Consider the following 72089-nt stretch of genomic DNA (forward strand, 5'->3'; position numbering starts at 1 on the left):
AAAAAAAGAAGAGCATTACAACCTGGTGTAGACGTTTGTGGCCTACAGATGATTAGAAACACACACATGTGAGGAGACAGGTAGTTTATGCTCTAAACTGACTGGCTTCCCTCTGGCATCTGTCCATACAAAAGTGGATTATCCACTGGGAGTTCAATCAGAGAGACAACACATGGCTACAGGGAAAGTCTTGCAAGTACTCTGGGATCACTTCTGTGTGTGTGTGTGTGTGTGTGTGTGTGTGTGTGTGTGTGTGTGTGTGTGTGTGTGTGTGTGTGTGTGTGTGTGTGTGTGTGTGTGTGTGTGTGTGTGTGTGTGTGTGTGTGTGGGATGGAGGAGGAACTATATTTAGAGCCACAATCTGGCATGAGGTGGGGCAGGGTGAGCGGTGAATGGGGGTTATATAAATGATTAATAAGCTCAATTATAATGTTGAAACTCTGCTGTAAGTAAAATTCTTCAAGGCCACTACCCTGTGATTTTTTTCCTCGTTTAAGCGAAGACGCAGCTCATCATTAGATTTATTAATTTCAGTCCTCAGTGAAAATGTCTCAGAAGCAGGTGCGTTCAGTCGTGGTTTAGCTCAGTGTAACGATTTATCGGTCCTGGTAACATTTGTACTAAATCTGTTATTTGTAACAGATCTACAACCACAAACAGATAATGCTCCATCTTGTGTGTTCAGGTGTGTGACTATTAATCTCTCATGGGAGCGTCATGACAGAGTGTGCTCTTCTGCACATAGGAAGAGGAAATAGAAAATAGAAACACTGAGACATCAATGTACAACTGTCCATTCAATGAAAACATTGTTTTCTCTATAGAATAAAAATCTTCTTAACTGCACATATATGTAACTCTTGTGTGACTCAGGAGCTCCCATTCTTCTCTGATGTTGAATGAATGTGACTTTCCCTGTTGACGCAGAGCAGAGAAAGAGCTGCCTCTGCACACCATATATACATTTCGTATAGGCAGAATGAATGAGAGATTGCAAAGTGTGGCGCCTGAGCCTTGAAGCATAAAGCAGCCAATCAGTTAAAATGAGAGCTTAATACACTGCTGGCATATAAGAAGAAAGACCTCCCAAAAGGGAGAAATAATTCACTGCTTGACCATTTATCACAGAGCTGAATGTTAAAGTGGTCAGATTGCTGCGACCGCTGAGTCCCGTCCTCTGAGCGTGCCCACTCCTGAACAAAAGAGCCACTTTCATTAGGGAAAGAGTCTCTTTATTAGTACAAAGGACCCACGCTGGTCGTTTCCCATGTTTCCCTCCTGCCTCTTCTGCCGTTGCCTTCCACCCTCAAGTTCATTAAGCACCGGGTGTTGATGAAATGACCGATCTGGGCTGGGCCAGAAGTAGATGCCACCAGAGGGGCCAAAGCTTTCTGAGGATGATTAGGTCGGTGTGGAGGTGGCGGCTCTGAGGACCTGGGAGAGGAACGTGCTTCATTAGGACGACCGAGGCAGATGGCGGAGCGGTCGAGTGATGGGCATGCAGGTCGCGGGGCGAGGAGGGGGACTAATCACAAACAAAGCTCCCCTTACTTAGAGCAGATTTGTGGGCGAGGAGAAAGGCCACTTGTTTTTGTTATTTGCCTGAATCTAGAGCGATCTTTTGTTTCCCGCTCAAGATGTCAGCTGAACTTTTGATTTTTAAGTCGTCCTGACGGATGGATTTCAGGCAAAGATGAGTCACTTCAGATCAAGTCTCAAGTCACCACAAAATAATGCCGCTTTGATATAGCTGTCAGAAGACAGGACCACCAGACATCAAAAAATAAAAAGCCCTTTGTTTTGACAGACACCCTCATTAAACGCAGTGAGTCACTCAGCCACACGCCGCCACTGTCCTATTGAAGTTTCTGGAGCTCTCCTGTGCTTTAACGACAACAAAGAAGGCAAGATAACAATCTGATGCCACGCGTGCATTATTTCTCTTTATGATCAACCTCAGCAGCGGCCGGTCCTATCACCAACCAGCTGAAGGGAGGTTTCACTGCCAAAGTCCACTTTGCAATTGTGTTCCCCATCATTCACACAGCAGTCAGAGTGTGCTACAGTATATCTGACCGCTGACGTTGACAAGGCTGACAGCCGGGTACACTGTTTCAGCACTGTGGCTTTTAGTCCTCCTCAGTGGGCTGAAATGAATGAAAGATTGATCGCCTGCCTGATGGATGTCATATCCACACTGTACGTAGTTTATGACTCATATTAGACGGAGATGTACTTGTGATGGTTAAGAACAGCTCTTGTTATCCATCACATGCTAATGACTACTTTATTGAGCTTGGACACATTAAATAAGAAGCACTTCATCTTTACTCTGATTAAACTGATCAAACTGACATACTTCACTTTCTTAATTGCTTCAGCACTTCTCCTATTATTTGCATATTTCTGAAGGGCATTTCTTCACCTAATGGAGCGCAGGCGAGCAATGAAGTATGTTTATGGCAGGGTTTAACTTCTGTAGGTGTTGAGATTAAAGGGCCACTGCCAGACACAAACTCCAATCTGGAAGGTGCATTAAGCAAAGTTAAAAGTTTTATGTAAATGTCTGCAGACTTGACAACTTTCCCTCTCTCTAGAAGTTTGGCACCATGTGACTTTTCTCTGTCGAGTGGACGAGTACACAGCAGCTGCTGCCGGACCCAAATATCACAAACTGCGTCACACAGCTCGACCTGTGAATAATCATGTGTGTGTTACAGGTTGTAGGTGGTGCTAAAGTTGGAAATATCACTTGGTGAACAGTTTTTCCTGCTCTGTTAAGAAATAAAACAGGAAAATAAATAAATTTGCAATAGAAGCACACATTATTATGATGCATATCTATGGACATAACATACAGTATGCATGACTATGTGTGTGCATAGTATACTGTACACATACTGAAATATTTATACATGTTTCACAAGGGAGCCTAGACAGAGTTTTACTGTAAAAATCATGGTTTTCTCTGTATTGTCATTTGTCATTTTGTCAAATTGTCAATTTACATCTCATGCTGGTTAAAAGGTGAACTATTTGCTCTGCCCTGTAAGAACAGCCCCCCCTGCCTCAGTTGAACTTTATGTTTAGTACCAATTAGCAAATGGTAGCATGCCAACACACTGAACATTAGACATTAATATGGTAAATATTATACCTATTAATCATTAGCAAGTAAGCTTCACGGAGGCTGTAGTTGTGTCTTATAACATCATTAAATTGGTGCTCAAAATCAATACAACAGAACTAAAGATGTACGATTTGTCTTTAATGTGCTCTTCCTGGTCAGACCTGGTGCATACATTACCCACAGTGCAACTCAGCTGCTGACAGTTTAGTCAGAGATTTAGATAAAAGAAACCGTCTCTCCTCCTCTGAAGCTGACACCACCACAAGCATCAAGCTGCTCTGCTGTGAACACCTGGTAAATGTTGTTTTCATCTGATATGAAAATGGCTGCTTCTTGAAGCTGCAGCTCATATCTCATATTTCCCTGAGGGAACTGAGCTGATTTAAAATCCATTCATGCTTCTTTAAACACTGGATTTGATTACTCAGCCTTTTTTTGTCTGTTTATTTGTTTGCATTTGTCTTTATACAGTAGGCTACATTTTGTGTAACCGTTCCACTGTGTCAGTCCCATCAGATCTGGTGAAGCTGTATGTAGCCGTTGTGTGTATTTACGTTTGTCACACACACAGCTGCACGGGGCGAAACTCACTTCCACTGACCTGATGGCTCAGGTTCATCTCACACACGCCCCTTCACTATGCCTCTTTTAGTTCATCCCTCACTCTGTGGCTGCCGTCATCTCTGTGTGTCACCTCAAGAACAATTCCCATCCTCTCATTTTTCACTGTCGCCCACCGTCTGTGTGCATCCATCACTGTCTGCAGCGCTTCACGTGTCTCTGAGAGAACCACTACCCTCATTTTGGCAAATCAAAATCTGTGTTTCCTCCATTGTCCACTGAAACTCCATCGCTCCTTTGTTCTCAGGCCGAGCATAGAAAAGTATTTAGTCGTTAATGCTCCAATTCTTTCCACCTTCCTCAGTTTCTACGCACACACACCACAGTGCTCTAAATATAAAGAGAACTGTGTGCGTGTACGTGCGCGCGCATGGCGTAACATCAGAGAGGAGAGGCTGGAGCAGTGCACTGTGGCTGTATCAGCTTGCAGCAGGCAGGTCTTTGTCAGCCCCCTGCTGAATAATGTCTAATAGGAATAACCTGGGAGACACAAAGACAATGAGGGGGAAAGAAAAGGACAGAAAGAGATGGACAGAGGGAGAGCAAGATACAAAGAGAGGATTATTTGGGTTTACAGTGAGGCAGGAGACATTGTTTACATATTTGTCCTCACAGTGAACCAGCACAACATAAAACAGTCTATTTCAGTCAATTATGTTGGGAATATGAAAATAAAAACAATCATCTTTGAGAATATGTGGGACAAGACATTGAGGAGACATTAAGACATAATGAAAGAATAGTCACAATGACAATTAATTGTGTGGACTAGAATTGTTAATTAACATTAGATGACTTTTAATGCATAATCACATTAATCATAATGATTAATGGAAATACATTTTTGCTGACCAAAGACATTATGGTCAGGTAATTCTCTTTCACAATCCTCTGCATATTATCAGACTATTTTAAACCAGCAGGAGACCAGTTCATGTCTAGATTTATTTTTTCTCTGCTCGATCAGCACTGACACCAGTTGGTGGTGTCTCTGTAATAATGATCACACTTTTTCCCAGAAAGCTTTTAATGTTGGCAGTATCTCAGGTCAACGGTAATTCATTCATTTTCTATACCGCTTATCCTGCACTAGGGTCACGGGTGAGCTGGAGCCTATCTCAGCTGACTTTGGGCGAGAGGCGGGGTACACCCTGGAAAGGTCGCCAGTCTATCGCAGGGCTAACATATATAGACAGACAACCATTCACACTCCCATTCACACCTATGGACAATTTAGAGTCGCCAGTTAACCTAACCTGCATGTCTTTGGACTGTGGGAGGAAGCCGGAGTACCCGGAGTGAACCCACGCATGCACGGGGAGAACATGCAAACTCCACACAGAAGGGCCCCAGCGAACGAACCCAGAACCCTCTTGCTGTGAGGCGACAGTGCTAACCACTGCACCACCGTGCCGCCCGACGGTAATTATTAAACCAATTACAGCATGATAAACATTCATTTGCATGCCAAATGTCAGAAATGTAGCCTACCTGCAGACATAAAAAGTGCCACACATCACAGCAACACATGTTGTCCACAGCCTTAAAGGATTCACCTGACTAGTATCATTTTAGTGTCTACACTAGCATCATGTCATTTCATCAATCAATAATCAAAATTTATTTCTATAGCATTTTTCATACTGTTAAAATGAACCCAAAGCACTTTCCATAATATAAAAAACACCCCATCACACCCATCTTCCACCCCCCCCAACACATACAATATAGAATATTTAAAAGCAGGGACTGAACTGAAATGAGGAAACGCTATCTTAACAGTGTGATAACTTATGGGGAAACACTGGAGGTCTTTCAAGACGAGGTGTAAAAGAGAATAAATAGCTGGGACAAATTAAGGTAAAACCATAAATATAAGACGGGGTAGGATAAAATAAATAAAAGGAGTAAAGGGAGTATGAGAAATATACGTACAAATCAAATAAAAACATGCTAAAACATAGAATAATAAAATAATGGATGGCATTAATATCCCCATCAGGATGATCCCCAGATTTTCATGTAGCACAATCATTGGGTTAAAATTTGAATATTTGATACAACATTTTGGTTTGGCCAAATAATACCTGGACAGATTTATATTTAAAAAATTCTTAACTGTACTTTGCACTTTGTGCTAATTAACAAATGATGCAAATCCTGAAACATGATGTGATCTTGATCACTGTCAACACTTTATATCTCATGAACAGCAACATGTTACCATTGTCATTGAGCACATACTGTAGCATGCTGCAGTTAGTATTAGCATTGAGCTCAAAACAACAGTTTGATAAGGGCTCTAGCCTGTAGACTGACTCCTAATCCTGTTGTTATTTTCAACAAACCTCATAAAACACAAGCCCCAAGCTCAGTCCTTCCCTCTGAAGACATACATTTTTATGCTAAGTAATGCTGGATAAATTACTGCTGTAACGCTGTGGTTTTTAACAAACATTAGTCATTCTTTTTAGAAGCTGATTTTGTGTGTTGGAGGTTATTTACCGTACAGCAGTAGGACAGTGTTTCTGGTGTTTACTCAATGTAATGAGTTCTTAATTAATGTTTGGACAACAATGGAGCTCTGTGGCACATTCAGAGATATACACTCACAGAGCACCTGCTTATTAATGTGATTATCTATTCAGCTAATCACATGGCAGCGTTTCAGTGATGTGACACCAGTATCAGAACGAGGAATTAAATAGTTTTAGTGACTGATAGTGGCATTGTGAATATGAGCTGGTTTGAGTATTTCTGATGCTGATGATCTGCAGGAAATTTCAAGCAGAACAGTCAAACACAAAACACACCCAGTGAGCAACAGGTCAGTGGATAGAAACTCCTTTTTGAGAAATATTAGATCTGCCTCACTTTATGGTCCGATACTGTCTTCTAACGTCTACTATCAGAATAATCGCCCATGTCACAGAGTAAAAGTCATCTCAAATTGGTTTCATGACCATGAAAATCAGTTAAGCATATTTTAAGAACTCTTTCAGAGCTGAATCTAGTACTTTTGGGATGTGGCATGAGACTTGAATGATCATCATCCATGTAGCATCATCAATCAATCACTCAATCAATCAATCACTCAATCAATCAATCAGAATCTCAAATGAATATTTCCAACATCTTGTGGCATCATGACTAGAGAGTTCCTGCTAAAGTGCTTAGTGGGTGAAAGTTATCAGAAAATAGCAGAATCCATTCATTGCTGGTGTTGGTCTTTTCATGGGACATCTTTCCTCTACTTCTAAAGCTGTTGAGCATCATTTCAATTAAATTATGTTTTTTATTTTTATTTTTTTTGCTTTAAATGTTCTCCTTCAAAATTAAAGTCCTTTGCCAAAACACTTCCATATGAATCACTCGCACTACTACTACTACTACTACTACTACTACTAGTACTACTGTGCTATTGTGATCAGCCCAAGTTCAATGGAGGATGAACATGGTGTAAAAGAGTGTAGGTGTGTGAAAGTGACCTGTTACATCAGAAGCTGGACTGAGGGGGCGTTTGGAGGGAGGGAGCCTTTCGATTAGAGGCCAGTGTTCAACTCACACTTTGAAGTGAGCATTGGTGCTTTGCCCGCTGCAGCTCCCCAGTGGGCTGGCTCCATTGAATGCCCAAATGTCTCTCTCTCTCTCTCTCTCTCTCTCTCTCTCTCTCTCTCTCTCTCTCTCTCTCTCTCTCTCTCTCTCTCTCTCGCAGGGAAACAAACAGGACTATGCTGGTACTGTATATATGGAAGTAGGAGTAACAGGAAGATGGAGACAAGTGAGGAGAGGAAAGGAAGATGAAAGACAGAGGCGGTAATATCGAGAGACAAATCATGTTCAGTCATGCTGAGGAAGCCATCCAAGTCATGTCATCAGACACGAGTTTCATTTCAGATTCCAGCTACATGCCTGCTGCTCAGCTGTTTGGTTGATTTCACACAGGCTCAAAGTCCTGATGCTAAAGTCATTGGCACAAATCAGATTTTTTTGTCAGCATGTCTGCCTAAACTGGGAGGGGGCACACACAGGATCGGATTTGGCCATGGTTAGACAGCCGTGAAAAGATCAGTGTCACAAAGGCTTGTAAGTCAGGTTTTGCTGTTCCTGAGTGACTACAGCTGTAGACAAGCACACAGACACAAAAAACAACAACATATGATCCAAAACAGAAACACATAAGCGTGTCTCCGCCCTGTGGCTCGGCCCTGCAGATCCCCAGTCGCCCCGACTTGGAGGAAATCTCTCCTCGGTGATGAACACTGGTGCTTAGTGGTCCATTTAATTGAGAGAGGCACTGTGTGACAGGTGAAAAGGAAGATGGGGAGGCTGCTGCCAGACTGATGTGGGAAGTGTGGGGATCCTGCTCTGCATAGACGCACTCAATTTACTGACCTGCCACAGCTGCAACACAGAGAGAAACGGCAAGCAGATAGTTAGAGGCTTCCCCTCTAGCTTCATGTGTGTGGGGAGAATTTTTATTTGCACCATTTGCATCACACAAAGGCACGTTGGGTTTTTCTGGCACCTTTAATCTCTTTAATGGGTAATTTGCATTGCAGGTTGCAGGGAAATGTGCACTTAAGTGTAGCATGCGTGTCCATGTGTGTGTGTGGAAAACAGACAATACACCAACAAAGGCGACAAAGAAAGTGGGACAGCGTCATTGCCAGGCATTTGTATACTGCTCTTTGTGTGCAAGTAACCGTGTTGTGTCTATGAGCAGAGGCTAAACAATGCTACCGCTCAGTGCATTAACGTCTGAGATGGAAGAGAAGATGAGATGAAGTGAAAAGGCCATCAGAGTGAAAAAGGCGACCAGTAGAACACCGCCGCCGCTGCAGCAGCATCCTCGCAGCAGCATCCTCGCAGCATCTCACAACAATAGGGGGCGTTTCTTAACCTCTTTCTTTTCTCTCTCTCTCTTTTTTTAGTAGCACATCATCTCAGCAGAAAGACAAAGCCTGATTTTGGGAGAGGCACCACTACACAGAATACAGCAGCCTGTTTCAGGCAAATGAGCACCGTGTGGTGTGTCAGTTATTGTGTTCCTCAAGCCAGCGAGTCTGCCCACACAAGCACAGTGTGACTGCCAGTGCTTACAGTGCAGCATGGAGACTGTGTTTCTATTCTCCTGTTGCTATAATTTGTTTTTATTCCTCCTGTGTTAGCCCCCCAGTCCTCGCTGCTAATCCCCAGCTGCTAATGTGTGCGTGTGTGTGTGTGCGAGCGTGTGTGTGCGTGTGTGTGTGTACATGTGTCTATTTAATTGGTTAGGAGAAGAGTCTGAAGAGAAAGTTGTTTATTGCAACTTGGGCCTCATTTTGGCCACTGTTCAGCCATGATAATGTTTTATTCACCAGGTTAATTGCTTGGTCAGGCAAAGGAAGGACATTTAGCAAAAACTCAAATTAGAACTAATGTAGTGTAATTCATTTAAATTAATTTGAGCCTGATACTAGACTACACTTCATGTTGTAATAGCAGTACTTGCTTCGTTGTGACATTTCAGTGTGACTTCCTGTGAGTCATTTGCATTTTACAAAGTCAGTCCTCAGCCTTACCTTAGTCACCATTTTTTCCGTCTGTGATGCCGAATACAAAAAGCTTCCACACATTATTTCTCAGGCGTCTTGGTGTTATGATTTTGTGTTTAGTATGGCTCGCAGTTTCTCCATCTGTGTGTAAGTAAAGAACACAACATCTTAGATCACTAACAGGGCAACAGGGCAACAGGGCAACAGGGCGTGACATGGGTCAGATGGAGCAGGACTGTGAGATGTGGCCTGTTGCACAGGACTGTTCAGTTTGAATTCAGGTGATTAAAGATTGAACATTCAACTTTTTTTTCTTTTTTTCTTTTTTTTTCTTTATTTTTTTACATTTGAGCACCTGTTTGACATTTTGTAATCATAAAAACAGTAACACAGTTATTATGTTAATCTAATTAACATTTTGCATGTTTATGTCCACATGCAATATTTTGTGGAAGGTTTCTTTTCAGAAAGAAAGAAGAAAGAATACAGACTGTGTCCAGATTGGCTTGAGTGTATTGTTGTTGCAGAGACTTTGGGAAAAAACGTATTTATCTCTCTCTCACTGTGTGTGTGTGCATGTGTGAATGACGTCAACAGATGAGTCTCACAGAGGATACGATGACCTCTCTCCTGTCACAAACCACTGAGACGCTTGTCAAATGTGCATTTTCATCATCCCTCCTTGTTCTTTGTCTTCATGCAGACACACCCACCCACACACACACACACACGGACACACTTATACCCATAAAATAACAGCTTTTCATAAAGGATAGCCTTGTCCAACCAATTTCTCATACCATGTCCAACAATGCTGTCACAAGCACCTTCACCACTGTTCCTGCTTTATTCATTTATTTATTCATCAAACAGCAGAAGGTGATGTCAGCCTTTTCTTTCTTTCTTTTTTTCAGCCGCCGCAGTCGTTTTCCTGAGTGCTTTCTTGGAGCGCTGGAACTTCAATGACATTGCAGATCAAGAGTCGTAGTGGCAGAGACCAGATGCAGAAGCAGCTTTGGGGATTTCTCTCAATCAATCTCTGCTGTTTCATCTCAGATGATCTGTGCACACTTTGAGTTTTTAGAAGTGGTGGATTTCGATACGGCTTTGATGAACACTCGGGAAGAATTTGCAAATGCCAATTTCTGTTTGGATGTTAGATCATCAGCAGTGCTGGGCGTTAGCAGAACATCATTTGGCCGACTGAGTAGACCAGAAAGTGAGAGATTTTACTTATTGGGCCATGAATCAGAGAACTTCAGCTCTCGCACTACGGAGAATTACCTAAGCTGCTCTGTTTTTTTCTGCTCCTCTAATGATCCTTTAAGGGAAGTTCTTCCACTGTAATTTGAGCGCACTATAAAGTCTCACTCCTGTAAAAGTCAAAAGTTTTAAGGCAGTACTTTCACTCATCTTAGCTTATAGTGCAGTAAAAATCAATGAAATGTTTAAAGCATATCTTTCCCTCCACAGACAAACAAAAAGAGGAGTGGTTTACTGTTTTCCTCTGTCTAATGCACAACAGGCAGGTCGTTTCCTCCACTCCACAGAGTAAACATTAACGCTCCCTCATTAAAGCAAAGATTACGGTGTTGATGAATAGGTGCTGCAGGAAGGGTCAGAAAGCGTTATTCCTCCGAGGTCTGCATCTGCCTCATAAAGAAACGCAGCTATGCAATTGTGCTCTGTGATGCAAAACGTGGCCAATTAAATTGACTTCTCCACCAAGGGAAGAAACGCTCCCTCCTGCACTCCGACGAATCAAATCATTCAGCTCGTTCTAACCTGAGAGCCAGCGCCTGTGACACTCATTTCAACACAAACAGCCTCCACTATAGTTTTATCATCCACTTCTAGGGTTAGTTAAAGGCAGAAGTGCTGACCACGGCGCTGAATCCAATGGCTGTCTCATTCATGGGTTGATTCATGGCGGTCATTATTTGGGCGGATGGCGTGATTGCCTCCATGAACAGGCTGAACGGCTCTGACCCAGAGACCTGCTCTAAATCTCACCGGCTCAAACGGGCAAACACTTAAAGGCTGCAAGATGGTATCAGAAAGTCATTTAAAAAAAGATTACAAAACAAAAAGAGGAGATAGACTGGAAATGAAGAGATGAGGCAGTGCCAAAAATTAAAGATGATGAAAGAAAAAGTGGAGGTGGGAAGACAATAGAAAACTAGGCCCAAACAAAAGTCAGAGAGATAAGATGTTCTTGTGGTCAAGGGGAGAGACTGAATGTCATTAATGAGCCTCTAATTCCTCGGACTCAAGTCAAACACGGAGGCTGAAGCGGCTGAGACAGAGACAGGAGATAGAGGGAGGGAGGACGCAGATGTATCCCTGCCTTGATTTCTTTTATCTCTCCCACAGAGCAGGACATGGTCTCTGTGCCTCAGAGGAGTCAGGTCTGTCTCCTGTCTTCAGCCGCTCACGCTGCACAGCTGCTGCAGGAAAGCTGACACAAGCAGCAAGCACACACTTACACACATAGTGTATCAGTATACAACCCCTTAAAGAAAGTGCATGTACACATTCAGCGAGCACAAAGAGAGTCTAGCCAATGCATATTTTAACAATGCATGATTGGCATAATGTACTGCATCAATATGTATGATGGCATCTATTCAAAAACAACCTGCAAAACAACTGCATTTAATATGTATTCATAGTTGTCACTTAAAACTGTTAAACTTTGTGTCATATCATTTGTGACTCATAGTTACTTTTATAACAACGGAGTCTCTTGTTCAGTTTCCTTTGTTTATATCATGGTTTACACTTTCTTTCTAGGTTTGAAAATATGTTGATTTAGATAAATGTTTAGATCATGTCAGTGCCGGATGTCATTATTTGCAATTATCAACATCATAATCCGCTTCAACTAATGATAGGAGCGGGCCTCTAATCTAAATCATTTAATTTGCCTCCTTTGTTGAGCTCCACCTCCATACTCACTGTTGCTGACCCTTGAAATATGGTGTTTACAGTATATGTATTCAGAGTGCTCAGTGTAGATAAGACTGACTGGGGCTAGTATGAAACACACGGGTCCTTACGCACACACCTTCAGTTTTACTGAAGTTTTACTGAAGGTGTGTGTGGCAGCACTCAACATTGGTAACTTGAGGTTTAATGAAGCAAAAATGTTTGTTATTCCTGCACAAAAGTGCACAAACGATGTGCAAAGGAATGACTCACCACTTTGGAGTCATTTGTTCTAATATAAACCTGCTTGGACGCTTATCATGAAAAAATATAGTGGAGGAGCAAAATAAAGAAAATGAAAAAATATATATATATTTCATTTAAGTGGGGAGAGGGCTTTTTGAATGAGAACTAACCAATAAGTCTGCAAATGCTGCATTTTCTAGGGTGACTCATTTCTTTGGTGTTGATGGAGATCGAAAGCCCACAGTGTAACAATGTAGATTGCTGATATTGTGCTTCCTAGTTAGAGGTGAGAAACAATGCTTAATACAACAATTAGATGTTAGTTTTTTAGTTTTTGATCCTTTTACCATACGCTATGGGATAAATTCAAAGACTCACAGGCCTGCTACTGCTAAACTCCAACCAGACAATCTCAGTTCAGGGTGAGCAAACAGCCAACTGAACAATCATCAATCATGTACACACACATTTACATCGAGAAACTAGATCCTATAGGACGCCGCTCTCACTTTCAATAAATGCAGCTTGATAACTTGGCAATAAAGTCCAAAATTGAGAGAAACGTGACAAACACTGCAATCATACACTGCCAGCCTCTGCTTTGGTCTAATCCAACAGACGTGCTCTCTCACGACTCAACAAAACATGTTGAGATTGATAAAGTTGCCCTTCATCAAATATTCAGAAATGGTAAACCAACAACGAAAGCGTAATTTGCCTCAGGAGAGAGTGAGTTGACGGGGGAAGTTTTTTTCCCCCTCCATCAGAGGTGGCTGTGGTAACTTTCCAGCTAAATTCATTTAGTTTAATTTTTGGTCACTTTTAAAGGCTTCATCTTCCATGTACTCCCCATAAGAAGCTTTGAGTCAGTGAGCTGCTGCCAGTTCAGATTTGCCCCTGTTTTCAGACGGGAGCGTGTCTTCGCACAAAGCTACAAATGAACTCTGAATCTGCAGCGCTGTAATGGGATTATCAGCAGGAACTCAATCATCCCAGAGCTGCAGCTGTTTCACGTGTGAGCAGGAACAGCACATTCATTTCCTCCTCACCTGTCAACACTGGGTGCCAATCAACATTTTCCAACTGTAACAGGGGGGAAAAGACTGCTGAACATTTTTTTAAACTTATTCCATGTGTGAATTATAATTCCTCTCTTTCTCTCCCAGGTTTTGCCAAACTTTCCCTGCCATCACAGCTCAGTATTTGTTGTTTCTCCTCTCTCTGGGCCGGAGTCCCAATCCTATCAAGCTGAAACAGGAACAAAGACCAGTGTCCCCCGCTTCCTACTCCCTCAATCCTAGATTCCACCTCACAATCTCTAAAAAATCCCCTCTTGGTCCTGGTCCTCACCTCTGAGCGACCTGCCAGAGCTCATAATCCAAACTCATTTTGAGAGGCAGAAAAGTCCCGGTAAGCTCCAATGTCGCGTCAGGAAATATTGGTGCGTGTAAATTATTCATGCTGGGGTGTCCTAGTTACTATTTCATTTTGTGTGTAGGGAAAAAAATCCTAAATCAGGTTGTGGACTGTTTTGGAGTCTTTATATATATATATAGTATATAATCCTCATGGCCATAGTGCTTGGTCAGATGGACCTTTTACTTTGTGACTAAAAGTGATAATAGCTGAGCTTAATGCCTCAGCAATTTTAAATTAAATGCATAACAAAATGTCTGAATTGTCTCAAACAGCCTCGGGCTACTGCTCCCGACCTGCAGTATATGTTTTACATCAACTGAAAATGAATATGTGGACCATAATAGAGGTTCGGTATTTAGATTACTTGCTGACCCAGTTGGTGCAGAACCACCAACCACATGTGCTCTGGTAGCAGCAAACTAAGCAAGATGTCCAACATGTTTTATTCCCAGCTCTGTTTAGCAGCACCTTGAGGGGCGTCCTAATCCAACCCATGCTCATGCTGGATAGGAATACTTATTTAATTTTATTATTTACTTTATTTAATTTTAGATGCTATTGATTAACAGCATGGGGGGCGGGGGTTATCTTATAGGCTACATATTTCATGAATGGTACTAAAGATGTTTAAATTTGAAAGTAGCCCATGGACTTCTGCATTTGTGAATATTATATTTTGTATTTATGAATTGTACCTGAATTTGATTTGAGTAATATTTGGGGAAAAATTAAATCTACAATTGAAGAGAAACCTTGTTCTTTTGTCTCCGCTGCATTTCTATGAAGTAATTGTTAATTTGAGGCAGAGCTTTTAGTCAGCAAAAGGAATTTTCTTTCATCCTGAAAATGTAATGACTGTACACTGTTTCCATCACAGGAGAGAAAAAAAAACTAACATAGCTACTCTACACTGTCAGCCATGTTTGAAGTGCTCAGTTTGAACCAGGCTGAATCTTAATGATGGCAACATTAGATAAAGATAAGGCAGACTCAAGACAACGTTTTTAATCCCTTAAAGGGCAATTCCATTTGGCGGCTCGCACACCACATGCTCATAGCACAAACACATAACAAAGCAGAGAAACCAGGAAAGAAAAGAGAGGGTTGGCAACTGTGTGCAAAGTCAGGAATATGAATAAATAACTTCATTAAAAATAGGAATTCTAATAAATGACTCTAAAGGACTCTGCACCAGCCACCAGGGAACCCACGGCTTTAAAAGTCCATGTTTGAAACATTCAGAAACGAACAGAGATTGTCTTATTTAAAATGTTCATGATGTATCTTGATGCCACTGTGTGTTAACAGTAAATATTTTGAAGCTTTCCATAGAAGTGGTTTTATTAGATATTTTTCCTGTATTGAATAGCTGATATGTTTACTGACAGTTGAAATAAATAATCCTCATACTTCTTCAGCCAGGACTGTGAATATGTCTGAGGACAGAGACGTTCAGCACAGCAAAGACAGGCAGTGCAAAATCTTCAGTAATCATTTTAAAGTCAGTGCACATCACTGGTTTGTATCCCACTTGGGTGTGACGCTGGCTCTGGCACTGGAGTGGAAATTTCACCAGCTGTTGAGATCATCTTGTTTGTTTGAGTGTTTCACCAAAATCACTTCTCACCTTCAGTGTATCACTAACCTGTCAGGTGTGACCCGGGGCTTTCTTTCATTACACAGTCAGTGAGCTGCTGCAACAATCAGAGCCTCCTAAAGTCAGTGTTAGAGAAAGGGACACTTGAAAGAGCTGGATAAGCTCAGCGTAACCTCTACAACTTCAGACTAATGTTCCACTTCATGGCCTCTGCTCCCCTTCTTGAAAAATCATTGCAGGGAAAACACAACTCCTTAGCAAACACAAACACTGGAACACACACATACAAATGAACTAGAATTTCCATAAGATGTCAGATATATTGCAGATTTTCTGCTTGATTGACATTTATTGTACAAGACTGTAAGTATCAGTGGGTCAATTTCTACACGCAAATTACTGGTTTAGGCCGACTCCTTCATGAGTGCTGAATTTAAAGGCCATAAACATTGAATTAGCCCAGGACTTTGAGAGATCTTTAACAGTCCATCTTAATGTGGAAACTAACAGTTCACTGGACCGTGGTGCTCTGGCACAAATGGTTATCAGTGGTGAAAAGTATGCTTCAGATATATCCCCAAAAGATTATGGAATAAAAAATGGCATCACCTGTAATTTCCATCAGTTTAAGCAAAGGAAAAGGGTGGATTAACACTTTTCCTTATTTTAACTTTGCTAATTGGTCAAGAAACATATTCATATGTGTAAATGTATGAATGAACAGTAAGGAAATAGTAAGGTGGAAAAGTGTCAGACCACCATCCACTGTAAAAAATAGCCTCGATGACATAACCCCACTGCTTTCTGAGGAAAGGTTCAGAGTGGACGGCTTTACTGTTGCCATCAGTGTCAATGCCTTCACAACACATTATAAAACATGTTCAGTCCATTATGTTTTTACATGATCTCATATTACCTGAATACAACAATCCAATTATAGTGGCTGAATGAAAATACATAAAACAAGAACCATGTACAAATTAGCTGACGCTGAACTTTCACTGTAGTAAATTTAAAACAGTGGTTGGAGATGAGGCAGCTGACACTCTGGAAAGTAATGTGTAGTGCACACGTTTGTGTGTTTAGTTTTTTGTTCCTCCTAATAGTACTTGCAACAAAGCACATTTTAGACCTTGCTATGAAGCTAACGTCATCGACACTGATGATGCTGTTTGTTTTGGAGGACACAGATCACTAGATGAGCAGGGTCTTGTTGTTCCAATGTCCCCAAACTGGAGGGGGAAAAAATCAGCTGTGTCATCCGGAGCAATATAAACTAAGAAATTGACTCACTTCATTCAGTGGTTTAATGAACACAATGGAAGTATTCACTGTCATGGTTTGTCTCATTCCTTGTTTTAGTTCCTGTTTTATTTTGAAGTCAGAGCCCTGTCTTCCTGTGTGATCCCTGCTGTGATGTCCTAATGTGTGTCACCTGTGTTGATTTCCCCACCTGTGCCTTGTTTCCCCTTGTGTAGGCCTATTTAACCTCTGTGTTTTCCCATTGTCCTTGATAAATCGTCTGTGTGTGTGTTCTGTCCTCTCATGTTCCTGCATGAGTTTCACATTTACCAGTTTGTTTTCAATAAGTCACACCGTACCTCGTTCAGAGTCTGCATTTTGGGTCTGTCTAAACCTCCAATCTAACAGTCTAAATTTTTAGAAGAGCTATACAGAAGCTAATTGGACAAAAGAAAGTCACTCTCCTCCTCCTGCCCAGTTTCTCTACACAGTCCTCTCTCCCACTGGCCTCTGCCCCATCTGACTGTCAGGGCTGCACTTTTATCATCCCTTTGAAGTCCACTCTGGAAAGACAAAGTCAGTCAAGTGGGAATAAGAAACAATAACCATTGTTCTGTCCTTCATCACAGTATTTGTGTCCACCGGTCCATCTATCAACTCTCAACCCACACACTCAGCTGCTTTCTGCTTGAATATAGCCCATCAGTACTCACACCACCTCTCTTCCCTCAATCCAAAATGCCATCCTGTACACACTTCCCCTGATCATCAAACACTGTCCTTTCGCTCATTCTTGTGTGTGTTGACACCAGAACTATCGACCTATTGTATGGCTGAAATCAACATAAATAAGACTGTATTTCCAAAAAGGTTTAATGTCTCCATTTTTGCATTTGCTTGTGTTTGTGTGTCAAATCTGCATTTTCAATCTATGTTCAATCCATATTCAAAGTATCTATGTTGAAATGCAGTCTCTGAGTTGTATTGACTATAGCATGTATGTTGATGTCACTGTATTTCAGTAATCACATGTATTTGCTCAGTGCACAGTACTGTTTCCTAATTCACATGGTTGAGTGAAGAGCTGCAGTAGTGCTATCCCATCAATTGAAGTGTTTCTTTTACGAGCTAGGCTCTTACTTATGCTTACACTTTTACATCCCCATGCTCAGAAGAAATATGAAATAGATTTTTCACAGAGGGCTGGGTTCAACCAAGCCTTTGAAATGCATGCTATTACACACACAGGGATTTGTAGCCGCATACTTCGCTTTTTTCTGGTCCATTTTGCCTGGTATCCTTTTTGTCTACAGGATTAACAGTTGTGAGTTTAATGAGGCAGTGGTGATAAACATGATTAGTTAATTTAATAAAGACCTCTTTCCTTTAGGGCCTCAATTTTTTTAGCACCAGTTTGTAAGTGTGGTCATAAGCCAATGAAATCTTCAAAATAGGTTCAGTCTTATTGTCTTACCCTTTAATTACATGCTCCAATTTTTTTCTTCATAATTCCTGGGCTTAAACCTTTATCAGGCTAAAGTTAACATTGCCATATCATGTCTACAAATTGAATTCATCAAGTTTCTTAAAAGTCAATAAATTAGGAAATAAGACTTCAAAGCCCTGGGGGTGTAATGCCTTCGAGATTGAGGTGCACATCACATTTCTCTTGCTTCACGGGAAGGCAATGTGTTACAGTAAAGACTGTTTAATATCTATCTCAGTTTTCTCATAGTTAATGTTAACAGCATCCCACATTGAGTCCATTCCTACAATTTGGCTCCTTTATACTAATCTCAAAACTCCTCTCTGTTACTTTAAAACAAGAAGGTGTGATTGTGTTGCTTCGTCTTTCCTTCTCTGTGTGAATATCAGCCAGGTTTCCCCCAGACTTTATTATTCATGACTGATGCCCTAAGCACCTGTTGGTTTTCATATTCTCACAGGTTCAGAACAACGAGTGGGGAAAATACCTCCAAGGTGAGGTCCACAAAGTAAACAGGTAGAAGCCTTTATGGTTAGTTCTGCAGCGCCACACATTTAAAATACAGTTTGAACTGTTTTGTTTTACAGAACAATGTCATCATGATAATTGACCTTCTGAAACTGACTGGGATCCAGAGGTTAACAAAGTGTGTGAGATAGTATACTCATCTGAACTTATACATGCACAAGTACAATCCTCTAACAAGCTTGATGTTTTTCAGATCATGCCCAGAGAGAAAATGCCTGATTTTTAGTTGCTCTTCTGGTGATAGAAAAAAAGAATGAACGACTTTTGTAAATTGTTTTTCAAACAAAAGGTCACCGTCAAATATCAAGTCAGATTTCTGCCTGCAGGTTTTACATTTGTAGGACATGAAGCCAATATGTTTTTATGAAACTGACAAAAAAAATGTATCATTGAATGATTTGTTTCCATTCATCTGGAAAAGGTTTTGGGATGCAGCACACATATGGAGGAAAAGTGATCTTTTCCACTTTTTTCACAGTTTTTATTGTCTATACATCTGCATGTTATCTATATTGTAATGCCTCTGGATATATGCTTACCGTAGTGTCATCATGTGTGCATAGAACAGAAGGGGGACAAGACTGGAGCCCTGGGGGACACCGCAGCCCAGAGGATACGTGGGAGGACATGTTCAAAAATGGATTTGGAAAATGAGCAATACTATCGAGATATGTCACGTTTCCAAAACTCCCTCAAATTTAGTTTAGTTTAGTGAAGAGGAGCAACATATTTTCTGCACTTGCTCATGAAAAGCTTGAAAAAAAAAAAGGGTAGGCTACTTGGTATATTAGCCTATTTAAATAACTAATTTCTGTCCTGCCTCTTCATTCCAGATACACTGCGCTTTTTAACAGTGAAATCTTAACAAGAGCCACTCCCTGAATTACGAACTTTTACTTTTGGTAGGCTACTTCTACCACATGTTCTTAATCCTATCATAGGTAATGTATTTTTTATGCTTAAAATATCACTGCTGCTCGGGACATGTTGTGGTGGTGCTGGAGGTGTTTGGTCTCCCACTCTCCCTCTCTCACGCTTACGCACAAAGGAATGGAGGGAGACAGCAGCAGCCTACAGGAGAGTGAAACATGCAAATAAACAGCACAATAGCCCCCCACCACCACCACTACCACCAACAGTGTTCCTGTGAAGCACGTCAGAGGCAGCAGGCTATGAATCGAGGTGCACAGCGGGGTGAGGAAAACATTTCTTGGGGGACACAGTTAGGGGACTGTGCTGGTCTCCTGACTTGGGACTGACACGCCCCTCAAACACTCGCACACTTCTCTCACACAGCCCGGAGAGTCCCACGTCCACAGCGCGCTGCAGGGAAACCATCAGGTACTGTATTCAGACATAATCCACCTCTACTACTACTCGCTTCTTCCTGCGCTCTGCGTGCCGCTGGAAAAACCCTCTGCGAGCGGGAGGGTCAACTCTGTGGTGGAGTCAAGAGGCACGTGTTTGTTTTTGAAGTGGGGATTTAAAAAAAAAAAAAAAAAAGCACGTTCAAAGCAGCACAGCACAGACTTCTGTCTTTGCACAGGCGACTGTTTGCGTGGGCCAGTGTATGCATATTTAATCGAGGAGTGGGCAGCAGCAATTCAGCGTAGCCTACTGGCTCATCAAGTGGGCAAGTGGAGCTGGGGGGATGAGAGGGGGCTGTGAGTGACAAGTTTACACTTGTTCAAATGTTGCGTCCCTCGCTGTTGTTGTGTTGGGCTACATGTACTTCTTCTCAGCTGGTGATGCTGACGTCGGGCCTATGTGTGTTTGCTATGTGGAATATGTGGGATGGAGAGACCAGAGGATGCAACTGTCTCTATTAGTGTAGGTCATAGTATTGGACTGTAGAAAGCAGATAAAGAAAGTTTTTTTCTTTTCTTTAATATTTACATTTTACCCATCATTTAGCCAGGTGGCGTTGACTCCCTCTCTGAGTGTAACGCCTTCAGGAGCACAGTGTGGCAGGCAGGGACAGACCAGGCGCTCATATACAAAGCCAGCACGTTTCACTCTGTCTGCAGCAGCCGAGCAGCGCTGAGCACCACCTCCAACATCAACACCACCACCACAACCACAACCACCTCCAGCAGCAGCAGCCGCAGCAGCAGCATCAGCAGGTCGGGGAGGGTTTTGGTTGGAGACAGTTGGAGAACCGACGACGCATATGAACAGCACCCAGGCTCCACTACCACCAGTCAGCAGCGATGCTCAGCGGCCGCTCTCTGGTGGCTGTCCGCCGGCAGGAGGCTGTTGAGTGAGTGAGGGAGCGGAGGTGTCGCCGCGCAGCGCTGTCCGAGGTGCTGAGGACTCGCCTCTGACAGACAGTCGCTGTCCCTTTTCCAGTCGAGACTATACGCATGAACTGACGTGAATGCCGAGCAGCACAACACCGCTCCCCCGGCCAGAGTACATGGGACCGCACGTCGTCCGAGCGTTTGAAAGATGGAGAGATTTTTCCTGCTCGTCCTCAGCTGTCTCGGCGCCTCTCGAGTCACAGCCGGTAAGTTTATGTTTATGTGCAATAACAGGGATGTGTCTATAGCACAGCAGCGTCTCTCCATCCCCTCACAGAGTGCTGCTTTATTGTATAATTAGACCAAGTACGAGGCCAATGCAGTGGCTTTTTACATGGAGCTTGGTTTGTTGTTGTTATGTGGAGGCTTTTAGGTTTCAGCCGGCGTTGTTGTTGTGAGACGTTGCGTAGTCTGTTGTGTTCGTGCAGAGGCTGCCTGTGTTTGCAGGCAACTGGAGGCATTTCCGTGTTGTCATCTGATGAAACAAATATGAAGGGTTCGTGGATCAATTCACACCTGAGAAACCTGCACGTGCCCAAAACCAGACCAGTTTGTCACGTGGACTGATTAAGATCAGGGGGGGGGTTAATTGACCTATGACAAATTATAGCTATTATTCTCCTGTGTGTGTGTGTGTGTGTGTGTGTGTGTGTGTGTGTGTGTGTGTGTGTGTGTGTGTGTGTGTGTGTGTGTGTGTGTGTGTGTGTGTGTGTGTGTGTGTGTGTGTGTGTGTGTGTGTGAGCCAAACTGACCTTTCATTCTCATCCCTGCTGCACAAACACACACATTTCCAAGCTCAGTGTTGACCTGAGCTGTGTATTAACACTGTCCATATGTGAGAACCTGTATGGGCATTTGTTGAATACCGATCAACAGCAATTATTTTTATCCACAGAGTCTAAACTCTGTCTGTAATGAGGTGGCAGTGGCCGCTATAGAAACACATGATTGGGTAGCTGAGGAGTGACAGTGCTCAGTCCTCTCACACAGATCCATGGAAACACCAGTGATGCGTGCTGTATCTGTCAGTGTGAGTGCCGCTGTCCAACACATACTGTAGCCCGCTGTCTATGTGTGCATCTATAAAACATGCGTTTTAGAGCCCAAAGTACACACACCCATGTACACACTCACACACTCACACTTTGACCGCTCGCTGAGATGGAGTGCTACACTTCACTCCTGACACACTCCTGCCATCAAAATGCACCTCTGGTTCGCTCGACATCCTCCCACTTCTCAACCTTTCCACTGACCATAAATCATCGAAAACACACGCGCACACACTTAAGGTTATACATTTCACTGACACAATTTACAAGCTCTCTCGGTCTTTATTTCTTTTGTCTGTCTTCTACAAGAGTAAACTATTTTACAGTCTCACTGTAAAACGACTATATTACAAAGTGGTGTTCAGGCCTTTGAAGCCCACAACACTTCCACTGGTAAACAGGCAGTGGGATGTCTAATGGATGTCAGCGCTTTTATTGCTGTAGCTATTTGACTGTATGAGCTCCACTACATTAAGCAGCACTTGAGACAAATGGAGTTTTTGTTTTTTTATGAGGACTGTTAGACTGTCTTCTTGTTTTTATATGTTTTAAGATGCTTCAACTTTAAGTTTTTTGTATCAACTCTCTGTATTCAACATTATAAACACAATTATTTCCTCTTGAATGGTTCATAACACACTGATGTAATCCTAAACTCAGTTTGCAAGGACTGCTTGATAATTTTGTTATCATTTATGACTAAATGGGTTCGATGTAAAGCATTAATTTACTGTTAATACACCTGTTATAAAGGATTAATTACATGTTAGTGACAAATGCTCTTTAACTCTTAAAAATGTCTTCATATCTGCTTACAGATACAGATGCTTACTCTGTTATTAACTTTGTTGCTGCTCAGCAGTGAAGTTCAGGTGGATATTATCACTGTAATTATTTTCAAATCACTGACATGAATTGACAACATTAGTGTCATTTGTTGCAGCTGACAGAACAAAGAAACAGATAAGTCATCAGGTGGACACTGTTTCTAGTGATGAACACATGAACTTACAGTATGCATATGGTTCTGCTAGTCTGGAGCTTTAGCTCATCCCACATGCTGTTCATCAGATGCTTTTAAAGAGTAACTTCACACCCCCAAAAAATCCTGTTTCTGCTGACCCCCAGTGGTTTGGTTCTCACCTCGCTGCACTGCAGCTCCTCAGGACCCTGTGGCACCACTGTTGCGTGTGTTTGAAACAGCAGCGCACTTCTGACCGCGCCAAACAACACCCTGCAGTGACACTGGGTGAGGTTGGAGGCAAAACAGGTTGAGGCTTCCAAGCAGAGAAGGCAGCAAACCACCGCTCTTCAGTCTGATGCAGGTGCAATGCATATTTCAGCTTTTGCCTCGCCCCTGGACCTTTTATCCGACAGATCTGAAAACCTTTCAAACCAACGATCCAGTGATAATTGTACAGCTGATGAAGAAATAGTCATGTTGAAACATTGGTCCATTTGCACAGCTTAAGGCGGCAATTCAATTAGTTTTCTCCAGATCCTGGATAATTGATAAAAAAAAGTGCTTAAAGTTCTGAGATTTTCTTAGTTTTCTCTAATTTAAAACTACTCATCACCAAATCAGATCTCAGGGTGCTAAACCCAAGAAGACCGTCCTTCCAGTAATTTGCACTTTATAAATAGACTGAAGTACAGATGATTTTAAAACAGAATCCAGTCTGAGTCTATTTAGTGATTTAGTGTGTGTAGCGGTCTCTGGCAATCTGATTTTTACTCAGGCCTCTGCTGGGAAACAGATCTTGATGTTGGCGAGACTACCTGATGAAATAAATGTTAAATAAATCTCAGTTTTATCTAAAGCACAAATGCCCCAAAAGGTTCACAGAAAACCTAAAGTTGGTTTACAAGGTCAGAAATACATTTTGAACCTCAATGTTTCAAAAACCCATGGCCACAGAAACTTGCAGACTTTCACAACTCACGATTCACATGGTTCAACACGATTCAAGTTTTTGTCTCCCACTTTATTTTAAGACTCAGTCAGACACCTGCACTGGGAAAACCAGGCCAAATCGATGTTGAGGCGGAGAGGTGGACTGGCAGGAGTGAGTGGGCGCACGCCACAGCACCATAAAATTTATAGTAGGTTGACGTCTTTACTGTGTCTGTGTTTATAGTGAGTCATAAACAGTTGGTTGATACCGGGAAGGGAAAGGTAATGTTTCCATTTAAAATGTAAATCGACTCTCTAACACATTCATCCAAATGACGCCATAAATCTTCATGGGCAATTTTCTTTGGTCCTTAACAGTTCTGAGTTTGGAGACAGAAAGAAAAAAAAATCAATGAATCAATCAACAAACTGAACAGTGATGCAAGTGGTGGAAAGGCCCCCGGCTGTTCTCTTTGTGTGTTTATAATAATGAGTAAAGAAGGCAAAGTCTTTCAAGAGCGCGGAGGTTATTCAAAACATCTCAGGAAACTTTGGCAGCCACCTGCCAGGTGATAAATCCTATGTGAGTACAGTAAATTATGTGTCAGGTGCTGAGCCATCTAGCATCCATAGAGGAGTTATAGGCCTCAGCTGTGAAAGCCAGAGTTTGTAAAAGCTATCCGTCTTCTCCCCCTCTCTCACCAAATTATCATCAAACAGAAGCAGACGTACACTGTGAATATTTCTGAGCACACATCCAATCAGTCGGAGAAATGCATTAAAAAAAAACTAAATCGCAAGGTTTCAGAAGATTTTCTGCTATTCTGTGCACACACACACACACAGTCAGTGTGTTTCTCAAACACACAATGCAAATACTTCTTTATGCTTTACGGATTGTCGGGTAGACGCATCATGCTGCATTATTCATTTAAATTTGATTTTATTCAGATGTGGTGTCCTTTAGACCTGCGGGGTATCAGGGGCAGCCTCCTGATTGGACGACTGAATCATCACTGCTCGCTCTTTAACAAGGCAGTGTGTGTGTGTGTGTGTGTGTGTGTGTGTGTGTGTGTGTGTGTGTGTGTGTGTGTGTGTGTGTGTGTGTGTGTGTGTGTGTGTGTGTGTGTGTGTGTCGCGTGGGATACAGAACTGTGTGTGTGCGTGTGATTATCAGTTCATTAGTTTCCCTCTGGTGAATTGTATGAGCACAATTAGCTGTTTGTAATTATTAGTTGTCTGTAATCTTGTTTGGTGTTTGTATGTTTTTTTAAAAGCAGGCTACAGGACTTTTTTCATCAGCTAATTACAGGAGAGCACATCATTGTCTGTGTGATCACCTTTTACAGAGATGTTGCATCAGATTTGGTGTATTGACAGGAATTTACCTCATTATGTTGCAGCTGCACGTTACAGTGCTAGAACTACATTATGTTTGTTTATTTTACAGTGTTAATCCAAGTTTTTGAGGTTTGAGCAAGTGATGAGAGGTTGTTGATGCTTCTTTATGAATCAGTCAGCAGCATGAAGGCAGGACTGACTGCACCATCTTTTCATAAATCTCTCTGGTGAATTGTGTGAGCACAAAGAGTGATGGATTTACTCAGAACTTTCAGTAAATCAAGATTTTAGCATGTGTAGATCTATTTCCAAAGACATGTCTGTAATGCTAAACAGGATGGTACTGCAGCATTACAAACAAGCAATCTAAAAATCACACACACAGCTGCAATGGACATAACTTGTAAATGTTGGGATTTATTTATTTACTTGAGTACTGAAAACGTTGTTCCTACAGTGTCAAATGACTGAGAAATATCCAGTACTGCTAAAGTAACCAATGTATTTTAATCATTGAGAAAAAACATGTATAGCATTGGTAATTTTATAGTAATTTTGTGTTATAATAAGGCATAACTTAAGGTCTTCAAGTTATATATTATTGAAAAGCATAATTTATATATAAGGTTGCGGTCACATGTTCCATGTTATCTCTTTCACTCTTTAAACGGATCATGTGTTAGCAGGCCAATATTAGCTTTTTCAGCTGGACCACAGTTACAGAAGATTCATCTCTGGTGCAAACTGTGATGCAACCTGCTTAAAAAACCTGCAGAAAAGGTTCAGACTGAGCTACAAACAGCTATAGTACAGTACGGGAGCGTGCCTATGTTCCCACAGCCCTATGTTCCCACAGCCCTATGTTCCCACGGCCCTATGTTCCCACAGTTCTAAGGTTTTCCTCAAAATTAGGCTCTATGTTCCCTCTGGACTCTCTCTACCTATCTGGACTCTATCTATCTGGCCTGTCTAGCCTCTACCGGGTCTTTTTACTAAACTTAACCAACTCTTTTCTTCATTGCCTAAACCCAACCAATGGTGGGACCAAAGGGCTGTGGGAACATAGGGCCTAATTTTCAGTGACAACAAAAGTTAGAAATGTGGGAACATAAGGCTGTGGGAACATAGGGCTGTGGGAACATAGGAATGACCCCGTACAGTACAGCCAGGTCCAGCAGGTCCAGAGTGCTGCGCAAACATGATTACAAAAAGTTCAGAAAAAAAACTTCCAGCAACAACGTGATTCTTAAATCATTGACAATATATTTAGGTTACTTTAAAATACTATGGGTGGGTGAAGAAAAAATAATTATGTAATCATGTACTGTAATCTAGTTTGCCATCTTTAGACACAGTTAATCCAAACATTCAGAATATTTCAGGTCTTATTCAGGCTGTTTCATGCCATATTGACATTTCTAAACCATCATCAGAGGAAGAAGAAAAAACTAAAGACAATAAGACTCAGTTCCCAAATCCTACAGATTATAGTTTCTGTTTTCCTCAGCTGTGCCACTAAAGATCTTTGGCTCCCTGATGGGCTGGATGTAACACGCTGTTTGATTCAGAGCCTTGCTTTTGTTTAATATGCATATACATTTCTTCAAACCTAAATCAAAGCTTTGTTGGATGTACAGACGTTTGATTCAGCTGTGTGCAGGGATATTTCCGGTGTGCAGGTGTGTGGTGATCTGCGTGTAAATATAAGGATGGATCTAGAGCTAATTTATTAGCTTAGCTTGACAGAGTCTGTGTATTTTTGGAAAACAGAATTGGGGCTGGGAGACAACATAATAGAGAGAGAGATCTGGTCCCCTGTAGTTTTGCTGTTTCTACTTTGTCAGTGCTGTCCATATAATCTTCTTTAATCATTCTCACACCCTGACACATTTTAATTGTCACATGACGAGCAGAACTGAAGGAACTGAGATGAAAATCCACTTTCACAATGTCCTTTCAAAGTCTTTTTTCATAAGTGCCAGTACTGCTGAGTGTTTGTGTCAACATACTAGTGCTGCTGCTCTTTCCTCTGGCACCTCATCACCCTCTTCTTTATTTCTCTTTTGAGTTCTTTGAGAGCTGCCAATGGCTTAGCAAGACACATATGAATAGAGCGATGGCCTTGTGGTTCATAGCAAGAGCTCTTATGTGCTAAAGCTTTTCAGATCTGGTGGCAACACTGGGATTTGGACCAAACAGAGAGAGCTGTAGCGAAGAAAATAATTAAGATTTTAATCTTTTTCCCTAGAAATTGTTTTTATGTCGCTTGGAAACTTTTTCTTTTACCGTGTTCATATTCATTGACTGTTGTGTCAGGTTGGCTCTTTTCCTTTCTTTTGCCATGAAAGGAACAAGCATTAGAGGACAGATTGGTACAATCATCTGGACACTGGGCCTGTGGGAGAAAGACATGGCGATGCCAAAAGACTGACGTGGCAGCAGAAGCTTTCTGACGCAATCTGTCGTCTGAACATAAGCAGCAGTCGGAGCAGGGTCTCGGCCGCAGGTGTTTTCTGCGTCAGAGAGTTATTTCTATGTTTGTATGTATTTGTATGAGTGCTCAGCAGGTCCTCAAGCTTTAGTTATCAAAGCATAAAACAAGCTAAATGTGCGAAGGACCAAAAAAACTCATGTTTCTGCAGTGAACATTGATACATTTCTTCTGGTTTGTGTGGACAAAAGTAGCAGGAAAGGAAAAAAATGAAAAGAAACACAGAGCAAACACTATTCTATACAGTATGTTGGTAATAATGATACTGTATTTCACATTGTGTTTGAAGGCATCTCCTCTGTTTCCTCTGCAGTTCATTTATTGTTATAAAATCAGCCATTAGGCACAGATGTGGTTACGGCACAGCTGATGTGGAGAGAGCAATGGGTAAATGTCTCCCCACCACAAAGAAGCTGTTTAAGCTGAATCGTGACTCCTCCGCTCTCTTATTGACCAACAGCTGATAAATCATTGTAGCATGTAATGAAATTCCGCCAAACCAACTTTCCTTATTATCTGACACATTCACTAGCGAGGATAGAGAAAGATAATTAAATACAGTATGGGAAAAGGGTCAAAAATTATGTAACTGGTTAGATAAAGAATTGCACCAAATATACATTGTTGCTTATAAAGTTGGAATTTTTGTTATGTTTTACCTCTCTCATTAAATGATTGTGGCAATGTGATTTATTCTTGATAGATTAAGTGTATATCTTCAAAATATAGTCCAACCTTATGGTTGTGTATAGTATATACAGTGTATAGTACCACATATACAAGTGCAACCTACATGAATGTAGCACAGACAGGCCCCTTTGGAAATTACCTTTTGCACTCCATCCTCACCAACACACTGTTCTACATATGTGTGTGTTTTTTATGGTAGTGTAAATATAAATGTTATCATGTCAACAGACGCCTACGCATGTAAAGGTGTGACTGATGTTAATCAGTTTCCCGTAGAGCTCCATGCTGGGAACTGCAAGTCTGGTTTTGATAAAGAGGAGGGGGCTCAATCCTCAGTCGGGGGCCAGGAGTCAGTCACACAGCATGTGTTAGTCTCAGGGGAAGTCTTGGTAGGAGAGACACAAAGACAAGAAGGCAGTGATGAATACAGAGAAATCAAATGAATATATGCAAAAGGAAAAGGGTGCTGGAGTTAGAGTCACAGGAGAGAAAGACAAACCCACAGAGAGGCAGCGAGTGGAGAGAAGACAGAGCGAAACGTGGAGGAATCAGAGAAGAGTATTATTCACGTTCTCCCCCTCCACCTGCCTGTGACACCAATCCACCCAGGCAGCGACTGGATGCGTTACTTTTCCTGCTGTGCCCAGGTCCTCAGTGGGGGGGGGGCTCCACAGAGAGACGGAGACAGACAGACGTGTGAAAGACAGAGAAAAGAGAGCAAAGTGTATTATCAAGCACTAATATCATATTCATAACCTTATATCAAGCTATGAGCTCCTTTAGTGTTATTATCAGCCCCATCCCATATTACTGATGTTTCCCTGCCTGTAAGGCAGATGGGGGGGGGGGGGGCTTGGTCGCTCCTTCTTTGAGAGTAGATTTCATTAGCAGTGAGCTTGTCAAATAATCAGCCTCACGGCACTCCTTTGCCTTTCTGAATTAGCTGGCTTGCATTCTCTGTGCACACAATGCTGCATTGATTTTCATACCCCGCCTTTTGACATTTAATTAGAGAAAAGTGCGCGTGTGTGTGTATACAGTATGTGTACGAATGTGTGTCCATCTGATGGAAAAGACAGGGAGAAAGATGCTGTTTCGCAACCCCACCCAGCGTTCCCACTGCCAGCGGGGTTGGGAAATTCATTTCCTATGAGTAAATAACTAATTTCTCTACAAAGGGACAAAAAGACCCTTAGGTGTGATTATTTGACGGTGTTGGGCCGCTCTGTGCTGAGGCAGAATGGACTACAGAGAACACACAGGCTCGGTGGGACTTGCGCACATGCAGGAAACATCCTCCTACACACACACACACACACACACACACACAAACAAACAGGCCCTCTGTGGCTGTTAAAGGAGGATGTCTTAGATGAATTTTAAAATTGAAAACTATAGGAACACCTTCCTCCTTTATTAGCCACACATCTGCCTACATTTACATTATCAAGCAGCTGATCAGCAGCCACTGTATGTACAGTAGTAGTGTGAGGCTAATCAATATAGTGGAATAGTACATGAGTGAGTCACAGCTATACCTTCTCCCCCTTTTTCACCCACCACCTCCTCTCCGCACCCAGATTCCCACTGAAGTGTCAGTTACAGGCAGAGAGCTTTACACACCAGGCTGTGGAGGAGCTGCCAAAAAAAGCCCCGGTGTAGTAGCTGCACAGAAACACGGCGAGTGGCGTCGGAGAGACAGACAGAGATGAAAAGGAAGAGAGAGACAAAAACAGATAGATGGTGAAGGCACGCGTGTGTGAGGGGGAGGTGCAGCGCCGAGTGTCCAACGCAGTCAGGGAAATGGGTGTTGAAAGCAAAAGTAAACAGAGGAAGAAATACAGGAAGCATATGAGGTGGATTTGCTCTTGACAAGGAAGTGGTGGATACAGATCCAAGAGCTCTGGTAGTTGGACCAAACAAAAGGCAGAATCAAGGAGAAGAAGAAAGGGAGCTCCCGTTTGTGGTAATATTTCAAGCTGCCGTATGGAAAAGTGGTGGCACTGCTGTGGAACAGCAGGAAGCCTCTAATGAAAAAGGCATTATGGGCAATCAATTATAAAACATGACACAGCGTTACAGTGCGTCCTCCAACACGTACACATGCATAAGACAGAACTCCTAAATTATTCAGCAGATGCTTCAGCTTCTAAATGAGACACATTAACACCTCGTGTTCTGTTGGGAGTGTCAAACCGTGATTGCCCTGACTTGTGTGTGTGTGTGTGTGTGCGATATGTGTCTCCACAAGGACGAGACCACGTTCCAAGGTCTCCTCCGACACATGCAAGGGCAAACTCCAGATCAGCACAAAATCCTGATGGCTCTATCATGGCACATTAACAATGAATGAGGGGGAGCCGGCGTCCCTGCCAGCTGTATGTACAGTGGTAGCCCACGGGAGCACTATCCAACCTGCAGCTCTCACAGCTCTGAGGCTTGATAACATGTTAAAAGGGAAAACAGGCAACAAGCATTTGTAATTCTCCAATTTATAGTCAGTAATTCCCCCTTGGGCACAAGCTTTTCCAGTCATTATAGCTGCAGCACAGGTTGAATGTTTTCCGCCTTTCCAAATTCTTCCTTCAAACGCACCTCGGCTTGGATATTCCCACCTGCTGGTTATTACACCTTCCATACAAAGTGACTGCTTACTTATTAGCTGTGAAATGAGCTTAAGTAGTTTAAGTTGCTAAACATGACATGATTCAAAGAAAAAGGGACAGGGAGTAGCAAATCACCCAGGGTCTGTGCTTGCATCTCCTATGCCAGGTAACAGTGGAGTGGGATGCAGCCAACAGGCAGTTTCCATGTTAGTTCACAAGCCTACAGACTGACTCATTAACATCCTGGGGAGCAGAACCAGCCCAGGGGCCACACTGCGAGAAATGCATTTCTAAGCATTAAAAAGGTAGTATAAATCAGTGATATTTCCCTATGGGGGTGGACAGAAGGTGGAATACCATCCTGCTAGCTTTCATAGCTTCTGAGGCTCAAAGTCCCCGTTGTCTGCCCAGGTTTCACACTGAATCACACTGTTTCAGCTGAGTGGGATGACTGGTGTAGAGCAGCTGGACACATTCAACTCACAGACTGCACTTTCAAAAATGGAGTTCGGTTACATCCACAGTGGAGGTTATTTTACTGATGCAGGGGCTAATAATAACTTTAATGTTGGCTCTGTTCTCTTCTTCTGAAGAATCTAAATGTAATTCAACAGTGACTTTGTTGCATGCGTTTCTCTTATTGTGATGTATTTATATTTCTACCATGAGAAAAGGTTGACATTCTCATTCATTCATTTAAAAACACTTATAAATTATAAATTACCCTCTTTCACTGAGCAGTCCTTTGGTGTGTCAGGGCAAGGTCCCTAGCCTATCTCTTTCCCACAGAGGTGCCCCAACCATCGATACTAGTGCTGTTTAGTTATGTCCCTCTTCATCCACCTCCAATTATCTACACACATGGCTTCTCATTAAATACAAGTCTACCCCTCTGTCTCTCTACAGATTGTATACGATATGAATACCATCAATGCTTAAATAAAAGCAGAGTCTTAAATAGACGCCGGTCTCCTACTGTATACTGGCCGGGTCTGGCTACAGGTTTGAGCAAATAAAAACCGGTCTCAATTAGACGCTGGTATATTTCTATTCTCTGCAAGTTCTTGTAAAACCTCTCAAAGCCCTGTTTGAGCAGTTTCTAAGCTGCTTTATTTGTGCTATATTTCTCAACAGGCCTGAAAAATAAATCCTGACCCGGTCCGACCCACGGGTGTTGAAGCTCGGACCCGATCCAGTCGGACTCATAAGCATTAATTCTCGGCCCGACTGTGACCAAAAACGGAAGCCCATGGTCCGACCTGACCCAAGTTATTTGTATATGTTTTTTAGCTGAACCCAGGGCATCCGGTCATGTTGTTTGGCCTGGCCTGGCCTGTGGAGAACTCCAACTGACCCAAGGAAAGAGCCGGAGCAGTCTAGATGGCTGGTGAGCACACATTTATTTAGAAGAAGTTTAATCTGTGTCGATTAAACTTTTAAATGGATGCTGCTCTGGATCCAGCTCTTTCCTTCTGTTCTTACTCTTTTAAACAGTAAGAATAGAACGATTTGAGAGTATTTTCCCATCTTTGGTGAGCATCAGATTTGTTCAAAATTACATGAAAGCCTGGCCCATACAGACGCCTGTCTCGAATATAAGTCGGGTTCAGTTCGGCAGTTGAAGCAAATAAAAGCCCGGGCTTCTATTTGAGAGTTAATGGTATTAGTCATCCCAGTCAATCAAAGTCACAAGAGACCTGGCAGTCATGTTTATGGCCAACTACCCTCCTCTGACCATGCTCTGTTGCCCACCCTCTCCCTGGTGAGCCTTCCTTCCTTCATAAGCAGTGAAAGCCTGAAACATGGTCCAGAGTGTGGCAGCTCATCTGATCTGTAATCAGTCCAAAAGGGCACATGCCACTTCACTATTCATCAACCTTCATAGCTACCCATGCCTGTCCGAATCAAATTCAAGTCACTGATGCCCTCTGGGCGGCTTCTGGGTCTACACTCATCTACTTGATGTCAATCACACAGCCTTATGCTCCTTCTCAACCACTGTGTGTTCTTCCAAGGAACGTCATCGGGCATTGTCGTCCTGCACACAGGACAATCTAAGTCCACACTCAGTCTCATCTGTGGTTCCCCGATGGTAAATTAACCTACCTAAGTCCTATCAGAGCAGGGGCTTCTCTCTTTAACTTCAAGAAACTCTTGAAACTCATCTCTTGGGAGAGCACCTCCTTTCTTAACACACATGCCAGATTAACACTTTGACTGCACTCCTCTGCCTGATCCTGTTGAATAGATGAAGCACTTTGTTCTTACACCAGGTTCCCTACTGTACTGAACATTAAGTAGCTAATGTCTTTCACCTATCTTTCACTGGAAAAAAGCTTCTGCCAAATGAGAAAAGTTAATGTAATATAAAAGGAAAATAATCACCCTGGCTCAAGGCTCCATTATCAATTAGGCATAATGTGAAACTACCCTTGGCCTCCAAACCCTCAGAGGCCCCAACAGCCTCATGATCACTGTATAGCAACTGCCAAAAAATAGATGAATATGCATCACAAAAGTACAATGTTAACATGATTAATAGTAGCCTGAAGATAAGTTCACTAAAGAGTCCCATCATACTTATTTCCATTGTGTATTAATAAATACATATGTGTCACAGATGCACAGAAAAATGAGGCAGGACTGTGCTGCAGAAAGAGTTCTGCATATTTTTACACCTCGGTATCAACATGCACTTTTTTACTCAACCATATAAAATATCCAGCTACTGTCTAGATTGCATGGTAATACTGCGGTGTAAATGTAATCCACCGTACAAAATGATTGTCGGTAAGAGAGCTAATCCCATAGAGACTGACTGCAGGAAAATACAGCATCAGCATTGCAAAATCATATCTGGTAAAACGAAAGTAAAACAATTTCTTCTTTGTAGCGAAGCATGTGTTCCATGTTTTATATTCCCACACCACCTGCAGTATTTCTCCCAACAAATCCACTCCGAAATTCGCCAGCTTTAAAGCAGTGAACTGCACTTCACTCACACAACGAACTGAAAGGAGATAGAAAGGGGGAGTGAGGATGGAGGGATGGTAGCAGGACTGGAGGAGGTGTAGGAGGAGGGAGCCTGTCGTTCTGAGGTCGACAGAGAGATGAGGAGAGTGTTCATTAAATAATGATGGTCTTTATGGCCCAGGACCGGTTCCCTGCCTGTGTATTCACAACATGTCTGTGCTGCAACTTAGCGTCCTCTCCTTGACTGTATACAGTTTCACACACACGCACAAACACTCATGCACACACTCCCAGTGGGTTCTCTAATGAACAGGGATACTAGGGACCTGTCACCCTTCAAGCTACTCAGCATGGGAGAGACATCTAGTTGTCACTCATCACTGGACTAACAAAGACACCCACACACACACACACACATACACACACTCACTAGGGAGATCTGTCGTGGCTCCAAGTCACTCCCATCTCTCACGGTGAGGCGGACTGTGTGTCAGAGCGATGAGAGAGAGTTTATGAAGACATCTGTCTGGTGTTTCATTAGAGCTGACTCTGGTGTCATGTGGATATTTAAGGCCCGTGGTCACGGCCCACGTCAGCTCTCGTTGTCCCTCGGCGTAACACACTCAAACAGCAGAGAGGAGACGTACAAAGACAGAGAGAAAGTGACCGGCTGTGGGACACAAGGACACTCAAAGAGACTATTTAACTTTGTCTTTCAGAAAGTTAAGGATAGCAAGCATTTTTCTTTTTGCTAAACTTTATTCACCATCTTGTTGCAGTATCCTCCGGTCTATGTGCGTTCTCTCATTTATTCTTGGAGAATCAGACAGATCAAGGACTGTTTTTTTTTTTAAAGAGAATTAAAAACACAATAATTCAGTTACACAGTTGAACACTCAGCCAGCACTGTGTTCAATAAAAGAAGGAGAAACCAAGATAAATGTTATAAATGTTGTGTTGCAGCCAGATATCAATGAAAATGTGAGAAATAATTATTTTAAAATCATCCACCAGGGAAGGAATTTCTCATTTCAAAGAGGATTGTACCTGCTCCTCTTTAAAGAGCAAAGATAAAGTAGTTGAACCGAGATCAGAGATATACTGTATAGGCTTTACTCAAAGCTAACCAGCTCTGTGCTAAATTACAGGATTTAAAAGACACGAGAAGTGAGAGATTCACAAGTAGAGCTTTGTAGATCAAGTGCAGTAATTATTGAGAAGAACGAAGAGTAGAGTAACACCAGACTGATTCTATTATCGCTTCTGGAAGATGAAATAAAAATCTCTCCCATTGATGGAAACAACCAAAACCTATGTTAATATCAACATCTGCTTTTATCCCTACAGTATCAATCATTAGTCTCTTCTTCTCTTTCTTCCTTCTGTTGTTTCTCTATAAACTCGGTCCCTGTGCTACAAACTAGAAATGTTGAGTAAAAAAGACATTAGTCTGACAAAAAGATGCTATCAAGCTGATTTATGGGAAGTGTAGGATGATAAGCTCCTGTGTATTTTGTCCACTTTGTTTGGTTTGGTTTGGTTTGGTTTGGCTGTTGTGTGATTCAGACTGTACGTGCTCTGTTTCCATGTGAACTCAGTTGTAATCAAAATCTGAACCACAATTAAAGGATTGGTTCACAGTTTTTGTTAAACAAGTAGATTTTGGTATTCTGGTACTCCGTTTTTAGGTCGAGCTCCTGTTGGAGCTGAAAAAAAAGGAGGGAGACTAAATAGACATTTGCAATTCTGAGGAACTTTTTTTAGCACGAGTAAACAAAGCAATGGTCTGTGTCAGAGTCACAGAAATGAATGTGTTCCCTGCGGGAAATTATGAGCGTAACGCAGACTCTCACTGTGTGTTTTGAGAGTGACATTGGCACAGGAGAGAGAGAGAGGGAGAGAAGGGAGACGACTAACGGAGAGATAATGAGTTTGATGTGTGACTTTGTGATCCCACTCTCCACCCAAAATGCCCCATCCCTCAGGCAAACACGCAGCAGACGGTACACAAAAGCAAAGCCAATTCAAACACCAGAGCCCGTCCCCACGTCTCCTTCCTCCCACCCGCCATCGTTCAGGCTCTTCATTGAAACATCAGCAGCTGGCGGGGTGGAGACACGTAACACGGAGGATACGCTGTGTCTCTGAGTGTACAGTATGTCAGCGTGTGTACGACAGCTACAGAACCCATCATCCCCGTAATCACCAGCCATGTGATTTGTCCCTGTCGAAGGGCAAGTGAGCGTTAACCTCTTCAGTAACTCACTGGCTGCAGTCGCTCGGTTGAATTAGATTTATATCCTATTAAAGACAGCTGAGGAGCATCACCGAGAGTGACCACTTCACATTCCTATTCATCTCTCTGAGGTCTGCCTCATGTTACAAATATCAATCAATCCCAGAAGGCCACAGTGATTCATAAGAGCCGCCGTCTGCTGCGATGTAAAAGGTGTAACACCACAGTCTGCTCATGACTCATACAGAATAACAGACAGGCTTTGTGGTTTTATGGGTAACACTGGAACATTTGTAACCAATGTAAATGAAAGTAAAGGAATACAGCAGTTGACAATTTGGGAACACATACAGTAGAGCTTATCATAGCTGAAATTCAGAACGCAGATATAAAAGCAGGAAGTGAACAATTCAGAACATATCGTATCATAATTGAGTAGCCATTTACTGTATAGTGAAACATAAAGGAATAAAGAAGTGAAAGTGAAAATATATATGGAATATGATAATATATAAAATTACATGAATAATTTAAAATGTGCTGAATTATACATTGAGGGGAAAAAAGCAACTGTCTACATTTGGATGGGTTTGCTTCAAATAACTTACAATATAATACAATAATAGAGTATATTCATATCAACGGATTCTATTGATTGATTATTTTCTGGCCTTTTAGAAAATTATTCTGTCAACATTTTCATGCAGCAGTTCACTGAGTTAATACAATTGAATTAGGCCCTCAAGTATGAAATGCATCCAAATGAAAACAAAGAACACACTCTGGGAGTAGATCTCCATGAGATTCATTTCTGTGCACTGCACGGTCACAGTTTTGCAACAAACTGTACACCGAGAGTCAACAGTCCATTATGTTATTACCGTTGACACCATTTACACTTCAAATCATTTTTATAAGAAAAGAAATGAAAGTAAACTGTGTGAGAGAAAAATCCATTTGCTGCTAATCTGAGGCAGAGTGATAGGTTCTCCTTTGCTGCAGGCACTTTGATCATCTGATACACACACATGTTATGAAGTGAAGCCATTAGGTGTGTGTGTGTTGTGTAGACTGGGGCAGTGCATGCAGTAATTAAAGAGAGTCTTACTTTGAAGCAGTTGAGGCCACACGTGGACGAAGACACACACAGGCTCACACTTAATTATATAATGAAGCTGAATCATTATTCTCAAATCTTGTAGCCTGTGACCCTAATTAAACTGGAGGTGTATCTGGAACATGAAGCATGACACCTAACTCGAAATAGCCCCACACACACACACACACACACGCCTGTTGTACATTTTAAGGGTCGGGATATTTTGCTGATAGTAAATGTGTACAGTATATCTCATCGTCCTTGTTCTTCATTCTGATACAGAGCTTCTCAAAATCTTTCAAAAACAGTGAATTTGGTCTGTCACTTCCAGGACAGTCAGCAGTATAATTTCATGATTCATAATTCCTTTCAACAGACTGTGGTCAGTGCTAAGACGTTCATTATGCTCGGCTCTGAATCAGCCTCATCAGTTTCAATTTAAGTGAGTCACAGAGATATAGGCTACAGAGCGACTGATGAAGCCGTATTACTGTCTGACTTTAGAGAGGAAGTATGAACCAAACTCACAATGATTGCTTTTGTCAACTACACTTTTGTGGTCCATACGAGAATAATAGACCAATCATATATTGCATTTGTAATAAAATCTATAGTATGAAGTGAATACCAGTCAAAACTGAGAGTTATTTTGCAGTTTGATTTGTACCAGAGAGAGCGCCACAGATTGTTTCTTACTCTCCTGTACCAGTAGCGGGCAAAATCAGTTGCAGCAGTAAACATCACTCTCACAGCTGTACAGCCCGGTTCACAGTCAGTAGCAGCAGCAGCTCTGCATGTTGAAGGAATACCAAACCTGTGTGAACAGTGTCACTGCTGCTACTATGCTGTGTACAGGAAGCCCCAGTGATTCAATGTTATGCACCAGTCTGGAGCTGAGAGTGTGTCAGTCTGAGCCTCCAACATAGCTAATATTAAAATGATTCTTGTACCTTAAATTATGTGAACTCTTAGTAATAATTGACTAAGCTCATACCAATTCACACTATTATAACAGGCTTTTGCAGGAGTGGAGAGTAATGAGTTACATTTACTCTCGTTACTGTAATTGAGTAGTTTTTTGTGTAATTTTACCTTTACTTCAGTAGGCTACATATTGTTGGAAGTAATTTACTTCGCTACATTTAAAACTACTGTGACAAGCCTATCTGCAAGCCAGTAAATGTCCATCTGATTGGCCCCTGACAACTGCAGCGTCAGAAGGTCCGAAATGTCGAGAAGTTGGTCACCCAAAAGTAGTAACTAAGTGACTTTTACTCTGATTAGCCTACGTTATAAATGAGCTATTGACTTTTACTTTTACTTAGGCTACCATAAGTAAAATTCCATCCCACTTTAAGCCTACTTGAGTAGATTGTTTATAGCCTACTCTTTCCACCCCTGCATGATTGAAATGACAAAGCTAAAATGCTGGAGCTAGGTTTAATATAATAATATTTACTGTATAATATAATAATTTACTTTTGCAGTATTTTGCGAGTGTTAAAAAAGTGAATGTACAGTTCGTCTTGAGGGGCAATGAGAGCTCATGACAATCTATACAATAGTTGAGATATTTCCGTCCCTGTTCAGCTCACTGACCAAGAGATCAATGTTGCCATGTCTCTAGAGCGACATTACAATTTTAAGAAGTTAAACTTTTCACTTTCAAAATGAATATCAAATGTTCATATCTCAGTTTTAATTTCATGACTGTTATGATTGTTTTTGTCTCGCTGGCTGCATCGATCCCTCCATATCGCACACTCTAAGTCTGCTGAGCCTTGGGCAGCATCTCTGTAACACACTGAGGAATTTGTGTTTCTGTTCTCTGTCATCGATTCCACCGTACATAATGGATTCTGCTGAGCCATTTATTCACACCACTGAATTTGGTTTGCTGCCACGACGCTGCTGGTCGTTTCTGCAACTGGTGGAAATATAATGGAGCTGAACTTCTCATTTGCTTCCTACCCCAGATGAAACACGCTCTTGTTTCTCTCTCCCTCTCCCTCTGTTTGCAGATAGCTTGTCGCCTCCTGTCAATGTGACCATCAAAGCGCTGAAAGCAAACTCTGCTGTGGTGACATGGGACATCCCCGAGGGAGACTCCGTCATCGGCTTTGCCATCACACAGCAGGTGAGTAACTGACTATGTAGACAAAACACACACACTGTATTTATATGTAAATGTAGAGTGAGTGGAGTGAAGGCAGTTGCTGACATAAGGGCAAGTTACTCTCTCTCTGTCACACACACACACTCTCTCTAATTAAATTAAGTTGTAGTTGATCACCAGTTGTTTACTGCCATGTCCGGTTCTCTTTATTGTGTTGTTCCCTTGCTCTGAGTCAGCATGCATTATGGGTATTATCACAGGGCCCTGGATCCTGTCGACTGCTTCTCTGCTCTCTGGCAACAGCAGACAATGATAGCCAAGTGAAAGGGGGGAAGTGATATTGTACACACACACACACACACACACACACACACACTATGCAAACTCACACATCCTATTTGGAAATGAAACACATTTAATCGCATTAGTTTCACGTCCATTGTGATTTTAGGGACACACTGTACACACTCTGATGTGATGGAGGGGGACAGCTGCAGGGTCAGTGTGTGTCACTTGCTCATAGTTTTCTCTTCTCTTCCCTCTTGTATTATTTACATTCTTTTGTATCTGCATTTTCGCAGAAATGGATGATATTTCTAATGTAGGAAAAGTTTGACTTTTTTGGGAGATACTCCTATTCACTCAGCCCTTGTATCTATCCTCTAAATATGAGGCTAAAGTTGGAAGACAGATCATGTAGCTTTCCCTGCTGCCAGTCTTTATGTTACACTAAGTTAAAGGGATAGTTCAACATTTTGGCAAATTGGCCCATTGCCATAATCGCTATAGTCATAGCAGTAGGTTCGTTACCTTTATTTGTCGGTGTAAGCTATTTTTAGAACGGAGGAGCGGAGCGGCAGGCTGTTCAGAGCTACACTATGGAGGCTAATGGAATTTCTTGGTTTCCCTCATCAAACTCATCAAATACAAAATCCCAAAACTCCAAAACGCTTTCGTGGACAAGTTGTGACCTGCACAATCACCACGCTATGAGATAATAATGGAACGTTACGAAACGGAGCCGTTTTCGAGGTAAATACAGAGTCTGCTTGCTGAAAAACTGTCCCTGAACGCAACGCGCATCAGCGGTTTTGCATGAATTTACCTCTAAAACAACTCTGTCTCGTAACGTTCTATTATTATCTCATAGCGTGGTGATTGTGCAGCTCACAACTTGTCCACGAAAGCGTTTTGGAGTTTTGGGATTTTGTATTTGATGAGTTTGATGAGGGAAACCAAGAAATTCCATTAGCCTCCATAGTGTAGCTCTGAACAGCCTGCCGCTCCGCTCCTCCGTTCTAAAAATAGCTTACACCGACAAATAAAGGTAACGAACCTACTGCTATGACTATAGGGATTATGGCAATGGGCCAATTTGCCAAAATGTTGAACTATCCCTTTAACATGACTTTGCATGACAGTGGTTTCTATCCTCACAAATCCAAAATGCTGAACAAGTGTTTTAATTGTGAAAGTGAAAGTGATCTTTAGAAAGGCCTTTGTGTTCAGGCCTTCCACACAGTGGGTTGACCCCTCTCTAAGGACAATCAATGTACACTGCTTAGAGAGAGACTACGACTGTCCTCATTGTTGTTCACCAAACTCTCACATGTCTCTCGTGCTCCAACAGAAGAAAGACGTGCGCATGCTGCGATTCATCCAGGAAGTCAACACCACCACACGCTCCTGTGCATTATGGGACTTGGAGGAGGAGACAGACTACATTGTGCATGTCCAGTCCATCAGCATGTCTGCGACGAGCCCACTGAGCGAACCGCTGCGCTTCCGAACACCGAAGGAGGCCGAGACTCAGGCCTCTAAGAGTAAAGGTAGAGTAGAGCGGCTCAGAGACCAAACACACATACACACACAAATGCCAACACTCGCTCGGTCAGTCCACACTCACAGTGAAGGAGTGCACATTCCCTCACTCTGTTTCTGTCCTTCTCAAGACAGTGAGTGCAGAGGGGACTTGGTCTTTTGACAATATCTTGACTGATTTTGTCTAAAGACCAATAAAAATCAATAGACACACAAAGCGTGAAATGAAATTTCACAACAGAGTGCTCCTGAAGCTGACCGCCTCTGACCACAACTCAGGAATAAAGCAGCCCGGGGGGGGGGGGGGGTATACTTCATTGTGTATTGACGTACTTCTGCAGGCCTCACCCTGCATGCACCCGGCACAGCTGCACGGTAAACCAAAATGAGGAGAGGCATTTATCACACACAGAGAGGAGATAGTCAGAGCTGCAAGGGCCAGTGAATCGATGGCTGAAGCCCCGCTCCATCCATTCTCTCATTTACACTCATCCCTCATGGGGGCTGGTGCTATTCTCAGAGGGTGTGGAGCCAGGGGGAGTCTAAACTTCCAGTATGGTGGCGTGTGGGTCAGCAGAGACACATACACACTGAATACACTCATTACAGAGCACTGAATATTATCTCCACCACTGAGGCCTAATTAGCACAGAAAGAGAGAGAGTGTGTGTCTGTGTGTGTTCTCTCTGCAAAGAGAAGAATATACAGAAATCAATAACTGAACAGGATTAAGATATTTTTTCTGCACATGCACTTTTTCAGATGTGAGTCTCTCTCCTGCTGTTTTCAAAAGCTATGAAGACAAAACAGCGGCTTCAGCTCTCATGGAGAAATAAACAGAAGTGCCTTATAGCTACAAACACACACCGAAGCAGAACATACTGGCATAGTTTCACTGAGAGGAGTGATTAAATTTTTAAGAGGAACTCTGACAACAGGGAAATTATACAGGAAAAAGTTTCACATTGATTTCTTGCCAAGAGCTCAGTGAGAAGTTTGATATCACTTCTCCTCTCGACCGTGTCCGTACACTGAGCATGATGCCAGATCAATGTAGCATCAACACTGGAAACACCAGCCATGCAGCACCTTGAAAACAACTGATAAAGAAATGGAAATTATCATTTAATCTGTAAATAATAGTGTAATTTTCAATTTTACAGGTGTGATACTGTACTTTCTTGAAATAGCCCACGTTTGCAGGAAATTGTTGTTTTTACACTGACTTCTTTTATTTGGTCAGGCTAAACAATTGATGTCATGTCTTCATTATTGGCTTTAAATGTGGTGGTAGGCGGAGAGTGTTTGTATTTCTTCTTGTTTACAGTCCATGGGTTAAAGGGATAGTTCAACATTTTGGCAAATTGGCCCATTACCATAATCCCTATAGTTTTAGGAGTAACGGTAGGTTCATTACCTTTAATTGTCGGTGCAAGCTGTTTTTAGAACAGTGGAGCAGAGCCGTGAGCTGCTCAGAACTACGCTACGGAGGCTAATGGAATTTCTTGGTTTCCCTCATCAAACTCATCAAATACATAATCCAACAACTCCAAGATCTCTCTGCTCTGCTCCGCCGTTCTAAAAATGACAATTAAAGGTAACGAACCTACTCCTAAAACTATAGGGATTAGGGCAATGGGCCAGTTTGCCAAAATGTTGAACTATCCCTTTAAGCTAAATTAGCTGAATGCCTGCTGCAGCTTCATGGGGGCACAAACATGAGACTGGCACTGATCTTCTCGTCTAACTCGAAGCGAATAGGTATATTTGAGTCAAGGCCTCTGTGAATGTTTGTTTGCTCTGTTTATTTGGAAGACAGTTAAAGGAAGCAGCGCTGAGTCTCAGTTCACTCAGCCATTCCCCCAAAATGTAAGATTTCCACACGCTGGCACGCTGTGCAACCCACACACACACTCATAACACACACTGAGTTTAAGCAAAAAAAAGACATTCTCTGCTTCAGCACATGTACTCAACAACAGCCTCTCAGTTTAACACAACAGTACATCCCTCTCTGTCTCATTTGTGCTGCCTGCTCGAGGATGTCTGTTTAATTAGCTTAGCTATGTTGAGACAATGAAACCATTTGATGACAGATGAACAGATGTTTTTCAAGTCAGTCAGTTTGTAATTTACCGTGTAATCACTATAGGTGGAACTGAAGCTGTCATAGTGAGTGATTTGTGTCAGTATCTAAGTTTATGCTTCATTTTGTTCTGTCTAGGTGGATGAGTACTTGGGTATCAACTTGTTATTTCATTTCTATGCCATTAGACATCTTTACTTGTGCTGCAAATTGCCCATCAGCAGAAACAACATCTGTGGTGTTACTGGAGGTGTTCGTATTGATTAGTTCAGCATGTTATTATTCCTGCGTTTTCCTTTCATTAAAGGAGCTGTTAAAGTGTGTGGTATATAAAATAGATTAAAAAAAGAAGAGGAAAATAGAGATGAATGCAGTTTGTCTTTTAGTGCAGATAATTGTACAGAGTAGAAAGTGTGGGAGAGAGAGTCTCTCAGTACAGCTGTTAGTCCTTTGTCTCCATATGACAGGCGAATGTCCCGAGAAGAAAAGAGAGGTTTTCACCATACTCGCTCAACTGCTCAGCCCCTCTGTTCTGCCATATCACACTGATCTCAGTGGAAAGAGCAAAGGATGAGCACCAACGCAGGATTATTCCACATTTCTTCTCATTTCCTCTCTCACAATAGGTTTAAGCTTCAGGAGATCAAAGGAAGAGAGAGAGAGAGAGAGAGAGAGAGAGAGAGACAGACAGAAGGGGTGCAGCTCAACCTGTGCACAAACTAGAGGAAAGAGACAATGATTCAGGGACAGAGAGTTACTGACAGAGAGGGAAGGGGAGAGGTCGCAGAGGATGCAGTGTTACAGGAGAAAAAGATATCCTGACAATTTAATTCCACTGTTGAAAACTCTCAGACTCTGTGTGGCTTCACACTCATGTACATGTACAGTCTCTGACCAGGAAACACAAAGTTTTAAACTAAACAAAAAAAAAGTACCTTAAACAAGTCTCAGTGCCCCACACATCTAGTAAAAGGAGAACTTTCTTTCTTTGGCCTCTCTGGAAAACTCTCAAAAACTAGTTTTTCTTCTCTGCTGTCATGCAGTAGTTTGATATGTATGTCAGAACAGGGCTGCAGCCGAGTGCTGCTCCCCCAGACAGCTCTGCTGCGTCCTGGAGGATGAACAAAACCCCTGGATTTTATTTCACACTGGGTGGTCACAGTAATAAAAGCTGAAAGACAATGGACAAAATCCTACATGGCTCTGGCACCTCAAAGGTCAACAGTTTGGGAAGTACACTTGATTACTTTGTAAGAGTGAGATGATAAAAAAAAAAAAATTATATGAATGAATCTCATGTCTGTGTATTAATTACATTTTTCAGGACATGGTTAGTTTAGCTTAGCATAAAGACGTAAATTAGGGGTTAATCAGCCTCTGTATTAAACACACTGTCAAGAGTGTCAGTACTTTGTCTGGGAATAATGTGAAGTTGAAGTGAGGCATTTTTTTTTATTTTTTAAAGCTACACAAACAACAATATTTCTACTGCTCCCTATACTATTCCTTAAATTTGGCAACTTTTAGGTCAGGAAAATGTTTTATTTATATCATCTAAAAATTCAACTGAACTTATTCATGAGTTCAGTAGAAAAAAGACTTTAGGAAAACATTTATTCAAACCATGATTTGAAATAAACTCTGTGACGTAAAACCGGGTTTAAATTAATAAAAAGTTTAACATTTTTCTAAAAATTAAAGAGAGCAGGCAAAAAAAACTAAACTCGAAAAAATATTGAATATTGAATTGAGATAACTTTTTTAAGATTTGTTTGACTCTACATAGCACAGGATGGCAGATATGATCAGTTACTGCAACTCATAACTCATCCCACAATCAGAAATTGCTGTGTTTTAACCTGACGGTAAACAGGTGGTTCACTCAACAACCGATGAGGTTTAGTCTTTTAGTTTTTTTTCCCCACAGCAGAAAGTCTTGTTGAGTTGAAGATAACACAGAGAAGTGAATAGAACTTGAAAGTCATTAATCTATGAGACACAGAGGCTCATCTCGAGCTTGGTCAGTGAGCATCAGCACTGTTACAGCTGACCTGTTTGCCCCGGCGAGGCCGGCTGGTAGCAGTGTCAGGCGCCCTGGGCTGTTCTGCTTTGATTAGTTAATACTGGGCAACAGAGGCCAATCGATCAGCAGATTGCTTGTTGCTGAAAGCCACTGGAGCGTGGGGTTCCTGCCACAGCGGGCCCTCCAAATGTCACCCACTGCATCTAATAAAAAGGGAAGGGTGCTTTCTCCTCTGCAGTGAACTTTAGATCAGGCCTCTGACTTCCACAACACTCAGCAGCGTGAGAAAAAGTTACTTCCATGTTGTTGCTCTGTTTGATAGAAACGTACAAGCAGAATGCCGTATGCGCGAGCAACAAGAAAACCGCTCGGTGCCCTCCCTTTAATTCCTCTCCTGATGGTCATTCCACTTCAAAGATGATGATGGAGTTTTATTGAGGTTGGCGGGAACTGATCCTGACTGCTGTGATTATTTTTTTTTCTTCTATCGCTTCATCTCTCTATCAGACTCTAATATGGAAAGATCCCCTGTGGCCTTAACTATTCTCTTTATGTTCTGCCTCTCTGTGGTTTTTGGACTCCATCAGGCTCCCACACAATTTTGGTCTATTAGTGATCACATGAAATACGCCCCCGTTTCTGCCTGTATGAAGTCAATCTTATTAAAGGAGTAGTTCACCAAAATATGTTTTTTTTTATTCCTCAAAGTGCATCTGGAGACCCGGGAGGGGGGTTCATAGTCCAACGAAATCCTCAATAATGACTGAAGTCAATCTTTTCCGGTTGTCACTTCTTTCAACCATCTTATCTGTGCTACCAACACCTAACTGTGCTACACCTGTAATATAAGGCCTAATGGCAACTGGAGTAGACCAGTATTCCTTATGGATGTGCAGAGGATAGACTGAACTGAATGAGTAAAGCACTAGATTTGTAGAATAAGACAGCTGTGGAAACACCAGCTCTGTGAGATTCAAGAGTTAAAAGGGAGGCAGCAGTGAGTGTGCAGCTCAGGATCTCAAGAGTGCGAAGGCAGACCTTGAACTGCAACTGTCTAAAATAAAAGCAGAGAGTGCATCAATGAAGCCCCAAATGTATAAAATGACTGAGCGATGTATTTCAGTCGGGTCTGCTGTTGTTCTACAATAAACATGCACTGACAACTTAGACACCAAAGGCGCCAAAGAAAGAGGAATCCTATCCACCCAGGATCAGCTGAAAATAAAGGCTTGGTGGTTCAAAAAAAAAACTCAGTTTATGTGGAGATGGGGAACTCAGCTGTGTTACCCTCCAAGATGATGAGAGCCCACTTCAAGGGGACTCTCCAGTCTGCCTCCTGCTGCACTCCACGAAGAGCCCTTAAGAAGGCTGAGGATTTGAAGAAACCATCACATGTATCCCATAAGAAAGTGTGCATAAAGAAAAGCATGAATAAATACTCTCTGGGGGGGGGGGTGTAAGAGGCTGTGTGACCTGGCAAATATTGGATGGACCGGTCAAAGATGCACAGGCCAAGACAGAACATGATATGAGCAGCAGTGACAAAATGAATGATCAGATTAAAAATGACCATGAAGTGTTTTATAATCTGGTTGATAAAGGGATGAATAGCAATTAAAAGAGTATTAGTATAAAGTTTGCAGAGATAATGTCCCACTTGTTAATAAGCTGTACACAGGCTCCCCTTTAGACTGCTTCAGAGGCTCTACTGAAATAACTCGGGAGGGATGGGGGTTGAATCATTTCACGATTTTTTTCCCTGGACCTGCAACACAGGTCCCTGAATGCTCACACCAATGATAATCAATAGTGTCCAAAATTCAAATTGGTTCCATCTAAACAGATTCCAATAACTGTTATACAATCATAGGAAATCATGAGATCAGAATTTGTTATCCTTTTCATATCTGCATGTTGTACTGTATTAACTTTGCCACGAGCTACTCAAAATACAAACTTCCTGAACATTGATTTTCCTCTGAGGAAACATTTAGTACAAAGTTGTCGCAGCACGCACAGAAATTATTCTGTGATAAAGCAACCTGCTAATTCTCATTACAAATGTTTTGCACCGCATAAACACACTGGTGCTGACTTTGTTTGCCTCCCAGCTCAGAGTTGGCCGGTTGAAGCGTCGGTCATCAGACTCATTGAAAACCCTGATTTTAGAGAAACATAATTTACTGATTCGGTGCATGCTTTGATGTTCAAGGCCAATTATCTTCCACTGACTCACCTCAAGACTGGAAAACACTGACCTGCTGCTTGATGACAGAGCAGGTAACAGGCAGACAGATACAGGGATGGTGGAGAGCAGCACCATATTCACATCATTAAGAGAAAAATTAAGTGCAAAGGTTCACTTTGATGAAGATCAGTGGAAAACTGTCATTAGGTGGTTTTTGGTCAGGCAGTACTAGTGATTGTGACAAATGTGAATAAATAGTGGTTCATTTTTTCCCCCCCGTCAGTCCTAATTCACTTCCACACCAGACTTATAAACATGTTGCCTCTTGACTCCCTCAGACGAAGTGACGATGGAGGAAGTGGGCCAGACCACCCAGCTGAGGGCGGGGGAGCTCATCATCATTGTGGTGGTACTAATCATGTGGGCAGGTAAGGACACAAAGCATTTGATAAACCAGGATCAGACAGCTCCTCTTACATTTTACACAAAATAAGAAGCTCTGACTTCATGCCGATTCATTCTCTGAACGCTCTCACTCTCCCCTCCCAGGTGTGATCGCCCTCTTCTGTCGCCAGTATGACATAATCAAAGACAACGAGCCCAACAACAACAAGGACAAAGCCAAAAACTCCTCGGAGTGCAGCACTCCTGAACACCCAACAGGGGGGCTGTTGCGCAGTAAGGTATAACCCACCCCCTCCTCCTCCTCCTCCTCCTCCTCTCCCCGGGGGCCTCCCCCTCAAGCGGCGCCGGGCAGGTGAATGGTCCCGGCAACTTTCTAGACTTTTTTTTCTCCATGGACACTTCATGCACGCTCATGGTGTCATCTGAGCATCAATTTCAGGCTCACGCTTAAAGGGGAACTATGCAAGTCTGGTCGCTTTTCCCCTGTTTTGCTAACCCTCCTCTCCGCCATGTGCATTTGTTTACAACAAAGCCGGGGAGAAATCAATCAGTAGAGCGGTGCGTTATGTTATATATCATATACGATGTTACCACGTGTATATTTGTGTGGTCTTATCTGTCATAAACAAGAGATTACGGGTTAGGGTGTGCATGTGAGCTGGGACACCGGGTCGGCAGCTCTGATCTTACAGAGCTGGTTTTCAGCCAAGAGACTAGGTGGAAGGCAGAGAGCCTCCATTCTCCCTGGAACAAGTTACAAGTCATTTATTAAACCATCATAACTACTCTGAAGCTGTTTAATTAAGGTAAAAATGTAGCAAAATTTACGGTAAAACTCCTGCATAGTTCCTCTTTAAACACCGCTTCAACATGCCAACATCATCATTATTACGTGCATGAGTGTGCAGCCATTCAGCAGCAACGAGCAAACACCACCAACTGTGTCATTGCTTCCATTAGGGTCTCTTTATATCAGCGCACAGAGTTCCATGCCATCATAGCAGAACACAAAAGTCAAAAAAAACAAATCTGAATTCTTTTCACTCTCTTGCTACCAACATCAATAACACCATCTAAGCACAGAGGCATCCCCATGCTCAATGAAGAAGCTTATTGTGCGATTCCTGAGAGTCCTCCATATCTCTTACCTGTCATCTTCCTCTCTCCTCCCACAGTTCCCCAAGAACAACAACAATAGGATGCCATCTGTCAACATCATCGAGGTGTGACTGCCAGGACGTCTTCTCTTTATCTAAAAGACTTTGTGTTCTCACAAACAAGCGGGGCCCCTTTTAAGCCTATCTGCTTGTCAGGATGAGGCTGGGACTCTGGGACCCTGGGCAGCACCTACTTTCCTTTGGCACAGGTCCTGGTGCCGAAGCGCGGCCGCAGGACTCCGGGGGGTCAGACGCGACCTGGCCGGTGCCGGTCTGAGAGCAGAGTCAGCAGCGGAGGGACCGTGGAGAGAGTTGAGTGGCTGCACTGTGCTCAATGAATACCGAACCACAGGGCAGCAGAGATTAGGGCCAAATGGCTCCGGTGGTGGAGGGACTGCAGATAAACCAACCCCAGGGACCAAAGCCGATAAACAGAGCCAGAGACCTTTTCACTCTCTCTCCCTCTGTCACCTCTTTTTTTTTTTTCCTCGCCGTCTTTCAGTGCGTTATCAACGACCACAAACCTGGACATTTCTCATTACTGGGTGGCACTGAGATACATCCACTTTCTGTACCTTAATCTCATCCTCGACAACCTCGTTTTCCTCATAGCATCCTGTTTTATACCTGCATAGAGAAACACTGTAGATGATTCAAGTGTATCACTGTAGTTTGACTTCCTCCTGTTGTTCTGTTATCGCTTTTTTTCCCCCTTCTTCTTCTTCTTAATTCAGATCCACCCCTCGGGCAGAAACTCTTTGCCGTCCTGTGGGAAATGTTTTCATTCTGGCGAGCTCGTTTCCCCCCTCAGGGAATCCAGACTCCACCTGGCCAATTTAGGAGCCATTTCTTTGATGTGCTGTGATGACGCCGGAGCAGCTTGAGATGGATCACACGGCTCCACCATCAGAGCTGAATCACCTCATTTTGTCAGAAAAGACGAGAGGAATTTGCTCACGTTGAAAGGCATCTTTCATCTGAACGCATATATTCAGTGAGGTCCAAAACATTTCAGTCACACTCGCTTTTTGACATTCTCTTACTTGTCTCATGCCTTTATGATAGATTTCTGAAATGTTACATTCCACGTTCAGAATAATCCCTTTAGTATTTCCTTGTGTCTTTCTCTTTGAGGGTGATGGATTTCAAAGCATTTCTGGGGAGGAGAAGGAACTGCCATAAAGTAGTGCATTTGTCTAATTAATTACCTTTTAAAAAGGGGCTGGACTCTATGGATGTCTACAGAGAAGTGGACTAAAGAGATCCCTTATATCAGCAATAACAGCTCCCAGTGGAGTGCGGAAGCAAGGACGCAAAATCTGTAGCCTCTTCGTCCAAAAACTCGACCTCCCAGCATGCAACGATCAAGACAGATAAACAACCTGAACATTGAATATGAGGGAATTAATCCTGAGCCTTTGCGTTTACAGGGGATCCCTCAACTAAGCTTTCAGAGAGAAGTCTTTCAGCGCTGTTGTAAAATCTCTGGTTTCTGATGGCGAGCATGGAAAAATTTACTTTTTATGGGCCCAATCTTCAACCCTAAGACTTCTTTTGTGACATCCTCAACAGGTGTCACCAAGACCGAAGGGCTTCAATCAAGACTTTTTTCTCAATTCAAAGTCGATATTTGTGTCGCACTCCATGTTGAAGAAGCTAAATATAACGATAAGGGATCAACTGTGGCCATACTGTGCTCCATGCTATAAGGGGAATTGTTATAAGATAGCAAATGGCATATTCGAGGGCTGATTCAAACTCAGTAGTAATGCCTTAAAAACAATTATGTTATGATTTAGCTAGTAAGATGGAGGGCCTCATATCTCACATTTGTATCATATGCTTTACCTTTCACATAATATTTAACTGTGTGTGCAATGTTAAAGGAAACATTGCAGATCGTTGGCGTTAAGCACGAGCTGAGATAAGACATGGAAGCAACTGTTGGCTTTTAATGTGTACATACATTTTATATTTCATTCTTGTTTGGTGGTGTCAGATTAGAAAGCCTTTTATAAAACATGATAAGACCAATGTGGAAAATGTATAGACTGTAAGAGGGCACTGCTGCTTGTGAAGATTTAAGTGATTTTTCTGTTAATACACAGCTGTAAAAGTCCTGTTATTATGAGCTCATAGCACTCCTCTACTGTTAATGTATTTCTATAACATCATTTCATTGTGCTGTTTGTGTGCAATAAGAAAATACTTTTTGATGAGGAAAATGATTTCTAAAACATGTGCGAGGTTTTTTGAATAATCATCCAAACCCTAATGTTTAGCAGCCATTCAGCTGGAAATCTCTATTGACAGGCAGAGTGAGAAACACTCTTGTTCTCCGTCTCATTTTGCGATGCACTGGCAAGTCATTTATTGTAACCAGACAAATACATGTGTGCACACTAGTAAAGGTGGTTACGAGTGATCTCAGTGAGGGTTACAGCTGAGCATAGTGGGCAGAACTGTGACTAGTGCAACGGCAGGCTTTTATCACTCCCTACCTCCCTCTCTCTCTCGTCTTCCACTCTTAATAAGACAGGAAAAGCTCAAGATTGCACTCCTCCAATAAGCACCAACTCATGTCAGAGGCAAGAGTGGCTTTAACATTTTTTTTTTTTTTTTTTTTGGGAAAGTCTGAGTGGTAAAAGGGAGGAAGAGTAGAGGGGCCTTTCTGACTGATTAACCCAGACGTTTAGCCTGTTGCCAGGACAAACTTGGTGAAGCCTCGACGCACTGTTCTGCTGCATTACCCCAGAGTGATCAGCACTTCACCCACAACTTCTGCAGCAAAAGGCTGAATCCATTTTTCCCCCGCGGGCACTGCACCGGTAGCAGGCTCTCCGATCGATAAGCATCCATCCACACAGCAACGGATAATGATGATTGTCTACCCGGATGATTTCTTTGAACTACGGCCATGCCTTAAGTTTGCCAGCAATATATTTCTCAACAGCATTCCCTGCAGGCAGTCCTTATTTACTTTCCTTCTCCCCAGTCATGAGTATGAGTAAAGATGAGTAAAACTTTGGCTAGCAACACAAGGTTCAGTTACAAAGCTGACGCAGATAGGAGTTATAAGTGTATCATCATCCTCAGATAATGGTGCACTCCTATGTTGCCACTGTAAATAATGTATTATTACTTTAAATGTAGGGCTACTGTGAACTTTCACTTCTTTTGTGGCAGGTCAGTGTCCAACTTTACTGTCAAAGGAATAGTTCAACATTTTGGGAAGTAACTTTGTTATTTTGCAGAAAGATGAGATGCTCAATGTCACTTTCATATACTGTATATATACCATAAATATGAAAACTACAGCTCTGCTCAGCACAAAGGCTAGAAACATATTTTGTTACCTTTGGACAGAACTATGTATTTCTAGTCTTTACGCCAAGCTATGTTAAATAGCTGCTGGCTGGAGCAACATAGCTCATATGAGAGAAATATTGACCCCGTCATCTAATTCTTCAAAAGAAAATTAAACAAGCACTTTTGCCAAAGTGCCAAACCAATCAGCTTGCAGCTTTTGCATAATGTAAGTGATGCTTGAGTGAGCTCTCTCCCACAGAGAATCCAGCAGCCTCAGTGTGATGGTAAACAGCCATGGAGCATCATTCGCTTTTTATGTAGGGGTTTACAGGGAATAGGTTTTACATGTGTGGATCAATGGAAGATATCTGTGTATCTAATTAGAGCGTGCACACTTCATACTTGTTGGACTACCACAGTGCAGTCTGCTCAGTCAGCCAGACATGGCCTGCTCCTACTGCTAAAGAAACAAATTGATCGTCAGGATTCAAGTTGTTTATTGTGTGAGTGAGGACATCCAGCCACTGCTGAAGCTTCTGGTTACAACAAGTTGTTGAGTCCACCTGCCAACTGCACATGAAAAACTCTCTTTCCTTTAATCACACTCAACAAATGGTGACGACTGTAAGAATTCAACATTCCACTTGAGCCCTGTGCGTCAAACCACTTTGACACACTGAGGACTTACTCTCAGTGTTGGAGGCCCAAGATGTTTTCTCAAGCTCTTATGTGTACCATACAATGCCTGAAAAACATGCTTGGTAGCTGTAATGAACTATTTTACAACAAGACACCAGGGGAGTTCAAAGACACACAATTTTTCAAAACAACTTACACAATGTGTATTTTGTATTAGACTAGAAACATGCCTGGAAACTGACACTCAGCATTGTGATGATAGAGAGATGTTGGACCATTTCATTGTGGATTGATTATGTTAATTTTGTCTTCTTGTTTGTATTAGTTTTTTTTTTCTTGTGTTCAGACATTGAAATCAAAGAATGATGTTACCTGCTTGACAGTTTCGACTGTGACTCCAGTCTTCCTCAGAAGCGTCATCTGACGTGCTGCTGACGTGTAAGTACAAGTAAAAAACAAAGAGAAAAAGAAAAAAGACAAACAAACAAAACAGAAGAATAAATAACCACATCATGCATTGGGACAAAGGCAAAATCACATCAGAAACAAACAGCTGATAAATGACACGTCAGCAGCACGTCGGATGGCGCTTCTGAGGAAGACTGGAGTCAGTCGAAACTGTCAAGCAGGTAACATCATTCTTGATTTCATTGTCACAAGAAAAACAAAAACTAATTTCATTATGAGACCGACAATGAAGCATGGTTTAGAAAATGAACTGCTATATTAGTGCTATCATGTTTATATTCATTGTATGAAGTGTACAGCAGTCATTGCTTAATGAGGGCTAGCATGCTTTATCTATTATGCACAAGGTTACACAACTTCTATTATGAAGAACAGGGTGTATGCTTACTTGTGTATGCTTAAATAAAATATATTACATATTTTCCACAAAAGTGTTTGATCTTAATTTGGAACAACAGGACAAAGTGATTACATCTAAAACAAAAGAAACTATTGTTCGAACGTTTCTGGGCTTGTTGGGTGAATAATAAAATTTATATATATATATACATAAATATATGTGAACATCAGACTTCACCCGTCAGCTTTTTCTCCGTCTAAAAAGAGTTGTGACAGTGGAGACATCAACTTTTGCCCGAGAAAGACAACCATACTGTAAAACTCACCCAACAGGGTTTCAGAAAACGGTTAGTCAGCAGCTTCTACAGGAGAACATCTTGACTTGTAACAGCTTAAATGATCAGATTGCGTTTATAAGACTGTCTACACATGAACATAGAGGCAACGTCTTTCCAGTCTTTTGTTTGCAGACTTATCAGCTAGTACCCTACAAAGCAGCAGATAAACACTAATTCTCCTTCCTGCTGAGATCCTGATCATGACTCTGGTGTAGAGATGTGCTGTGGCTGCTCGGCTGCACACGTGCCTTGCAGTTTGCACAGCATGTGTCACAAGGTTTTCACTGACACCCACACACCTCTGCCTTCTGGATGGCTGGCCAGGGACAGGCTAAGGAAACGGACTTCTCTGGAAAATCTTCTGAACTTTAGCGAAACGTCGGTGGACTTTCACATTTTTCTCCTGCCATTCGTCAAGAGTCCATTTTGGAGTCACATTCCCCCACCGTCTCTGGTAGTTCCTAAAAATAAGATCACAGATCATGAGCCAGATGTTATACACTGCTTGCAGCCTTTATTGTTTGAAATCCACCCTCTTTCATAACTGAAGAACTTAATAACAACAACGTACTTTTTGGTGAGGTCCGAAGGATGCTGCCAGTGAGTGTCCGTGTGTCTCGCTGAGGTCTGGTCCGCAATGTTGGTCATCAGATTCAACAGCTCAGACATGACATCTGGAGAAAACACAACATGTGTCGTTTAAAAAGGACATCTAAAAAGGTGAATGCTTGTATTTGTTCTCATTGTCAAAAGAGTGCAGGGAAGGATGGAGATGCCTTTCATGCCTAGTTGTTATGTTGACATGGGGTTGTGTGAGGTACTATATACTGCGTATAATAGTATATTGCATATACTGTATTCAGCTGACCCTGACTATCCCTTTAAAGGCCGTCTCAGTGTGATTCTCTAATGTTGCTGGAAAAGCCGAGGTTCATACCTTGGGTTGCTCCTCCTTTCTCCTTCATGTGCTTAGTGACTGCGTGAACATAATTGTTTTTTCCACGTTCCCAGTCCACCTTCCTGTCAAACATCAGCCTGAAAATTAAAAAAAAAGAGACATCTTCACAATCACATCTCACCACAGTCAACCATACAAAACTAAAGATGTTTCAATACCAGCATTTGAAATGCCAACAATTTCGGAGAAAATGTTGGATCAGCCATCTGTAAATAAACCTATCTATGCAGGGATCTGCTACTACTTAAAGTCAGTGTTTCCTCTAAATTCATTTATCAGCAGCAGTCCACTGTGGCTAGATAATGGCAGCTGCCACTAAAACTTCACATGCTTATTAATGTCAACAGGCTAGGCAACAAATGATTTTATTCAGGAACTGTGAGCACGCCTATGTTATCTTGGAGTTCTTTTGTCATTGACAAGTGCATGAAAACTTCTAGGACCCTCTCATTCTTCAAAGATAGAGCAGCATAGCTGCTTTAGTGAACATGGCAGTGAGTGCCAAGCGAGTGGCAGAAAAGTGACATGTTTATTCCTAGATTTACTATCCATGTTCTTTTTTCGATTATCATGACTGTCATGGTAAAAGACTCATTTTTCCACAAATGTGTTGCCTTTGTTGAGCAAGGCTATTAAACAATATATTAAACAAGTTGTATGTTTTAATGCACTGGTATCAGATTGCTATTCAGTAACGCCTGATATGAAAAGTTCAGAGTCTTTGGAAGGCAATAAATGGTATCAGATAGTTAGGGATGTGCACGGTTACCCGAGTACTCGAGTACCCGAGTAGGCAATCTGATACTCGGTTATGAATCATTACCCGGTTAAAGCAGAAGTAAGTGATATATTTGTGTTAATATAAGTCTTAAATAGTTATATCTTCCGACAGCAATCACTTACATAGAGTGTTTGGTCTGAAACACGGGTCTCTCAGTCACTCTGCTCTGCTCTGAGTCGAGGAGAAAACATTTATCGTATCCTACAGTTTTTATCCAATGAGGAGAGAGAACGGCATGCAGGGCTGTGTGTGCAGCCAAGGGACGCCGTGAATGTGGTGACGTAGGGACGAGGACTGTTATGGTACGTTCAAGGAAACTCGTTTTTTTTCCGACCTGTGAAGTCGTACCAGTTCGATCTGGTACATAGACTGTACAAAAAGACGTACTGGTACGATTTCACGGGTCGGAAGTTACGAGTGGCCGTTATAGTGACTTTCACCGGTAAAACAGGTCGGAAAAACACGAGTGGGTTGCCTGGAACGCTACAAAGTCGTAAGTTGTGACTTGAAGCAGTAATTTATGATTTCAAAAGCCTGCCTGGAACGCAGCATTAGCGAAAACGACCGGATCACTCACTTCTGCTTTAACATAGGATTAAAAAAACGGCATGTTAGAGCGCAGTCTAGCGTCGGATCAAACTACATCATCATGCCATGGTTCGGCTTTTTGTAGTGTTAAAACAGTTTCGGATCAAGCAACGTGATTTTTTGCTGTGTAAAAGCGTTTTTGGATCGAGCCTCGGACTTTCAAACCTTTTACAATAATCTGTGGTGGTTCCCTCGGCGTAAACGGTCGTGAGGGAGACGACAGGTGTCATCAAGTCTGTTAGAAAATATACTTTCAGTTTACAAACATTCTGAAATCTTCCCAGTTATTTCCTGAGACGATGCGAGACAGAGGGGAGCGTAGTCGTCAAAATGTATTGTGGACTAATAAATAAGCACCGCTAATGATTTAATAAATTTAAAAAAAAAGTTTTCTCCTCCGAGGCAGCCGCGGCATAAACGTGCTGCGCTCCGAGCGCATGCCGCGGCATAAAGATGCACACATATGACCCATATGTGCATCTTAAACTCCAGTTTCTACTCTTATTATCCACCTGATATTTTGTCTGACGATGCCGTGTCAGTAATGCGGACTGTCTGACAGACAGAGCGCATTTATTTCCCCCGGCTGCGCTCTGTCCGTCGGACATGATGTAATTTTATTTTTTATTACAGTATTCGGTTACTCGGTTAGAAAATTATTCGAAATGCCCATCCCTACAGATAGTCTCTATACAAGACATGCTTCACACTTCTCAACCTTCAGACAGCAACGTATGAGGGCAGGAAAGAAAAATCCTGCTCAAATTTTATGACCCTCCAGCCACCATGACTCAGAGAGGCATATATAAAATGTTGAGACTACTATCATGGGCTGAGACAGTTGCTCTTAAAACCAATAAATGGCACGCAAAACTATACTGTGTCTTAATTTTTATTCTTCTCTCCTTACACTTGCTGCAATGGTCACTAGGGATGTAACGATGCATCGTGACACGAATAAAAATCGGTACAAATGTGTGACGACTCGCATCGGTTGAAATAACAAAAAACCATGATGCGTGAGAACAAAGTCTCTGGTGAGAAGTAGGTTACATTATCTCAAAAGTCACTGGTTGATTCATTTGTTCGACACCAGACGCCGCCGCCAACCACGCAGACATACATCTTTTCTCTCTCTATCTCTCTTGTCCCTCACGCGGTCGCTCGTTGCTTATGAGTCTGGCAGTGTTGGGTCCGGGATTCAACACGGCGGTCGGGTTTTAATTACAGGCAGTATGCCTGTTTATCACCAATAAACACGGTAGATGAGGTGAGTGACTGAGCTGAGGCTGATGGTTGGTCAGCGGCATGCAGCGGTGCGACGCTCTGACTGCGCCGGTGAGTGCTTTGAGACGGAGGCGGGGCTCGTTGAAAACAGCAGTGATAGCCGATGTGAATTCACGTCGGAGTCATGGATGTAATATTATCTTATAATAGATCCATGGTCGGAGTCTCCAAACCAGACACGTCTGTAACAATATTGGAAAAAAAAGACAGCGATATCGCAGGAACCTGCCGTGGAGAAAAAAGAAGAAAAAAAGCTGACAGCGAGTTAGTGTCACGACTTCCTGTATCTGGCCCTTCAAATTAAAAGCCCTACAACCTTTCATACATGGTTCAGTCATATTTAATTTTGACAAGCCTCGGCTCCAAATGTTTATTTTGTTTTTCCTCAGAACAATCGACCAATGAAATTGGCTCATAAACTATTTGATTTTTTTTTTAATTGAACGACTATTTGTAAATAAGACCAGTTTTACTTGTGATAAAAGGTGATAAATGGTGATGTGCAGTGTATCTGTAATGAAAGGTCAATTTTTCTGACTATTTCAGTTGCACTCTCTTATGAATAAAAGATCATTTTATTAGGTCATAATTTGTCTGTAGCTCATTTTGATTTAAAAAGAATCGTGAGAAAATCGTAATCGTGAACAAAAAATCGTGAATCATATCGAATCGTGAGTTGAGTGTATCGTTACATCCCTAATGGTCACCATCTGGGCTACACGGTGGACGGGCAGGGGGCACTGACATATTTTCAAGCTTTTGGCACCAAGGAGGGTGGAAACAGAGATTTCTCCCTTGCAGCATGAAACAAGGGACACACGTGTCTATTTCTAAGTCAGACGAGTAAAGAATCCATCAAATGTTTTGAAGGGAGTGACGACTGCAGGAACACGATGCAGCCGTCACTGCAATAAGTGCAGCAAAAAATCGATTTAATCGATTTCATTAAAATTTTGTAATATCGATTCACAGCGCGTGAGATCGATCTTTTCCTCCGGTAGTCTCGTGCCTGATGAAGCAGCGGCGCGGTTACGTCTGACGCTCTGACTCACAGTAACTACCGGCGGAGTTTCTTTCTTCCTCTTTGTAGCTGTGCAATGTATTGCTGTGTTTGATATGAATAAAAACCAAACCAAACCAAACTACGAGCGGAGTTCACGTCAGCTCAGGTGATCTGCAGGTTATTGTTTCACTTGAGCGCTCCGTCGCTGTGTGTGTGTGTGTGCGTGTGGCAGCGGTGCGCTGACACACACACAGACATCTACAGACATCTTATTTTTCTATATTGCAATTTATCTCTGTAAGTATGTGTGTGAATGGTACTTATATAACTGCTGCTACTGTAGTCTCCAATGTCTTGGTCCACCCCAGGCGGCGGGTGTGGGCCATCACATTCTGGATCCATCCATTTAGACTTGCACTTTACCTATTTAAATTTGCACTTGCACTTTAGAAACTGGCACTTTATACCAGGCACTTTACAGATCACATGCACTTTATGTATAGGTATGAATGTGTATATGATTGTGAACCACTGTATAATTCTTGTGCATTTCTGTCTGTTTGTGTGTTACCTGCCAAGGGACTAAGGATGCAAATTAGCAAGTTGCTAACTCTGACGCATTTACATTTGTGCACACGTACGAATGTTCATTAATGTGTATTGTCCCTTTTAAATAAATAAAAAAATAAAAAAATACAGGAACCGCATGTTCTTCACGCCGTAGGTGAGCCAACATACTGTATGATACGTGTTACCGCAGAATAAAGGACACGAGCAGCTCCGTGTTTTCAGTGGGACTTTTCTCCTCCACTTTATGACCGTCGGATCATAACACATGACGCCCGGACTACGGAGGGAGGCAACGTGACCGGGCCGGACTCGTCACAGGAACCGCTCCACACATTCACCGTCACTTTATTTACCATGGGCTCCGTTTCTACACATTTCCTCGAAAAGAGGGAGGGAGGGAGCTTTAGCTGCTGCAGACTTGACTTGAGACAGTTTGAGGTTTTTTTTGTTTTGTTTTTTACCATTAATATTATTTTTGCACTTAAAGAAACAATGCCTTAATTATAAATGAATTAATGCAATTTGCAGTGATGGAATGTTGCAGTTCAAGTTCACTGCAAGTTTCACCTGCAATTCCTTTCTAATTTCAAAATCGCCCTTTTGATTATTGGAACAGTTTTATTTACAGTTCAAGTTTAAACTGTCACATTTACAAGTTTGCACTTAAAAGCTGTTGTTTATGGTGAAAAGAAAAAAATAAAGAACAGTGTATTTTGTAACAGAGTTGAGCCATTTTCATTTTTCAAGAGGAAGCGTCATAACCGCGCGACGACCGACAACAGAAATGTTCCTGCTGAAGCCTGTTATTACCTACGTGACTTTACTTTTACTTTAATATTTTTTCATGCGAGAAAGTAACTGTTTAGATCTAATTAACTTACCCGATGGCTTTTAGAGGTTTACCACCGGCTGGTTAAACTCTTTTTAGGGGATAAATGTTGGTCTCATTGATGAAATCTAACAACTGTGGCTGTAGCAGAAGTTTGTTTGAATAAAGAACCATGGTTAAACAGAAGAGCAGCACTGCCTTGGGGTCTGTACGCTAGTGTTGGGCGATTTTGACATTCTCAGATCGTCCCAATCGCCCTCCCTGGAGATCGCCGATAGACCTATCTATCGCCGGGGTCCGGGGGGGGGGGGGGGGTTGGGGGGGGAATGGGGGCTCACTACGGCTAGCTTTAGTAACGCCGACTTCGTTGAAACAAAATTGTAAACAGCTGGTATTTTGTCAGATTTTCAACACGTTGGTGATCTAAACAACTACTTTCTCGCCTGAAAATGTTTCAAATGTTGCTAAAGTTATATATTTACAGAGTTTAGAGCGTTGCTCGGCGCCGTGTAAATGACGTCACGGCGGCACTAATGATACTCAGTTGTAATGGAAACACAACCGAGCCGAGCCGAGCCGTGCCGTATCGAGCCGAGCCGTGCTAGTGGAAATGCGCCATTACTCTACAACTACAGGCTGGCACAAAAGGGAGGTCGGTCCCTAAAGGCTCCAATGATAAAATTTAACTAAGATTAATGTTCTGCTTAATTGAGGTGATGTCACTTTGAGTGACAGCTAGTTGGGTATACACTTGTAACAAACCAGCTTGCACCAAAATGTCAGCACTGCACACACCTCACCCCATTTGCTAATATATGGACTGACCAGCAGCTAGGACACAACAGCAGAGCAGCTCAAAGGGATAGGTTCAACATTTTAGCAAATTTTGGTCCTCTTAATCGCTGTTTGTCTGTGTACGTTTGTCTGTCTGGTCTTCCATCGTGGACTGCGCTGCATTACTGATCATCTCCTGGTCACCCTGTCTGTCACAGCTACAGCTGTGAGTCCAACTGCTCGTCACTTCCCTGTCCCTCCTCTCTCTCTCTCTGCCCGTTCTGACTCCATCTGACTAAGTTCGGCATCTGTGATCAGGTTCATAAAGGTCTCCCTTTGGCTCTGTACTAAAAGAGAGGTCTTGATCACTTGTGTCATAGTCAGACATGCTTACGTTAACCAGACAATTGGACTCAAGTCTTAAGCGGCGTTCACACCGGACGTGTGTGTGTGTGTGTGTGTGTGTGTGTGTGTGTGTGTGTGTGTGTGTGTGTGTGTGTGTGTGTGTGTGTGTGTGTGTGTGTGTGTGTTTTTTTGTTCACTCTGTTCACAGCTCATATACAATTAGCTTCTCCTTCATGTTGTTCTGAGTGTAAACAACCGTACAGAGAAGTGACGTCGTCGGCTTGAACTCGCCACTGATTGGATGTCACGGCGCGATGCCGCCTGAAAAGTTCAATATTTTCAACTTTATTCGCGCCGCTCCAGATGCTTCATTCGCGCCGCGTCTCATCGCGCCAGACGCTCCATTCGCGCCGCCTCCGCCTGAATCGCGTGTCATCGCGCCATTTACATTGATTTTCAATGTAGAGTTGCCGCTCCATTCGCGTCTGGTGTGAACGCCCCTATAGGGACTCGGACTCGAGTCAACTCGAGTTGCAAATTTAACGACTTGCGACTTGACTTGGAAGGCAAAGACTCGACTCGGACTTGGGAGACAGTAACTGCGTTTCCATCAGTGTATTGGGATGCGCATCTAGATTTATCGCATCAGAAAATTATGATGGAAACTAGGGATGCACATTTAGAATTTTTTTTTCTGACCGATAACCGACGCTCGTTAACCGATTATTAACCGTTAACCGATAAGATTAAGATGCTTGCAGCACACGGCAAAAAAAAAAAAATTATCGCTCCAATTTTTTTTTTTTTTTTTTCGTTAAAAACACATGTGCGCTGCAACAGAGCAGCGCCACATCCACTGTGCTCTGTCTCAGCTGATCACGCTCATATGGAGGTTAGATCGACCAATGTAGAACTGTTTTTATACAAAGTGCAGCCAAACACCAGGCTGAAGGAGCAGCAGAGCTCCTCTGACAGCTCCTCTGTGGAGCTGCAGGAGAGCTGCAGGTGAACAGGCTGGAGAGCAGCGACGTCCTCGTCCTCTTTTTTTTTCTTTCTCAGCGCCGTAGTTACAGGTGATTCACATCTATGTCCGTGTAGGCTACATTTATTGTCTGACCTTCCTTCATGGGGGCTGCTGCACATACTGTCAGTCCTCCTGTGTAACTTTCTGCTGCGAAATATGACTCAAGGCACGTGAACTCTGCACGTGTCGACATGCCCCCATGAGTTGACGACATAATGACCTAATAATAATAATAAAAATAACCGATAGTATTAATCGGTCAAAGTTCTTGTTATCGGTTAACGGTTAAACGGTTAATCATGTGCATCCCTAATGGAAACGCCGTCATTAAAATCCCCTGATTTGCACAAACTAAAATACGCTCGCTATGGCCGGGTTTTGGTTGATTCGAAAGGGATGGAAACAGTTATATTCGAATTAAGTGTGACGTAGCGCACGGTCACCCCAACTGCTCCCCTGTTATTACTCTTTTGAAATTATTATTTATAATTTACTTATTTATTTTTGTTATATCTCGGACTGATGTGGGCTAGTAAGTTTTTATTTTATTTATTTAGACAATGTAGACTGGTCTCAAGACAAAAAGTTTTTGTATCCCTGGATAGTTAAGAGATTAATACAAGTGTTTTTTTTTTAAGTTATTTATTTATTTATTTATTTTGTGGACTGGTCTTAAGAGAAGTGTTATACTTGGTTAAGTTAATATAACTTAAGTAATGTTCATGTTCTTGATATTGCAATGCAACAATCCTAAAATCCAGACATTTTTTTCTGGAAGTTTTCCAAAAGGTTTTTCAGTATGCTTTTAAAAACTGAACCAAGGTTTGAACCAAACAGTGGGTTTGTTGAACCATTAACACCCCTAGAACTTTCAGTTTTCCCTAAATTCACACTCCAACAACTCCAAAAGGCTCTCGTGGAGAAGTTGTGACCTGCACATTTGCCACGCTACAAAATAAAGGTAATTAACGTACTTAATTAACATTATCAAAAGAATATGAGGTAATAAAGAATACGATATTGCAATTTTGATTACATTGCAATTAACTGTGCAGCCCTAAACACTGCCCTGTCACACTCACAGTTTCTCACAATGAAACACTGTAGAAGTAAGTATACTAAGGGAAGGATCTGAATTGAGAAGATGCTGCACACTGTGTTTGATGTGGTCATACAGCTCCACCTAGTGGTGAGACAACAACAGTACCTTTGACTTATGACGCGCTGCACACCCTGGGAAACCTTCTCTTCTGGAGTGTGAGGGTGTGTAGGTTTCAGCTCGTCTGACAGAGCAGGCGCCTCTGGTTGGTTGCTGTTTGGCTGGTTGGGAACAACAACAACCGATTTCACCTTGAAAAAGCACAGAGTTGTGGGTGTGAGCAGAGAGCATCCACACTACATGCTGTTCAAAATGCAAAATACATACCTACATGTGGGCAGAGTCACATTAACAGTACGTACCTGATAAGGAAGTACAGCTGTGGCAACTAACCTGGACTTGAAGAGGTAAGGTTGTTTCATAACTGGTATCTAATGTGGTCTCCTCTCTGTTGAGTGAGGCCAGACACTCCTCGAGAGGCTCCCTCACATCTCCACACACCTCCTCTATCACTTCTCTCTTCTGTTCACCAGTTGTGGACAATTTTATAGTGACATTGTGGCACAATGAAGACTCGAATATCGGGGGGCCGATGTCCCACATCCCTTCGGCCTCACCATCTAGAGATCCAGAGGTCTCGGACTCCGGTGGTGGACAACTGGCAGGTGGACACAAATCATTTAATGACAGCAACTTGTTGTTGAGTGGTTCAAATAAACTTTCAGCGTACCATTCAACCTGTGGGCCCAGCCGGTTGATGGCAGCATTTGTGGCCAGCTCAGGATTTCCAGACTGAGGACTGTTTTCAGTTTTCAGTTCCTTGACAAAGGACAAGGAAAAATATCCCTTGTCTGCTTCTTCCTCTTTTGCTTTTGGCGGCATTCCTTCCTTCAGCTCCTGCTGTCCTTCTCCCACTCGCTCGTCTCCTTTTCCCAACGCCTCAGCTTGTGCCACACGGGGAAGTGAGACTGCTTTATTTTGAAAAGTGCTGCTGCACTTGCAGCCCTGAGCATGTTCAGAAAGTCCTCCAGCAGTATGAGTGCTAACAGGATTGAGGCACAAGATGTCATCAATGTCACAGTCAAAAGCAGGGGCCAGATTAAAGACCACATCTTCAGGGTTAAAACTGTGTGGTGTCGTCCCCTTAGTGCCCCCTGGCTCTACTGAGGACCCACATTTAATATGCTCAGAGTGCTGAGAGTTTACAGTGTCTTTTATTTCACTTCTAAGAGCATGTGTCTTATCTATCGATGTGTGGTGATGAGAGTACAGTTGTCCAAGGGGGCTGCACTCATCCACAAAACACCCGAGGTCTGGGGACAAGACCTCTGGATTAAATGGCTTTTTAGCCGGGGTCTCATAACCATCATCATGACTGGAATGCTCCAATTTCCTTTTTTCCCCATGGTTGTCCACTGCCACAGGTTTCAAGTTTATAAATGAGCTGACAAACTGTCTTGACTGATCCGGAGCGGGTTTCTCTTCACTCGTGATTATCTTGGAATAAACAGAAAGGGGTTTTAAGTGCTCCCAACTGGATGGACTGAGCCTCGTGAAGACGGTGTGCTGAGCCTGGCTTTTCATCCCTGCCTGAAAAAAAACACAAACACACAAATCATGTCAGTCGCATAGCCCCAGTAAGACCTTCATTTAGCAAAAGCAAAATAAGTGATGGGGATGTGATGAAAGTAAAACAAATACTATACAGGCATAAAATATTTCAGTTAAAATGTAGCAGATGATCAAGTATTTCGAGAATAGCAAAATTATGTGTTCATTCATGCTCATTGTTAAGGAAAGTCTTTAGACGATTGGTCTTCTCTGATATTCAAGCAAAGGTTAGTTGGAAATCTTAGAAGCAGCACTACTACATGTCTATGTCTTGATTTGTACATTTTAGCTGTTGGTGATACTTTGAAGGTTTAAGTTTCTGTTTTCCTACATTTGTTTCAAAGAAACGCTGACACAGGCTCAAGAGTAAATGGTGAGGCCAACTGAAACCGATTCATGAGGTGGACACTTGATGGATCATCATCTACTACCACATGCTTAACCAACCGTCTCAGCTCAAATTATCAGTATGGCGAGCTTTGGCCAATCAAAACATACCACACCACAGACTGTCAAGACTTCATTACATGTTGCCTCCACTTTTAGCTACATTAAATGAGGTCAACATGGCTCTACAGCTGAAGAAAAAAAAAAGCTCTCCAAACCAAAGGTGTTACACCCCTTTTAAAAATGTTGAAACACTGTCTGATCGAGCTGCCCTGCCCAAATATAACAGAAAATCATTTAGGTAAATGGGGGAGCTTCACATATCCCTACCCTGAGCACTGTGTGAGTTTCCACTGGACTAGATTCAAGCTTTGACTCTTGGAAAATAACATTTTTGAAACCTAACATCTAAGTACAGTAATAAGAACAGATCAAACCGAAGCTCAATCTCCACCACGAGCTGCACAAAGGGCAGGCATATGTTTTTTTTGGATTTTTGGAGATGTGTTTCTTTAATTATTGATTTCATTAGCAACAGGTTTTGCTTCTCAGGTAACCGTCTGTGGAGTAATGTTCACAAACTAAAATACTGACAGGAGACACCTGTGTGGAGATGCTGAAGTACCCAATAATTAATGGTTTAACCCTTACATACTGTTTGGGTCAAATTTGACCCGTTTTGACATTTGACAGCAGAAAAAATACCCTAAACATCATTCTTTTAGGCTGAAATTTTATGACTTTTCCTAAAGTGACCCAAAATACACAAAAATGAAAATATTTTTAAATTGTATACTTTTGAACAGGTGCTACACATTTTTAAACACTGAGGCTGTTTCGGGTCAAATTTGACCCGTATCTGTTTAGATGGATTTTAGATCCACCAGTGTGGGTCAAATCAAGGAAAATTGTGGTTTTAGGGAATCTTGAAACTGTGGAACTGTACAGGCCATGTTTGTGTGTATAATTTATGGGACAGTGGTGACAGAAACAGAGTTCAAGGGGGACTTCGACACTGTCACGAGAACTGCCTGTGTTCCCACCACATTTGCCCAGGTTCCCACAGAGACAGACACCTGCTGGTCTTTGAGGGGGCATGGGGAAACCTTGAAACAGTGAAATAGTAAAACAGTATAGTATGATCATACAGTATGGTGCACAAAGGAAACAGAGGTCATCTGAGGTCAAGGGGTGCCTTGACACAGACACGAGATCTGCACCTGAAAGCACCTGCACCTGCACTGTAATAAAATCATCTATAAAGTAACAAATTTGAATCAATTTGCGTTGGGAGGGTGGTGGTGGGGGGTCATTACATAGAGGTTCCTGAGCTGCCATTTCAGTGACTGACATCATGGCAGCAAGACTTGGTACAACAGGCCCTTTATCTGATCTTCCAAAAGGAGGAGGTTGATAGTGATTTGGTGGAGGATGGGTCAGAGCAGGAAGACAATGCCAAAGAAAACCATATTATATATAAAGCAGGGAGAGTACATTTTTTTTTATAATAAGCATTTTATTATTTAATGTTTTTGTGTTCTAAGTGGTAAATGTTGAATTAATATTGATAATTATGATTTCTTATGATATAGCATCTACCTTATAACATATAGCACCTAATGGTTGCAATGGTTAAACATGGTCATATTATGAATTCCAACAGTTCCACAATGTTCATGCCATTTTAAAATTCAATTAAATATATTTAAATCATTGTGGCTTTTATGTGTTTATGTCTTATGTAGAACAGGATGTAATACTGTGTAATAGTAGAAGTTTTTCTCCAAAAACGAGTGTTGTAAAACTTAAAAAATGCACTCTCCCTGCTCTCTGAATTTTTTTTTAACACTTAATCATACATTAATTTATGTGTCATAGGCTATTTAAACATTCTAAATAGATCTGTAGTTTAAAATTCAATATAGACACTTACTATGAGGGAATTCTTGGTCCGGGTCAAAATTGACCCGAACCATACTGTGAAGGTATCAAATTTAAACAGTATGTAAGGGTTAATGGTGTGACGATCCAAATAATATAATATTGGAAAGGCCTGATTTACCTCTGACCTTAGATAGTTGACAATTTCGCACGAACCTGAACTTATTCCTAGTTGAAGTCCCCAGATTAAGTCAGAAGGTTTATCGTCAAACTATCACTGTGCCGCCAACATTTGTCAACGAAGATAACTTTATAAATCAAATCAAATTAATTAAAACAGAAGACTTCGTTTAGCGACACCAACTCTGTCGAAAGGATCTGAGAAGAAGTTAAAACTGCAATCAACATTTTAGGCGCGGCCGTAAAAACTATCCCGTCATGTGAAAACATGGTCGCCAACACACAGTTCAAATCCGACATTTTCCACATCAAACTTTAGCTAGGCCGTGTGACTGCACAGTGTCGCATTTCTCTCGCTTTACTCTGACTTGCACTGAAACTACTTCAAACTGGCTAAAATCGTAAAACGGAAGCTAAAACTTGAAGAGGTTGAAGATTGGCCATCGTTTATTTTGACTTTCATAATCATTTCCAAAGTTATGTAGCTTGGTTCGACGACGTCGGTGAACTCTGCGGATAATGACTCGGCGGGCATTGAGGTTAGCGACCCAGGCTTTAGCTAATGTTAGCAAGCTAACTCGCTAACGATATTTCACAAAAAATCTGCTGTTCCTGTCACTTGAGCGAAATTCGTGTTAGCTGAATTTATTTAATATCCAGGCTGAACCGGAATGTTATACAAACACTGGGTTGAACTCACCTCCTTTCATCAAAGTCATCAAAGTGCTGCTGCTTGGCTTGTTCTGCAAACTCTACCGAAGACGTTTATCTTTGACTCTACGACGCTGTCGGCCACGCGCACAGTACAGGTGCATGACTGACCACAGTGCACGGGGAGGGGGCGGGGACGCGCTTGGCTGCGATTCAAAACACCACAATTCCATGTAACCAACACAGGAGCATCACAGTGGAAGATTCTAAAATAGAACGTTCTGTTGTAACACAGAATGAAAGAAAAATTCAAAATTCAGACATGCCTGCATATTTTATTTGCTTATAGGTTTAGCAAGCTAAATTAGTTTATTTTAGGCCTACATCATTTTATATAATGACACTAGTATGAACACAAACAGTGTTTGGATGCCCACTGATGGTTGAGCTTCATGTAGATTTTCTCATACCTTAATTCAGTGGTTCTCAACTAGTGGGTCGGGACCCAAAAGTGGGTCGCGGACCTGTTCTGGATGGGTCGCGGACAGCTGGTCAAAAAAGTAAATAATATTTAATGCACATCTGATGTTGGACATGTCTTTTATTTTGAAAAATAACTTATATTGAAAGGCACGCGTCACGTGAACACATGCAGTTGTAATGGTCCTCCTCAGTTTCTTATTATTTGCTCTGAATGCAAAGATATCCGTTTCTTATCAATGTGGCCTGAATGCAGTGCATCTTGATTTGTTTTGTGGGTCTTTATTTTGTGCAATTTGATATTTATTCACTTTTGTGAATATGCTCTGAATGCAGAGATGCATTAGAAGTCAAATATATCGTTTTGTTGGTCTCCATTTTGTGCAGTTTGATATTATTTTATTCACTTCCGTACATGCAGTTGTCATGGTCCTCCTCAGTTTCATTCATGTGCTCTGAAATGCACTTTGCTCAATAAAGAGCTAAATGAGTTTTTAAAGGCTTTAAAAAAAAATCTTGGTTTGAATTCTATTCAGTGGGTCGCGACTTAATGACCATGGGAAAATGTGGGTCCCAGAGTGAGAGTAGTTGAGAACCCCTGCCTTAATTCTTCTAAATGACAGAAATATCCAGTTCAGTCTTTTTATGGTCACTGTAGCCTATTTTGGCAAGTAAGCAAGCTTGAATTTAAGATGGTTTAGTTTGACAATGAGACTTTCTTGGATTTGAAGTCAAGGGAAGAAGAAAAAACACTATTCGCTTGATGCTGGGTCTCATACAAACTGTGAGCAGCCCGAGTGTCTTTTACATTACTATGAGGAACACAGCTGAGAAAAACAAAATACTTTCAAAGATCAAAACCTTTTGGTTTAGCTTGGTGATAGGTGTGTTTTTGTGATTTGAGGGAACTTAACATATCAAGACAAAAATAAAAAATAAATTCAAGACAGTGGTTTTATTCAATATTACCAACGTGATTTTGTGGGAACATTTATACTTTAATTTCAATCCTTGAGAGAAAACAAAATATGTTTGACACAGTTAAAATATGATGAATGGACTGAGATTCTGAACCTGATGGATTAACCATGTGACCCAGACACCACAGTGGCAGCAGTCCCCCGGACTTCACATGTAGACATCACTCTCATTTGCTTGAGAAGCATAGCCTACTTAATCTGACAACACACCTGTTTCAAGCAACATCGAAGATAATGAGTCGGGAGGATCTGTACTCTCAGGAACTGCCTCACATCCACAGCCAGAACAGCCATGTGTGTGTGTTTTTTTCTATTGTCATACAACTCCACCTAGTGGTAAATCTTTGACTCTGTTTAGTGTTCATGTGATTCAAATATGGAAGAGTGTGGATATTCCACATCTCCAAAGATTCTGATCCCACAGACTCCACTGGTGATCCACTAATTTGGCAAAAGTCACCAACTGAGGATGAACTGCACTGACAGCTTAGCTGCATGTTCAAATGAACTTTCAGATCCATGTCTTTTCTCAGGTCCTCTCATCCTTCATTCCCCTCACACATCTCCTCTTTCCAACCCTTACTAACCTCCGCCTGCATCACCCCCTCCCCTTTCCCCTGCTGTTAAACCGGCCTGCCCTCCCTTCTCATGAACCAGTCTGCCATCCACTACCCCCATTAAGCTGGCCTGCTCTCCCTGCCTCCCTCCAAGCTGACTTCATTCTTGTTAATAATTTCCACGTTTTTGCATATACTGCGTTATAAACTGCTTTCTTGTCTGTACACAACATCTACAGTATTGCATGTCTGCCCGTCCTGGGTGAGGGATCCCTCCTTTGTTGTTCACCCTGAGGTTGCTCCAAACTTTTCCCTGTTAAAAGGGTTTTCTTGGGAGTTTTTCCTCAGTCCATGTGAGGGTCTTAGGGCAGAGGATGTTGTTATGATGCTATGTGAAGCCATTTGAGACAAACTGTTTGTAAAAAGGGGCTATACAAATAAAATTGCCTTGCCTTGCCTTGCAACTCAAGTGCTCCAGCAGAATAAGTGTCGACAAGACGTCGTCAGTGTCACAGTCCAAAGCAGGTGCAGATTTAACCACTTCCTCACACTCAAAACTGTGTGGTTGAGAGTCTATAGGTTTTTTTAGACACACAGTGGTTCTCTACCTCAATTTAAAAATCTATACATGGATATTAGAGGTTGTTCAGGTAATCTAGACTGAGCTTCTGGTCAAGTCTTTGTGAATCAAATCACAAAAACCATTTTTCAATATACTAAGGGAGGTTGCAACAGTTTACATTTATCTGTACAGAGCCAAATAAAAATTATGCAGTTCTCTGATGATCCCTGTCAAAGCACACAAATAATGTTGAATGTCGTAACCATCAGATAAACACACCAGTGAACCACAGTGAGGACTCTGGGGAGGAAGCTGGGAAACCCCTTTTGTGATTTGTCATCTCCATCTCCATCTTCCTCAGTTTTCCTCCATAGGTGTCTTCTGTTGGGGTGAAGTCTGTGTCCATTTGATCCTGTTTGGGACAGGCTCTCTTCATCAGTGGACATCTGAGGGTTGAGTCCAATGCATGACCTAGGGAATGGTGAGAGTCTGTAAGTGTGAAAGAGCAGGGAAAATTAGACTTTTTTTAATCCAAGACAACATATCACATGTAAAAATGTATTTGAATGATGTAAAATATATTAGACATGACACAAACTTTGTTATTCCTTTTTATCCCAAGCTGCCATTCATGCTGCAGTTATTCTCCCTGAGGTCTACAAATTGTCTAATGAAAACAATATCAGCTTAACACTTAACACAAACACATACCATTAGTTGTTGTTTTGACAAGCTTCCCAGCTAGAAATTTTTTGTTCTAAAAACATTCTGACAATGTTACCTATAATGTTGTTAGAATGTTTTTAGCGGGAAGTTTTCTTTAAGTTCCCAGAACGTTCTAGAGGAACATTCTCTGAAAACATTCTAAGAATATTTTGTGATAACCTTCTTAAAATGTTGAAAGAAAACATTGCTATAACATTATACCCTAATGTTTAAATGATGTTTTTAGCGGGAAGTTTTCTTTAAGTTCCCAGAACGTTCTAGAGGAACATTCTCTGAAAACATTCTAAGAATATCTGTGATAACCTTCTTAAAATGTTGAAAGAAAACATTGCTATAACATTATACCCTAATGTTTAAATGATGTTTTTAGCGGGAAGTTTTCTTTAAGTTCCCAGAACGTTCTGGAGGAACATTCTCTAAAAACATCCTAAGAATATTTTGTGATAACCTTCTTAAAATGTTGAAAGAAAACATTGCTATAACATTATACCCTAATGTTTTAATTCTGTTT

General features: G+C 41.9%; 1 protein-coding gene across 2 annotated transcripts; it reads left to right on the forward strand.

The window, feature by feature from the left end:
- Window positions 1–21137: 21137 nt before the first annotated feature.
- fndc5a (fibronectin type III domain containing 5a) lies at window positions 21138–49284 on the forward strand (the record flags this gene model as incomplete). Of its 2 annotated transcripts, none has more annotated exons than XM_083998061.1 (6): window positions 21138–21240; window positions 39438–39553; window positions 41163–41361; window positions 47989–48078; window positions 48200–48333; window positions 49231–49284. In XM_083998061.1, the coding sequence occupies 6 exons, from the start codon at window positions 21183–21185 to the stop codon at window positions 49282–49284; spliced, it is 651 nt and encodes a 216-aa protein (XP_083854187.1). The 2 variants fall into 2 exon arrangements, with proteins under 2 accessions (XP_083854187.1, XP_083854186.1); XM_083998060.1 differs by having other exon boundaries at window positions 21183–21240; window positions 48200–48328; window positions 49231–49253.
- Window positions 49285–72089: the final 22805 nt, after the last annotated feature.

This window comes from Trachurus trachurus (genome assembly GCF_905171665.1).
Source record: "Trachurus trachurus genome assembly, chromosome: 22".
In the NCBI taxonomy this organism is placed as follows: domain Eukaryota; kingdom Metazoa; phylum Chordata; class Actinopteri; order Carangiformes; family Carangidae; genus Trachurus; species Trachurus trachurus.